This window comes from Neopsephotus bourkii, unplaced genomic scaffold (assembly GCF_033783945.1).
Source record: "Neopsephotus bourkii isolate Nb327-2 ecotype Australia unplaced genomic scaffold, CSIRO-AGI_Nbou_v1 NB_1600, whole genome shotgun sequence".
NCBI classification, from domain to species: Eukaryota; Metazoa; Chordata; class Aves; order Psittaciformes; family Psittacidae; genus Neopsephotus; species Neopsephotus bourkii.
In genome coordinates this window covers 1,882,117-1,942,042 of record NW_026902076.1, presented here as the reverse complement: position 1 = coordinate 1,942,042, position 59,926 = coordinate 1,882,117, and the positions used below count along the sequence as shown (strand labels likewise).

General features: G+C 46.2%; 5 protein-coding genes and 6 non-coding genes across 12 annotated transcripts; 5 read left to right on the top strand and 6 right to left on the bottom strand.

Annotated features, from left to right (window-relative positions):
• Window positions 1–755: 755 nt before the first annotated feature.
• Window positions 756–4,893, bottom strand: LOC133222500 (gallinacin-9-like). 2 transcript variants are annotated; one of them, XM_061372238.1, is made up of 3 exons: window positions 4,733–4,893; window positions 1,899–2,028; window positions 756–1,190 (listed from the first exon to the last, which is right to left on the bottom strand). In XM_061372238.1, the coding sequence occupies exons 1-3, from the start codon at window positions 4,788–4,790 to the stop codon at window positions 1,175–1,177; spliced, it is 204 nt and encodes a 67-aa protein (XP_061228222.1). In that variant the 5' UTR covers window positions 4,791–4,893; the 3' UTR covers window positions 756–1,174. The 2 variants fall into 2 exon arrangements, with proteins under 2 accessions (XP_061228222.1, XP_061228224.1); XM_061372240.1 differs by lacking the exon at window positions 756–1,190 and having other exon boundaries at window positions 1,895–2,028.
• Window positions 4,894–12,847: 7,954 nt separating this feature from the next.
• LOC133222488 (gallinacin-10-like) lies at window positions 12,848–13,385 on the bottom strand. Its single transcript, XM_061372220.1, has 2 exons — window positions 13,228–13,385; window positions 12,848–12,984 (listed from the first exon to the last, which is right to left on the bottom strand). Exons 1-2 carry the CDS (start codon window positions 13,283–13,285, stop codon window positions 12,848–12,850), a joined length of 195 nt encoding a protein of 64 aa, XP_061228204.1. The 5' UTR covers window positions 13,286–13,385.
• Window positions 13,386–24,249: 10,864 nt separating this feature from the next.
• TRNAW-CCA (transfer RNA tryptophan (anticodon CCA)) lies at window positions 24,250–24,321 on the bottom strand. Its single transcript has one exon. It is a non-coding gene; the product is annotated as a tRNA-Trp (tRNA).
• A 620-nt stretch (window positions 24,322–24,941) lies between these two features.
• On the top strand, window positions 24,942–25,013 carry TRNAW-CCA (transfer RNA tryptophan (anticodon CCA)). Its single transcript has one exon. It is a non-coding gene; the product is annotated as a tRNA-Trp (tRNA).
• An 829-nt stretch (window positions 25,014–25,842) lies between these two features.
• On the top strand, window positions 25,843–25,915 carry TRNAR-ACG (transfer RNA arginine (anticodon ACG)). Its single transcript has one exon. It is a non-coding gene; the product is annotated as a tRNA-Arg (tRNA).
• A 732-nt stretch (window positions 25,916–26,647) lies between these two features.
• Window positions 26,648–26,720, bottom strand: TRNAR-ACG (transfer RNA arginine (anticodon ACG)). Its single transcript has one exon. It is a non-coding gene; the product is annotated as a tRNA-Arg (tRNA).
• Window positions 26,721–27,942: 1,222 nt separating this feature from the next.
• On the bottom strand, window positions 27,943–28,015 carry TRNAR-ACG (transfer RNA arginine (anticodon ACG)). Its single transcript has one exon. It is a non-coding gene; the product is annotated as a tRNA-Arg (tRNA).
• Window positions 28,016–28,988: 973 nt separating this feature from the next.
• Window positions 28,989–29,060, bottom strand: TRNAW-CCA (transfer RNA tryptophan (anticodon CCA)). The gene has a single exon. It is a non-coding gene; the product is annotated as a tRNA-Trp (tRNA).
• Window positions 29,061–33,579: 4,519 nt separating this feature from the next.
• LOC133222451 (gallinacin-11-like) lies at window positions 33,580–36,107 on the top strand. Its single transcript, XM_061372139.1, has 3 exons — window positions 33,580–33,725; window positions 34,653–34,781; window positions 35,802–36,107. The coding sequence occupies exons 1-3, from the start codon at window positions 33,671–33,673 to the stop codon at window positions 35,927–35,929; spliced, it is 312 nt and encodes a 103-aa protein (XP_061228123.1). The 5' UTR covers window positions 33,580–33,670; the 3' UTR covers window positions 35,930–36,107.
• Window positions 36,108–40,769: 4,662 nt separating this feature from the next.
• LOC133222450 (gallinacin-12-like) lies at window positions 40,770–42,565 on the top strand. Its single transcript, XM_061372138.1, has 2 exons — window positions 40,770–41,493; window positions 42,086–42,565. The coding sequence occupies exons 1-2, from the start codon at window positions 41,367–41,369 to the stop codon at window positions 42,259–42,261; spliced, it is 303 nt and encodes a 100-aa protein (XP_061228122.1). The 5' UTR covers window positions 40,770–41,366; the 3' UTR covers window positions 42,262–42,565.
• Window positions 42,566–48,939: 6,374 nt separating this feature from the next.
• Window positions 48,940–50,843, top strand: LOC133222487 (gallinacin-13-like). The gene is made up of 2 exons (XM_061372219.1): window positions 48,940–49,264; window positions 50,585–50,843. Exons 1-2 carry the CDS (start codon window positions 49,204–49,206, stop codon window positions 50,704–50,706), a joined length of 183 nt encoding a protein of 60 aa, XP_061228203.1. The 5' UTR covers window positions 48,940–49,203; the 3' UTR covers window positions 50,707–50,843.
• Window positions 50,844–59,926: the final 9,083 nt, after the last annotated feature.

Below are 59,926 nucleotides of genomic sequence, written 5' to 3'. Positions count from 1 at the left end.
TAAAGGAGCTAGTCTTCTGCCACCCTCCGGTTTGTCTGTGTTGCCATTCCCAGCACTTCCTTATTGAGAGCATCACAAGTAGTGTGACCAGCAGGTTGAGGAGGGGATTCTTCCCTGCTCTGATGAGACCCCCCCCTGCAGTCCTGTGTCCAGCACTGGGGCCCCAGCACAAGAAGGATGTGGAGCTGTTGGAGGGAGTCCAGCAGAGGTCATGATGATGTTCCAAGGGCTGGAGCTGCTCTGCTCTGGAGACAGTCTGAGAGAGCTGGGTTTGTTCAGCCTGGAGAAGAGAAGGCTCCAGGGAGACCTTAGAGCAGCTTCCAGTGAATAAATGGGCCAACAAGAAAGCTGGAGAGGGGCTTTTGACAAGGGCCTGCAGGGACAGGACAAGGGGGAATGGCTTTAAACTGACAGAGGGGAGATTGAGATGAGCTCTTAGGCAGAAATTCTTCCCTGTGAGGGTGCTGAGGCTCTGGCACAGGGTGCCCAGAGAAGCTGTGGCTGCCCCGTCCCTGGCAGTGTTCAAGGCCAGGTTGGATGGGGCTTGGAGCACCCTGGTCTAGTGGAAGGTGTCCCTGCCCATGGCAGGGGGTTGGAAGTGGATGATCTCCGAGATCCCTTCCAGCCTTAAGCATTCTGTGACTCCATGATTCAGGTTGGGCTGGCAGATGCAGCCTTGGAGAGAAGCAGAGGGCTGAGCCTGCTTCCTAAACCCCAGCCTGGTGCCCTGGGATGGGATGACAGAGGAAATGAGCTCTAGTGCTTTTTGATTTATTAGTATATATGTTCTCGCACAAAACACTGCAACACAGACACTCTGCAGGATGATTTAACAGGGCTTAGGGACATGCACACTTGAATTAACTCAATTTAGTTAAATAAATTCCATTTACAGGTTGATTTTATAGACAACAAAGCCAGCAAAAGCTATCCTGACGTACATGAGCAAATACGAGCAATGTGGTTTCACAGTGATTTTGCTTTTATTAGAACTCAAGTTGCAAATCTCTTTATTGGGGTACAAAACCTCCTCAGACCTTCTTTAGCTCATAAGGGTCTTTGCCTTTGTGTGAAAGGCTCCCCAAGATTGCACTGAGACTGGGATCCACTGGTGTCAAAGGAAGAGAGGTGTCTTGGATGCCCAGATATTTATGTGGTCAATGAGGTGTCAGCTCTAGGAACTGGGTGTCCTGCAAAGAAACCCAATTAGATTAAACAGAAATGCAAATAACTAAAGCAAAACGAAAGCAAAACAAAAGAATGAAATGGTACCAACTGCAGAGCTGGACCATGGCGTATTACAGCATCACTCTGCATGGTGTATCTCCTATAAATGCAGATGCTTTCTTGCTTGTACCGATGAAAATATGACAGAGGGTTTCCACCTGTAGGGTGGAAATGTCTTATGGCACTTTGTACCAAGTAATGCAGATGGAGAACTGCATGGCTGCTATGAGTCCTCACTTACTTAATGGTTATCCTGTGCTGTTAAGCTTTATTTCTGTAGTGCAAAGCGCCATGCTGCTGCCTGTGTGGGTTGAAGGGGACTCCTCAGAGCTGTCTCAAGTCAGTTGTGTACACCCTGAATAGTAGGGGCAGAGCTGATAAAAGAGCCCTGGTGCAGACTCATGTTGGAAGAAGTTATTAGTGATGTTATTAGCAATATTAGATGCTATTAGTGATGAGGAGATTCAAAGGCCATAAGCGGGAGTGTGAACTCAAACCTGCTTTGTTTTCTGGCTTTTTGTTACCAGGCACAAACCCCAACAATTTATGGGGCTTATTTGAGAGCATAGGGGGCTGAAGAAAGTGGCCTATTTCATGCCAAAAGGGGGAAAAGCCCAGTAAGCCTGTCTGCTCCTGGTTCAGCAGCATTTCTCTGGAGGAGTTTGTCTTACCATTTGCAGCATTTCAGCTTCCCACTGCGGCAGGTCCCAATGTTAACCATAGGAGGAGAGCATTCAACAAACGAGCAGGAGCCCCGGTTTTGCCGGCATGCTGCAGTGTCAGCATCTACCTGGCTGTAAGCTGCCAAAAGAACCCCAAGGGAAAATTCATGTTCATTTGTCAAGGTAGAGGACTGGAGACTTGCAGCATCAGATTTACCTGGCATGGTATGTGGTTTCCTGCCACAGTGCCTGGTTTGTTGTTGAGGTAACCTAATCACACCTTCTTAAGGTCTTTACACCCATATAAAATGCAAACTAACCAGAAGAGCAAGCTGTAATGTTAGAATCTCTCCATTAAGAAAGTCCATTGAAAGTCTCCAACAAAAGAGACAGTCTCCCTGATTAATATTGACCCAAAGATTACTGTCTGCTTCATTAGCATCCCTTCTAGACACATGTGCTTGTCATCCCAGTTACACACAGAAATACTAGGTTATATGAAAAACCCACAAGAAGCACAGAAAAATGCATGTGTAACATTAATCCCACATTACTTTCAGAAACAGAAGTGATGATATTCAAATACAAATGTCCTAAACTGAGTTTCTGCAAAATTTCAGTTCAAGTTTCAGCAAATGTAAAGCATATTTATGACTCATAATCTTTATCTCCTACTTTGAATATCTTCCTCTGAGGAAGAAATGAGCATTAAGTGTGAGTGGCATGCTCAGAAGAAACCTGTGCACTGTATTACCATGTAAAACGTGGTATGGCTAACACTTCAGAGCAGATAAAACTTCAGAAAAGACAAATCTTAATCACAGCTGCAACAAAGGGACTAACATTTGCTCAATTGAAATGTTTAATACACTTAAAAACACACCATTAAATAAAGTCAGTGGCTGTTGTCACTAATACTCTATATGATTTTGTGAGATGCTATGCTGTTTTTGTCATGCTGGTATGTTTCAACTGAAGAGCCAAATGTTCAGATGGGGGTAAATGCTGTAGCTCCATCATTATCAGGGGATCTGGCCAGGTTTACTCCAGCTGAGAAGCTGGCCCCAAGTTCAGGTTTGAGTATTTCCAAACTAAATATTACTTGTTCCCACTGGGATGTCCAGCTTGAGATTCAAATTGTGTCATTTTTGTATGTTTTAAATGAATCTCTTGCATCAGTTAGAGCCCTGTACATCTGTGCACTAAAAAGGCGAAAGAGGCTTTTATCATTTGCCCCAGCTTCTTGTTAAGCACAAACCTGATCATCTCATCCAGTACTTTCTGTGCCTAGATCAATCCACACCTGTCAACAAACTGGATTTTATCCTTCATTTGAAAGGCATGTGGGCTTTATTCTGAATAAGACTTGCCACATTTCAACCAATTTGACCTAGTGGTTTTCAAACCTTTTCTCTTAATCACACACTATTCAAGGATTATGTGCTGTTGGTTTCACTGAACTGATTTTAAAGGCATCGTTAGACCTTGGTTTCCCTTGTCTCCTGAATTAAAAATCCCTGTAGTGCCATGGGTCTTTTCTGTGTGTAAATCTTCATGAAGAGATATAAAACAACCTGTTGCCCTTTTCGAGAGACTCCTGGAATTGCACCTGCCTTGCAGCCATCTCAGAGGTGACAGACTGTTTTGAAATAAAAAATACTTTTTGTGATGCATACAATAGGAAAAATCAAAGAAAGCAATCCAGAAGCACATATTACAGGCTTTGTCCAAAGCACCTACAACTGCTTTTGGCCTTAGTGGTTCTACATTTCTTTGAGTAGACAGACATGTGCAGGTCCAGGAAAGTAGGTACTAATTTGTGTCTACTGCAAACCAAAGCAAGGATGGAGACAGTTTAAACTGCTCTGAAGTCTCCCAAACAGCCTGGAATGATGCATATGCTCTAAACCCAGTTAATGGACATGAACAGTACAGAGTTCAGGGAAAGATCCACAGTCACAGCTATGTTTTTCCAAAACTATAGGATGTCTACTTATCTAGGATACACAGGAGGTGCGAGTGAGAATGTGAGAAGAGAAAGCTCTCACATTGCAGGGTTGACTCTTAAGTATCAGCCTAAGAATTGCCTCAGTGGAATCATCATAGAATAGTAGAACTGTTTACGTTGGAAAAGACCTTTAAGATCATCAAGTCCAACCATTAACCTAACACTGCCAAGCCCACTACTAAAACCATGTCCCTAAGTGCCACACCTATGCATCTGTTAAATACTGCCAGGGATGGTGACTCCACCACCTCCCTGGGCAGCCTGTTCCAATGCTTGAAAACCCTTTCAATGATGAAAGTGTTCCTAACATCCAATCCAAACCTCCCCTGGCACAACTTGAGGCTGTTTCCTCTTGTCCTATTGCTTGTTATGTGTGAAAAGAGACTAGTCCCCACCACACTACAACTTCCTTTCAGCTAGTTATAGAGAGAGATAAGGGCCCCCTCTCCGCAGCCCCCCACCCCGATCCTTCTCTTCTCCAGACTAAACAACCCCTGTTCCTTCAGTCACTCTTCACAAGACTTGTCCTGCAGACCCTTCACCAGCTGCTCCATAGCATCCACTGGCACCAAGGTCAATACACAGGAGCATCTCTTGTTCTGTCATGTCATTGTATGACTGGAACGCAAGATGCTAGAAAGAAACCATCAGGAAGACTATCAAGGCGTTTGGCTACATAGTTTAAAGATTAGGACTATGACTAGGGAAGGGGACTTCTAATATGAAAGCCATGGAAGCCAAGAACACAGGTGTTCTGAACCTCAGCACTAGGCCCTAATGAAGCTTTCTCTACATGCACACTTTTACTTTCCATCTCATCTATTTTCAGTCTTACCTGGAGCAGCTTGGAAGAGGAAGAAGAGAGCAGCAACGAGGAAGAAAAGGATTCTCATGATGCCAGATGGTAGTAGGATAGTCTTTGCAGCTTTGAAGATGCTCAACAATGGACAGAAGCTGGTGTCTGGGGCAGAACACAGTTAGTCTCTCTACTTATAAAGGCTTTGGGATGGAGTAGTCCAGAAAACTAGGGGGTGGAGGACTGGCTGTCTGAGGAACAGTGAGTTCATTGCCCTGTTGCTATAGAGACTGATGATGTATGACGATGTTGCAACCTAACACATTTGAAGACGCTTGACTTGAGCAATGGCCAAATCAAATGACCAAATGCTAGCCGATCTGAGCAGCCAGATTACTCAGTGCTTGCCTGCCCTGTGCCAGCTGGTGGGCTGCACCCAGGGAGGACACAGGATTGGAGGAGGAGGGAGGTGGGTTCCTGTGATGCACAATACTGTAAACCTTGTGAATCTGCTGATGTCCAGTGGCTTTTGGCCATGGAATTATGACAGCCTGTGCTCCCCTCAGCCACCAGGCATGGTGAGCATGGCAAAGGCAGGAAAGCAGGCCTGCAGGGCTGCATGAAACAAGGAGGCAACAGACCCTCCTCCTTGAATGCAGGAAGGGATCATAGTGTTAGTCCTTGCTTGGACTGGAATTGTAGGGCTGTAACTGAGGAAGGCAGGGTAGGGATGAAAAGGTTGTGGATGTTGGCCCCTATGGCTATGAAATTGGGCAGATATGGTAGTAGCTCCAGTTTCCCAGATGTTCTTCTAGCATGGGTTAGGGCCCAGTTACCCTCTGCATCTTATACTTGTGACTTTAGCTATGGATTTGTACCAAACCTTGAAGAAGAAGTCATTAGAAAGGACTGGGAGGGACACCACTGTGTGTTGTGCATAGCAAACTGCACCCCAATTCCCTTTCAGAAATCAGCTAAGCTCTGTCCTGAGAAAGGGGAGATCATGGTGCTTCCTACACCGTACTCTGGTGGTTTGAAATTACTTCCAAAGTCTAACCTTTGCAGAGAGTCTAAACCTACTTTTCTTTGCCCCAAATAACTGGTTTAATACCTTTTTCCCTTGCTGCTAGTCACCTTCCTGATGTGGTAATGAAGAGAGTCATGCCTCTCTTTCTAATTTCATAGATTCAACATACCAAGTCTACTTGCATGTGATGCCTCCACATCTCTCATCACCTTGTAACCTTCCTTTGTATCTGTAAATAAATACAAGCTGATTGCTTTTCATGCATGTAAAGGAGCAGCAGTGTATAACATGGACCAGAGGAAGTGTCATCAGAGCTTTGTACAGCACTCTTACTGCTTGTCCCTGTTTCCAAGAATGCCACTCCTGAGACATATGAGAAACGCAAGAGCAGGTTTCTTTCAGACACAGTATAATCCAGGAATCATTAATGAAATCCAGTCATAAGGGTGCTTAATTTTTTACTGATTCAGTGAGAGCAGCAAACTGGAGCGACGGAGAATAACAGCAAGAGGTGAGTTATGTCTGGAAGCAGAGGTCAGAGATGTCTGCATCTGGTGAACTGGCTGCTATAAACTGGGTGTAAGGCACGAAGTGGGTGCTCCAATTTGTGCAAAACCCACATGAGTTTTCTATGTCAGGACCAGGACTGAGAAACAAGTGAAAATCCTCTTTACACTGGAGGGCAGATGAAGAGGTTGAGGAGCGGCTCATGAACATCTTTTCCTCCTCACCAGGTTGTGCTACTATGTACAGCTGGCAGGACATGTAGGACTGGAAGCATTGCCATGGGCATCCTGAGATCCAAGGGAAGGAGAGGAAGCTTCACATCTGACTCTCTCATGTGATGGGCCCAACATTCAGAAGATGCTTGGGATTATCAAGCCCGTATCTCCCTCTTTTTGCACCTCCCAGACTGCCAGTCGTGGAAAATGTTCTGATTGTAAATCATGGCCAAGCATAAGGAAGCCCTCAAGGCTGAAGTCTGTTTGCAAAAAAAACAACAGGACTTAATGGAGAAGGGGAATGTGCATGTCTGTTCCTTGCATAATTCTGTCCCAGGTGGCACAAGGGGCAGGGGTGTTTGTTTTGGGGGTGAGGCTGATGGGCTTTGCTCAAACCCTGCCAGGCTTGGTCCATGCCATCACACATTGTCCAATGCTCTTTGGAACCAAACAAATTGGAAAGAAGGAAGGAAAGGGTGAGCAGCTCCATTCTCCTCACTTTCCTCCTCCAGAGCTATTTGGAGATTGGCAGCAATGCTTGTCCTGCACCCAGGCTCCCTCCATGGAAATTTAAACACACCTAGGGTGATAACAGGCCCCATGAAGACTGCTTGGCACTGGGGAAACGAAGCCTGGGCAAGGTGCCCCACTTCTTCCTTCTCCTTGAGGACAAGGAGAAGATCTTGGCAAGAGTCATCAGCATGCTGAGAAAGCAGTGTATCTGTTACTGATGGGAAGTTATCTCTTGAGGTGTCAGAGTTAATATTTGACCTGATAGAAAAAGTGTGGGTGGGGAGTTTGTATGGGACCTGTCCTTGTGAAGAAATGGCCATTCGTCACCCTGAACAAGTAAACAAATTGCTTTGCTTTACTGTTACTTCAGAAGGCTTGTTGGTTTGTTCTTTGCATTTGCAGCTTGGGAAATGGCCACTTGTGGTCTCTTTTCTGGGATGCAGGGCATGGAGTGCAAATGTCTTTGGGCCTGAAGGAGAGTCCCTGCTTTTAATGACAACAGATGGGCAACTGATATGCCAGTGCAGAAGCGGAGAATTAACTTAGTGAAAATCTCCTGTGGTGTAGGAGTAAATAAACAGGTGGCAGCAAGCAGTGGTTTGAGCTCCCCTGCCCCAAATGTAAGTGCAAGGAAAATATGATGGTGAGAGGTACAGATGTTTACAGACAGTGATGGTGACGGTGGGTGGAAGGTACATGAAGTTCCTTCCTCTTGGTGGAGCACTTGATAAAGGCTGCTCATGCATAACACTAGGTTTCAGTGGGGGTTTCCACTAGGTTTCCAGTCCTAGTGACTGAAGTACTTGTCCAAGATCAACCATGGGATCATCTCCAATCTGAATCCCTGCCATGGAAGATAGCTGTGAGGGGAAGAACACACTGATCAGGAAAGTTTTGAGAAGTCTGAAATCCTATCACCATTCTGAAAACTGATCCATTCTACAGGTGATCAAGGAGGAGGTTTTCTGAGGTCCTGCATTAGCTTTGGGAGGTGAACATCAATCAAAAGAGCCCTTCTCCTGTAGCTTGAGCTACACTATCAAAGAATTAGCTGCCTTCCTGCCAGCCCTCCAAGAGAAAAAAGCAATGGTATGCTAGGAGAAAAGTCCTCAATAGACATGGGATGAGGAACTTCTTGGGAAGAACTCTCAGTCATCACTGCATGAGAGAGACAGGCCATGGGACTAGTCATTGTAGGGCTGTTTTCACAGGAGAGCTGTGTGAGCCAGCCAGCATGAGGCCAACCCCCGGCAGGCGATATGGGGAGTGCAGAGGTGAAGTAGAGACCCAAGGGGCTTCCTAGAAATTGGAAAAATGGGAAATGAGCCTGAAGTTACCCATGTACGGCAGTGAGGATGACTGCTGGTGTGAAAAAAAAGACCTTGATAGACATGAGTTACAGCGCCTAGTGACAGAAGTGAAGACAACTCTGTTTGGAGAAACACCTCTATGACTTAGACACTAGAGATATGGTTTTTTAGGACAGGAGGGAAATCTGAGGCTCAATCTGTCCCAAATTTATCCATATCTAATACCAGAGGTTATTTTCAGGAGAAACTTCAGGGATGGAGAACAGGTCATCCATGTCTGTAGTAGGAAGTAGAACATGAGCAGGAGATGGACTGTGTTAGTGTATTAGTGTGTTGTTTAAATATTATCAGGATCTTTGGTATAGCTTAGAATTGAGTCAGCTAGGCAACTCTGAAGAAATCTTGGGCATAGTTCAGGGGTTAGTATAGATCAGGAACTGTTCTTGGTACACATCTTGGACGCAATCTTATTTTGGAGGCCAAGGTCTTCCATTTCACCAGAAAACTGTGCCTGGACTTTTTAGTTGCTGATATAAATGTAAGATTACTCCAGCCAGGGAGATTACTGGAGGCATTTCAAACATGGGTTACTGTTATATCCTCAGGCCTTTTCTTGTCTAAGAAGCCACAGAAGTAGGTGAAATATGTGGTCCTTTGGTGTCATTTAACACTTACAGCATACAGTCCCATTGTAAATGTTGATTCAGAAGAAAGTGATTTAGCCTCATTTGACAGATTCAAAGCTACAAAAGTCAAGATTTTTTTTTTTTTTTTCACAAATACAGCTTATAGAAACCTTGTGCAGGGTATTTCCAAAATAACACCAAACATTTGTACATATTATCCTCTTCAGACTAACAAGACAAGAGTATTGTCAAGCTTTTACTGGATAAGTTAATACAAGAAGGAAATAAAACATTGCAGAACCTCTGTGTTAATTTGACCTATTCAGTTTCTGCATTTTCCTTGTGGTTTTGATCTGGGTTCTTTTTAGACCCTTTCTTTAGATAATAAAAACAGACCACAGTTGTGAGGAAGGAACATCTCTCTTTTTGGTTTGATGAAGTTCCAAAATCTGAGACATAGGAATCAATTGAATTGCTTAAAATTAGGCCTCAGTGCCATGGGGAAAGTCCTGGGAATTTTTTCTGATACACCTGGATGAAGTCAGCCCTGTGTTGCCCTAACAGCTTTTCAATATGAATGTAGGAAACTGACTCAAAACCATGGACTCTTCTCTCCATGACTAATTGTGACAGGAGAACCTAAACTGATTGTGCATCTGTAACTACTGGAGGAAACAATGAAAAACAACTTGGGTTTGCATTTTTAGCACCATAGAGCTCAGGGTTATATCTGTACAACTGAATAAAACAGGAGATTTCATTCACTGTTATGACTGCTATACAGATATAGAAATAGAAATAAATAGAAACAGAAATAGAAATAGAAATAGAAATAGAAATAGGTGTAGATATAGGTACAGGTATAGGTATAAGTATAGGTATAGGTACAGGTATAGGTATAGGTATAGATATAGACATGTAGATATATAGATACAGAGAGATAGAGATAGATAGAGAGATAGAGATATGTATGTGTACACTTGACTTCATAAATACAGTGTTGGGGTCTGAACTGTCTCTACACAGAACCACATAGCCAAGGTTTGGCGTGATACACTTGTTTTGAAAACATCAATCCTGTATTCACTAGCAGTCATAACAGTATGTATATATATACACATACACACACACACGATATATATAGGATGTATATTACACATATATGCATGCTATATATATGTAAAGTTTGCAGTACTGGAACTGGAGCTGTTTATTAGTTGCCATTTTGCCATTTAATCACTTACTATCAGGAGCTGCTTGTACAGTTCTTACAACTCAACTTTCAATCTTGTCATCCTGAACATTTTAGTATCATCAAAACTGGTTGCTGTTTTACCCATCCCCTTTTCCAAATCACTCAGAAATATGTGAGACTGCACACTCTTGTGTTTAAAAAGATTGCATGACTCAACGAGCTTAGAGTCAGAACCACAGAGAAAATCACTGTTAGTAACAATAGAAGATCAGAGTTGTTGGTTTAAGAAGATATTTATTTTTGTGTGTGAATAAAATAATAACATATATGTTGCTTCACATCCTTCAAGAGCTGCATGAACCTGGGCTGATTGAACATCCAAACATCACCGTGAGGTAGGCTGGAATAGGTGGCCAAGGTACCAAAGTGGCTTGTGTGTGAAAAGCAAGAAAGGGAGTGACTGCAGCAAAGAAAACCTGGATCTTCAGAAGCAGTGTGTTAACAGAACATGCCCTCTGGAAGCTTTTTTTCATGCTCATTTGCAGTAGGCTTTAAAAAGAGGAGGAATCCATCAAAATCACCTCCTCACGGCAGTGGAAATGTTGCTGGTACAAGGGCGTTGACTCAGGAAAGCCTTCTCTTCTTATTCTGCCACAGTCCTGTAAAGATATGAAGGGTCTTGTTGTTTTGTTGAAGTGTGATTGAAACTCAGTCTCTAAAAGCCTCAATACCTGCTAATTACCTTTCAGAATAAATGCACAGAGTGGGCTCAGCCACCTACAATTAGATGCCTCCATGGAAGGGTCCCTGTGTCTGCTGAGTGTCTAGGTCTGCAAGTATTCAATCCTCACTGGAATACTAGTTATATTACCACTAGTAATGAAATTTTAATTCTGCTCACCCCCAAATAAAGACTGGGGATTTGACTGAGTTACTGAACCACCCAAGTCTGGTGTCATTTGAAGAGTTCTGGGGTATCTGTTTGGCCTTCACCCATCTTTTCTGAAGCAGTGTTTTGCTGTAGTTCATGAGCTATCTCAGCCAGACATGTATATATATGTATATATACATGTATATTTAAACACTTGAAGGTACCTCAAATACCACTAAATACCTCAATGTATCTTTACTGAATCAAACTCTTTGCATCCAATTTAAAAGATTTCTTTTCAATCAACTCAGTAGATTGAATCCTAAGCTGGAAAAAAAACCTGATTATATTGTACCTCAGAATACCCTGTTGGTTTCAAATTCTACTGCTGTATTGATCAACCCAGCTGAAAGTCTACAATCCAAATAAGGAAGAGTTTTAATCCTGGACATTAGCACCCATCAATATCGCATATGGGTACACTCTTCTAAGGAAGAGTATTTCTATAGAAAAATTACACCTGGAAGCAAACTCGAGAGGTCTTGTTCTTTTCCTAGCCCCAGTTCTCCTTTGATCATGCTTTACAGATGTTCTCACAGAAATCTGAAGTTGGAAACCTGCCATCTGCTCCTACCAGACTCTTTGCTATCAGTAGAAATTGCTTTGTAAAGAGAATGATCATACACAGAGGCTAAGGAATCACATCATTCCTTTCCAAACCGTGTAACAGTAAGTTGCTTCTGTGCCATTTACTTACTTCCTTGAGTTCCTAAGTGGGTGCTTCCTTTGCATCTTAATCTTGTGACATCAAACCTGTCCCATTATTGGTATGATTTGGGTTTCCTGAAACCACCGTCTGACTGACGTGGGTATCCACATGCTGACCAAATGCTGTGAAACCTTCTCTCTAGAGCAATCTCATCACACTTTCTTCAGTCTCTGGGAACATTTAAACCCTGGCAATTCTATAAGTAACAGAATAAAGACTTCTGGAAAATTTAGAAAATAAGGATCTGAGCTCTCCCTTTGTTTTGAACTAGGCTCTGTCCAGTCACATCAGTGGCTGAGGATCTTGTTGGGATGAGTTATGCCATCACATCTGTTCTTTTCATTCTAAAATGCAGGAACATCTCCTCATTTCACACTGAATTGAGTGTGCATGGTAGTCACTGCAGCTGGCAATGATCATCATGTGGCCATCAGCAGGACAAAACTGCTCTAGGGATTAAATGCCTGGGAATATGTTTTATCCTAAGCTAAAGTGCATTCCTCAAAAGTGTGTTCATAACCTTGAAGCAGGAAAATATCTTTCTATAAGGAAAAATCCAGACATTATTAGGAAGTCATCTCCAAAGACAAAAGTGAGTTGCACACCCAGTTGTCTCCAGTCACTAACAAATTCACTCTTCTTCACCTTTCTAAGAACAGAACAGTGCTGGGGCAAGGAGAGATGGGAAGAGAATGAGAAGCAGAATTCTGTGAACATGCTTCCTCCCTTAAAATTCCTTTTTCTAGGTCATTTTGGAAATAAAAAGAACAAAGGGGGATACATTGTGTCCCCTGATGGGTGAAAATACTGTGAAATATTTTCCTAATGGTTTTTCAAAAAACTTTTTTCTTCCCATCACAATTTAAAATAAAGTGAAACACACTGATTTATGCAAAATTTTGACCCTCCTTTTACTCTCACACATAACTACCATAAAAATTAATTGCCTCCTTAAAAACACATCTACAGTGTGTGAACCCAACAACCTGCTCATCCTTCATCTGTACTCCTCACAAATGGCTGCCCTGCAAGCCCTATGGTCTTGTGCTTATTATTCAAGGAAACATCAGATAAAACAGCAGGACAAAGTTGCCTTTTGATGCCCTTCAGTCCTGTGGCACTTACCTTGAGCAGCATCTCAGCAGCCCCCCATGGCATGACCCTGAGGCAGTGAAGGTTGGTGGGCATGAGCCAGCACGGCAGAAATTTCCCTGGTTCCTGCACTCTGTAGTGTCAGGAAAAAGGGGATCTGCGGAACCTGTGGGGAGTGGAAGATGTTAAAACATCAGTTTTCAGTCTAAAATTTATGCTGCTCTAACAAGGATATTATTTATATCCTAAGATGTTCTCTAAGGAAGAGTGCCATTGTGAGCACAGGTGCTCTCGGTCCCATCCACTGCACAGCAGCATCATTATATCTTGCCTGTGAGTTGATGGTTGCTTTTCTTCACCTCTGCTTACAAGACCTTTTGTTTTTTGTAGGATTAAGTTTGCTTCTCACCTGAAGAAGCCTGGAAGAGGAGGAGGACAACAGCAAAGAGAACATAGAGGATCCTCATGGCTGCCAGTTGATTTTTCAGATTCGTGCTCCTCAAAGTGCCTGAATGACCAATGGAGGAAGAAGGTTGGTTGTGGAATAGGCTAGGAACGGTTCCTGGTATTTATAGGGCCTGTGGGATTATGCAAGTTTGACATCTGAGTGCTTTGTCAATAAGTAACAGCAAAGAACCTTCTGGAAAGCAGGGTGGTTATCTCTCTTATCACAGGTCCCAGTGAAATGTGCAGTGAATGTGTTGCAATGCCCAAGGGTGAATATCTACTGACTGTGCCGGTTACACAATGGGACCACCAGCCAAGCCCACCGAGCTGCACCCATTGCCTTTTGCCAGCCTGTTTCAAACACAGGCATGGGTTAGGCAAAGGGCTTTGGAATCAGCCACTGCTGGAGTCTGGTCCCCATGTTGATCCTGGATCTGTCGCTCACTGACGAGTCGCATGACATTTGTCTCCATCCCCCCATCCTGTCACTAAGAGGATGACATCAAAAGCACTAGGAAAGATCTGATATGATGCAACTTTGCTTCATCACATTTTAAACAGGTTTCAGACATCCTCATCCACTGCAGAGGGCTGATACAAAGCTCTCTCCCTCCTTTAATTCTCACTTGTGTACCACTGTGAGCGCTTTGCATTTTGACCAACTTTTGACATCCTTTTGTTTCCCCTCACATTGCCCAGAAAGTTGGGAGAATGGGCTGATTCCATGAGGATCTCAGCAGACATAATGCCTTGAAGAACAGCATCTCCTAAGGCTTCACTTCAGAGCATGATCCACATGGCTGTAAATTTTCTGAGAAGCACTAGTTAGGGGATCAAAGCACTGAATGCTCTCCTTCATCAGATCCTGAGCTAGATGTCAAATGACAGCAACAGCTTTGCATCCATGGGAATCCTCCCTTCGCCCTAATACTGGCACACATATTACACAGGTTGATCTCTGTCAAATACCAGGCATTTCTGCAGCTACTAGCTCTGACATTCTGGTTCAGCAGTTTGCTTCCTTATTGCCTTGTTTATGATATTCAACCCAGAGTTAATGGTATTTTTGTTCTAAGAATTATTTGCAGGATGAAAACATTACTGATGTTTATGTTTAATCTGCATACTAACAGGCAAGCTTAAGCAGTTGAGAAACTAACAAGGTGAGTTACTTAAGTGTTTATGCAGCAAATAACAGTTAGGTAAACACTGATTTCCCTCTTCCACCCATAAAATCTAATTAACCAGGAAATGCCAAGCACTCCAGAATGTCCTTTTTTGTACCCTTGCCTTGGAAATTACCTCTTCTTTTTTGCTGGCAACTGATCCACTTTCCCCATTTTTAATGCAGAGGATGGCAGAGTTGTCACTCCCTTCTTTTCTCTTTCATTGCCAGTGGGACACCCCGACAGACACCTGACCTACAACATGAATGTGAACAAAACCCTTTTGTTTTTTTATGAAGACCCTGTCACACAGACAGGACAATGGTGTTGTGATGTTTTGCAACGGGAAGTGTGGGTTTTGAGCACTCCTTGCTCCCTAAAGATGTCCATGCTAGAGAGGAGTCATGTTTTCCCCAACCAAAATCAGAACATGGTACAGGGAAAATCAATGACTGCTCTTTGCTATCACATGTTGTATTTGAACAAGCTTTGCTTGCTTTCAGGGCTGCGCTGTTTACCACCTGTGGAACAGAATAAATCTACTACCCAAGCCAAATTCTTTAATTTCAGCAGTGCAAACTGCCATAGCACCCACAGATTTTGCTGAACAATCTCATTTCTTGCAGAAGAAAATCAGCCTTATGGGAAATCGAGCAACATTTTAAGCCCTGCTAACACAGGCAGCCTGAAAATGTTATTCAGAGCAATGGAAAAATTCCATTACATTGGCTCCTGGTAAAAACAAAGACAAGTGCAAGCTGATTGCTTAAAACAAGGGCAAACTTGCATAAAACCCCTGAGGTGCAAAGCAGTTTGTGCAGCGCACCAGTGGCCTGGGCTGGAGCACGGCAGCATGTGTGTGGAGCTGTGCCCCATGGTAGTCAGGGCCAGGAAGGAGTCATGAAGACCATGGAATGGTTTGGGTTGGAAGGGACCTTAAAGACTATCTGGTTCCAGATGTCTTTTGAACGTTAACTTCCAGACATGGGAACTCAAGGAGCTGTAGGTACCTACCTTGGAGGTTTTAGGTATTAGGGAGGTAAACAGGTATTAGGGAGATTTTACCTGAAACCCCATGCAAGAATACTGCAATGCAAATAAGACATGAAAGATTCCATGAGAATATTGGTAGTAAATGAAAGGGAATACATGCATGACATTAAAAAAACATCTAATTTTGCCTTTGAGATGGGGAAGAGATGGGCAGCCTTTAATAGTAGAAGCTCCCTTACCTGGTACATCAGCAGATCTCTGTGCAATCATGAAGGATGCAATACATCAGAATAGTGCTGCCTTTATTTCTCACCATTTACTAACAGGCAACTTTATAAATCTGTAAGGTTTGCATAGACAAAGTTTTGATGTTCGCAATCCAATTTTGCTGAATTTTGCCCTAGCAGCACAGCTTTCTAACGGTGATATTGCAAGCAAAGTCTGAAACATTAAGTGGGGCCAGCCCTTGCAAACATCAGCTCATCCTCATAGAGGAGCACACAATGCCTGAGTAGATTTCTCAGTCTTCTGCAAGGCAGGTATTTCTCTTCATTTCTTCCCTTATTAGCTGACAAATGACCTCCCATAGCAGCTCAGAATGAGCACCGTATGCAATGTTGATTGCTTTCTGCCTCAACATTTTCTTGAAGACATTCTCTTAAGAACAACTTAAACAGTTAATGGCTAATAATTTTTTTTTTAGAATCTAAGAACTATTATACTTCTGAGAGTGGAGACTGATAGGACTTTATTTTGCCATTTTAACTGTAAGTATGCCTTTAAAGCCACACAGGCATGTGGTTATTTAGCAAAGTATATGTTTAAGTGACATTAAAACCAAATTCATACTAGCACATATTTCAGTGTTTTCCTGGATTTTCCCTTACACTGCATGCAGAGTAATTTATGTTTGCAGTGTTTGATCTTCTGTTAATCAGTAGTAAGTTAATTAGTATGATAATATGTTCTTCAATTGTGCCCTTTGTCTGATGCTTCCAAAAGTTAGCAAACAAGATGAAAGAATATAGACTGAAATCTTGCATTCATTTCATTTCGTCATCATCACCATGTTCACACTGGACAATTTTAGCCAGCACTTTGGGATTTTCCTAGTTTTGTAGCTGGCTAATCTTCTGTTTTACAGTTTTCTCCATAGGAAATCAATGTAAATCAAATTTACAGCTCTTCCCTTTGCAGTGTAAGTAACGGGTTTTTCTCTCCCACAGCTGACTACAGATACCTGGTGGTAAGAGATATGCACTCTTTGAACTTCTGCCTGGAGAGCTACAGGTGAATCTGACATCCAGCCTACTTATTTCTCCATTGCACCTTACACAGATACACCGTGCTCTTGTGTGAAGTATTCCCACATGTGACTTGTCAGTTTAGTGACTTGTCATTTTAGTGGCTTATGCCATTTCACTTGGACCAAATGGGTGCACAAGGATCAAAGCAAAGACCACCAGGCACATTTTACCTCTGATCTTCCATCAGTCCTCACAGTGCTTGTGATAGGTACAACACTCTTCTATTAGAGAAATTTCAGAGGAAGAGTACAGCAGAGCAGTGAGTGATCTCTGACATGCGAGATACTTCCCAGTATCACTGAAAAGGCAAAAGAGGAGGCTAGAGAGCCCCCCTGCATGTAAGGTTTGGGGATGCTGCAATGCTGAGGTCTGGGAACCTAGTCAATTATTACCTGCCCTTGGTTACTTTGATCTCAATTGCATGCGTCCTCATGTTGCAATCCATACAGTCAGTCAACATTAAATAGACCTTTACATAAAAACACTGAAAATCAGCACAGAGAATGTAATGTCCTCTGTGGCTGTAAAGCCCATATGAAAAGAATATTCCTCTGCAGAGATGAGGGTGAGAAGGAATAATAAACAGTGTTTGAGAGGAAGTCTGGGAAGCAGGATCACCTGTATGTTACCAAGAAAAGACTAGTACTCCCCTGGTCCTGCAGGATGAGTCTCCTGAGCTGTCACACAATGCTGGTGCTGCTGGCATGATGCTTTTCCTGGAAAGAGCTGAGGCTTCTGTGTGGATGTTATCATCTGAAATAGCACAGAAGCTTTAATTTTAAGAATTATCATATAATCAGAGAATCAGCTAGGTTGGAAAAGACCTTTAAGATCATTCAGTCCAACCTTTATTGTGCAGCTGATGATAAAATAAACCACCAGAAGTGTTTTCATTAGACAGTGAGCAGTGTCTAAATGCTTCCCTTTGTGCAGCAGCAAAATGTTGGATCCTATGGTGTATAGGGCAGACTTCTGTTGACTTGGGCACCATCATCATCAAAAAACCACTGGAGCTCCCTTGGCTCTTGTGAGGCAGGAAGCTGCTAATGCTGCTGCCACAATTGGAATCATACAGAACAGAGAGGTCAGAGTGTCATTGACCTTCACCTGCATAAGCATGCTTGTTTTCATGTGTAATAGACAAGTCCGTTGTGTCTTCTGCATCCAAGATTTCATTATAACCTATCAAGTTGCAGCTAGTACAGTTGGTAGAGTGCACAGTGATTCAGCTGACTTCTCTGCATCTGTACAGATTAAACAGTGTCAGGGTGTGATCACTGAAAACTGATCATCCACAGTATTAAACTATTAGAACAGCTCTGTCAGTTTTGGCCTCTGCCAAAAATTCCTGGGCTGTTTCAATGACTAGTCCTAGCTAGGAACTATTCAAGTAGAGTCTGATGTGGTCACCTTGTTTTGGAGGCTAAGGCAGTTGTACAGTATGGGTCACACCATGCCATAGGATCTCAGGAGCTAGATAAAGGCACTGTTACTAGTACAGAAGATAGCTTCCCAGTCTGTATTTGCAACTTATATTACAGGCACTCACATTTGGCTGGTTTTGCTCCAATTGCCCTTAAAAAAGTGCTCTGGCAACCACCATCCTTCCCCCTACCCATAGAACATCTATCTTGGATGCCTCCTTGTCTTGCTGATACAAACAATTTGGGATTAAGACAACCATCTTTTACATCAGTATCCTGATTAAAGTTTGGAGTTGCATAGGGCTTCTTCATTGTGCCTGTCTCTACTTGGGTGGCACCATCACCAAAGGAAATCACAGGATTAGGTGGTTGTAAGTGACATCTAAATCCCATGCTGAAAGTCAACCATTGCAGATCTCTACTTGGACACGTAACACACAGTGGAGGATAATACTAAAAGAGAATGTATCACCAATCTATAAAAAAAAATACATCCATGGAGTTATAAAAGATGACTTGAAATATAATCCTCTAAAGAACAAAGAAAACAAGCCACCCAGAGGAACCCCTTATAATAAATACCTAGTTACTTCAATTCATTTAGTTACTTCATTTCTAGCTCTCTGGAAAGCAGCTCACATCTTCTAATACCAATATCACAGTTAAAACCTGGTTATGTAAACCATGACGTAAACAAGTACATAATCTATTTCCAGTGAACTAATCAATGCATTGTGCAATGAATGCACATGGGGGCTGGAGGTGTGTGTGGTATTTGCTTTCTACCACCCAGTAAGCTATGCCTGCTCAGGATGGGAAAAGAAGAGGCAGTGCCTGGCTGGGGACTAGGAGCTCTTTCCTTGCACCTCCATCCCCAAGATGTTTGCTTTTCAGTTTCTAGTTTAAGACCAGTTTCACTTAATTTTATTGCTGGAACTTCACCCTTTGTGGGTTAGAAACATCTCAGTGTATGACTATACCATTTCTTAGGGGACAGAGGCAGGACTACAAGCATCTCCTTGATATCTGCTGTCCCTTAAATATCTCCTTGAGATAAGCTTCTATCAGGGAAGCCTCTGGGTGCACCATGTAAATCTGCTGTTTCATCTCCCCATCCGTGGATGGTGTTTCCTCACCACTCTGATCCTCATGATGAAAGATGAGACTTGGTCCAGTCTTAGCTGGGAGCAGGACTGATTTGCAGCATCTGCAGAAGCCAGCTTCAAAGGGTCTCTCAGAAGGAAAGGGAAGCTGCTGAGTTGTTAGTTTCTGACCTCCCTTGTTCACAGACACACTGATAGGGCATGAGCCAATCTGATTTTCATCTGCTGAAGTTCACAAAAAATCTCAAGGCCATTTGCAGTCACCCAACCCTGCAGCAGCTAAAAGGGTCACTTCCAGCCTTCTGCATAAAGGTCTCCACAGAACAACCCACGGCTCATAGCTCCTGCTTCCCTGTGCATGACTTTGCTGGGAAACCATGAATTTAACAGCAGCACCTCACCCCCACCTCCAAGGGTGGGATTCCTCCTGGGTAATGAGCCGGACACTAGCAGGAAAATGACCTTTGGAGAGGCCAAGACTTGCTAACAGCGTTAAGGACTGCATTTCTCAAGAGCCCTCTGTACACTTTTCATGCCCACGCCTTTGCAGGGGGTGTAAAACAGGCTGACCCACACTTCACCCTCATCTCCAGCCCTACAGAGGGGCAACATGATTGGTTGTATGGGTGTTGATGCAAAGAGCATATGTAAAGGTTTGGCCTTGGTAAGGAATTGCAAAAGTATAGCAAAAAACCTAACTTCTTATCAGTGCACAAATATGTTACCCCTCCACAGGCAAGCCCCGGGGATCACTGTTCTTTGGGTACGATTTGCAATGCAGAATCTTATGGGCAGCCTAGTCATCATCTGAAGCTATGAATAACATATATTTAGCCTTAAAATCTGTGTTTTCTTTTCTGTTTGACTCCTTCCACTGGACTGGGGTGGAAGGATGGATAATGAATAGGAGAAGTTTGGTATGCTAGAAGTCATTCTGGCATAGCTTCCTGTGTGCTGATGGAGTCTGGTCATAGGTGGTGATGGAGTTAGTCCAACAGTGACCAGAATGATGTTGCCAGAGGAAGGATGGGCAGGTTAGTTGTGTCAACTATTCAACTAAAGATGATGGAGACCATTCCTAAGGCAGCTAGGATGCCATTCATAAACTATGGATGGCCACATCCACAAACTCTTTCACCCTGCAGAATGAGATGGCTGAATTAAAACTCTCTATTGAGAATGGTCCCATGCCAACCCCTAGCTGTGCCCAGGGATAGTTTGGGCTGGTGCTAGTTGGCCTGGGCACAAACTGCACCCAGGTTAGCCGATATTATAGAGACATGGTCCTATACCTCTGCCCCAAAACTCATTTACTTGCCAACATGGACGTGATGCTGCCCCAGGGAATTTTCCTATGGATGTTCTCAGAAGAGACAGTGGATAAAACCTTTTCCTCTCTCCTTCTTCACCACTTATTTCCCCTGCCCCAAAGCACTCATCAGTTATGCTGGAATACTATTTGGACCAAAGCAGTTGCAATCACACCACAAATAAGTGAAATCTCTGGCTTTACCCCTACAAAATAATTGTCCCTTTCGATACAACAGTTCTTATTTGATCAGCCATCTCACCAGTATAAAGGATATCAGTCTTGTGCAGCATTTTAGTTGCAAGAACAGGTTTGAGTACAGGATCAGAAGCATAAAGAAAGCAAGCAAGCAAACAGCGGGGCAAAACCCCATTTGTCAGACAGCTCCTGTTCATACATAAGTGATAAAATGCTGTGGAAAAGATACAAAGGGAAGAAAATCTAGTTGATTTTCCATGCACAAAAGATTAAGAAGCAGCTGTTCATCTTCCACTGGCATAAAGCCTGTGGAAAGAGTGTGCTGAGAGAACAACACAGCCATAAGATCAGGCATCAATGAAAAGTGTACTGATAACAGCAAAATGAGAAGGTCTGCCAGGTCTTTCAAATGGGGGAATTAATGTTACCCAGAAACACTGTATCTGCATGGCTTTCCTCCTGCCTGTCTTAAGCTGTATAAAGCAGGGAACTCACCCTGCTGGGGAAATGGATAAACAGATTTTGCCTTTTATTCCTGATGTGGACCTGTAGATAAATGTACTGTGGACTGGAACAATGAGACTTTTATAGACAGCTCTCCATGCCTTGTTAATCATGATGCCCTTTGCACTGGAATTTGGTAGTCTCTCTTCTACCCTATCTGGTACCTGGAGAAGCCCTTCCCTAGGGGCAAGTCACCAACTGGAAAAGGAAATCAAGGCACAGAGAGAAGCAAGCAGAGGCTTGATCAGAGAAAACAAGAGAAACAAAGCTTGGGATTTAGATCTTAATAAATTGCTTCATTACTTCTCCAGCAGCCGTTTTATAGGTGATTTAGATAGAGAAGGAAAAAGAGGCTAAAGACCATATTATTGGCACTGGAATTAGGAATTAGTCTCCCTTCACAAACAGGAGTATCTTTCTCCTTAAAAATGTCCAGCAGAACACAAATGACCTTGCCTTCATCACTAACAGGGAGATGTGACCTTGTCCTCAACTTAGACACTGAACCTTGAATCAGCAGGATGGAGGGAAATGAAAACAAAACTTCCAGTGCAGTTGTGGGATTGTGTTAGAAGTGAGCACAGCCCAGTGGCACAGGAGAGGGACAGATGCTTATACAGCCTGATGTAACACTCTTCTATATATAATGTAATAAGGTTCTGTAATCATTTTCATCAGGAGAAATAGACAATCCAGAGCTGGACCCATCTGGCACTGTGATCAGGGATCCCAGCTCAGGGGAGCTGGGCTTGTGCTCACAGGCCCTCCTCACATGTCCTGCTCTGCTCAAGCTGGTTGTATGTCAATATTTAGAGCAAACCATTTCATGTAACAGACCTCGGTGAGACTGGTCACAATTTTCCAAGAACTGGATTTTCATTGGAAAATAGTCATATATGAAACAGCATTTATTATAAGGATTTACAGTTTTATGGAACATTTTAAAGCCTTTCTCTCACACCTTCCCATTTGATACTTCCTCAAAGGTTTATTCAAGTTAGAGTGTTCTAACTAGAAAAATTCAGGCAGTCTAAAGATTGTGAGATAATTTGATTATGAAGTAACCTATGATAAATTCTCTTGCACGGGAGACTTCAAGTTCTACTCCCTAGTAAACCACCGCTTTGATTAAACCCCACCAGCAGCCAGCCCTTGCCTGTATTGTGACTCAAGTCATTCCTGCTTTAAAAAAACAAAAGGCTTTAAAAACTCTGTAAAGTTCAGGCCATTGAAGAGTGAGGATAATTGTAAATCTCAATGTACTTTATGAAATGTAAAACCTGTTCCTGTTGGCTGCAGTGAAAATAATACTTCTCAGTAGAAGTACTCCAGAATAATGCTTCTTACCAGATACCGGTCTTTCAAGAGTGTGATAAAAGCATCCAACAATTTACACTAGATTGGGTTTTTTCAGCTGTGGAAGATCTGCAAAAGGAAATACCTGAGTTTTTTTCTTTTCAGACAAGTCAAAAGGGCAGAAAATCACAACACAGTGACAGAGTGGTGGCATAAACCTTGCCCCTGCTTCAGAAGCTGTGTGAATGCACTCAGCACGTACAGGGTTTGGCATGCACAGATTCTACCTGCAGTGTTTTCCCCATGGTACATCTATGTGCCTTTGGTGTACAACCAGGTGATCTCTCCCCTGCCTTTGGATGCTTTTGGATCCTTACTTGCTTTTGGAAGAGCCAAGGATATTGGCAGTGAGGCAGCGACATCTGGAGGACAGCCAGCCACCGGTTAAATCCTCTGCTCGCTCAACCCATCAGCGACACGCCAGGAGTTCTGGGACATGGGATAGGGACTCCTAGGTCTATGTTCATCAGAGAAGCAAGAATGGGAGTCACCAAAGGACCTACACTTGTTTTTTTCTGCCTTCTGTCTGTGGCTGTGATTACCAGGTAATATCAGGATTAGGGCATCCCCAGGGCTCTCCAGAGCTGTGATGCCAGGTTATGGGATGGTCTGAGCCCAGGGGGTCTCTATTTTCCCCTCTGTTCCCATCCCCCAAAACACTTGTGGAGGGTGTCAAGCAAGCTATGGGAAGAAAAGGGGTCTTCCAGGGCTGTGTCCAGGTAGACTTTTCATTAAGCTTCCTGTTTATGACTCTTAAAATTCACCCTAAAAGAGAACTTAAAAGAGTTCAACTACTTTTATTGAATTATAACTCACATAAGGTCAGAGCTTCGAGTCTCCTTTTCTTCCCAGTCCTCCATCTTCTCTGTCCATCTCACCAAGAAATGCATGGGAAACTAATAAGAGAATAAGAGAGTTAAACGCCCTGATGGCTAGTCCTGACAGCCTGGTTTTGGCTCCCACAGCTGGGTATTGCAACGGAATCAACAAAAAGACACTGACATAGTGAAGCAAGTCCACCACTAAGGTGGTGGGGATGTGATAGTCGAGATGTGAGGAGAGGTGGAGAGAATTGGGTATATTCAACCTGAGCAAGAAAATGTAAAAGGCTTTTATCCCAACCTTCAATCACCTAACAGCAGCGTGTACAGCAGATGGACCTAGACTTTTCTCAGAGCGCAGAGAGATAAGATTGGAGGCAAAACACCCAAAAAGCAATATGAGAACGTCTTGTCACAGGGTGCCATGCTTGCAAGGGCCCATGCTGCAATGCATAATGTGCCCTGCTATGGATCGGGAGAATGCAGGCTGGCCTTTTTGTAGAAGGGCACATCTGGAGTAAGATGCCCTTGTCCAGGAGGGGTATTGGGACCAAGAGAAGCTGTACACAGCCATGGAGCTGGAGCTGGAATGTCCATTAATCCTGTATCCTTTGTAGATATAGAATGAGGGAAGACTGAAGCAATCCAGACACTACCTAACAAGGGTCCAGCAAGGAAAGACTACTCTGCCATGGTGCAGTTACTGCCCTTCACTAGGGCTATGGGTTACACAATGGGAAGGTAAAAATAATTGCCAAGGAGATGTCCATCTCACAGTGAGATCCCATGGGAGGTGGACATCCTGACCCCGGTGTGATTTGAACACACAGCCTTCTGATCTGGAGTCAGACGCGCTACCATTGCGCCACGAGGTCAGGGCTGGGACAGATTCTGCTCAAACATCATCCTGGATTTTATGGCCATGGGTGTTCTCTGAAGGAAGGGGAGGAGCACCTCTATACTTGCCTTGTTAAGCCTGCAAGAAGGGCTCTAAACGAGATGATTCAGAGGAGGAATGCCAAAATGTGACCATTGCCCAGAGCAGCCCTATACGACCTGTCCTATGAGAAAGAGGCTCCTGTGCTTGGTGTCTCTAGAGGGGCAGGAGGGATTGTGACCAGCCACCTCCCTGCAGCGAGACACCCCATTTATCTGGTGAATGCACAGCACCCACCCTGTGGCAGGAAGGACCCTCATGCAATCTGACATCCTGGCTGGGGTCACCTTCCCCACAGAAGGAGATGGAGTGTGCCCTGGGTTCAGCTGCCTCCACATGCCCTGGACCCATGCTGTTTATTCTGCCCCTCTGCCCCATCCTTCCGTGGGCTTTCACCCCCAAGCAGGGTCACCATGCTGTGGACATCACTTTTTTGCCCTCTCCTCAAGGGGTGGCCCTGTATTCTCTACCTCCCATAACCCTTCTCCTAAGTGTCCCCATGGAGAGGACCCCACCACCCAGGCCAGGGTCTGTGATGGGGACCCACACCTCCACCCTGACCTCGTGGCGCAAGGGCAGCGCGTCTGACTCCAGATCAGAAGGTTGTGTGTTCGAATCACACCGGGGTCAGCCCTGGGGCACCACTGGACACCTTCTCATTCACCCTGCGTGAGGGTCAGGGCTCTGTGATGCACTGGCCAACTCCTGAGGAGAAAATGTGATGCCCAGCGTTTTCCTTTCAGTCAGGTGTGTCTCTGTGCTGGTTGGAGATTATGGATCATGACCATAGCAGAGGCCAATGCTGGGAGGTGTTGTGGTGGCTGTCTGCCACAGTTTTCCCTCATCAAGTAGGAAATGATGAATTCTTCCTAAAGGAAATGCAAGCTCAGTCACTTTGGGGGACCTGAACTTACCCTCAGGCAATATCTGCCTGGGAGTGTAAGATGTGATGGTAAGAAGGAGGATCTGGGGAGCTCTCATCTGCTCAGCCTCACCTCAGAGCCCACACAAAGGCTATGGAAGAAATACTCCTGAAAGGCATGCCCAAATGAAGGAAGGACAGGAAATGACCAGAAGCAGTGACCATGGATAAACCAAGGGAAGGTGACTCTTGGCAGTGTGATAGGGTTCTTTGGACACATTACTTCCTGGACAGTCAACAGGACACCAAGGAACATCGTTTGTCTTGACATTGGTTTGGCGTCTGACAGGGTCCCTCAGACATGTCAGTGTAGCAGGACACAGGGACACAGAGCCTAAGCTCAATCCCAAGGTAAAGCAAACTGGCTGCAGCAGGGAGCGGAGGGGTTGTGTCAGCAGCTGGCCATCCAGCTGATGTTCTTCAGTGCCTCATGTTGCACTGGATGTTGTTTGGTGTCTTAGTGATGGGCGCAGGGCATGTTCTGCAGGACGAAGGATGCAGAGCACCTGGCAGGGCCATGGGGATATTGAGGGGCAGGGGCCAGTGGCGCAATGGACAACGCGCCTGACTACGGATCAGGAGACTGCAGGTTCGACTCCTGCCTGGCTCAATGCTTTTAGCCTGGCCACAGCTCCTCCTGTTCCCTCTGCGAGGGCCTTCACCCCTCCCTGGGGCTTTCTGCAGGGCAAAAGTGCTGGGGTGTCCTCTTGCCCTTCAGGAAGGAAAGAGGTTCTCCAGATCTTATGGTAGAGCTGGGGCACAACAGCAAATCTCACAGCAGAATGAAGATGCCTCCTGAACTGCTCCCTGTAGGTTGGACAGACCCAGTCCTCAGGCTGTCCTGGCACGTCACGTGCTCTGGTCACCAACCATCTTTGAGGGTCACATTGGCCTTGCTGCTGTTTGTCAGTGCCTTGCCAAGTTCTGCACTCAACTTCAATAAGCCGCATGGAAAGCACAGACAGTAGAGCTGCACTGGTTACCCCGTCACAGATGCAGTATGTTGTGTTGGCCTTTGCTGAACTGACAGGTGAGATCTATGATTTTATCTTTAGTCCAAATTTTTACTCAACTTAAGACATTCCGATCAGCGCCCTGCCTGCTTGAACTCTGAGTACTCCAAGGATGTAGAGTCCACAGCCTCTCTCAGTGATTTGCCACCCCCATGATGAAAGTTTCTTTGGCCAGTATATTGAGCCTGATGCAAGGGAAGATATTGTTGTGCAGGAAGCCCAACAAGAAGGGAGAAACGCCAGGCAAAGGCAGTCCACTATGGATAAAGAGGTGGCCTTTGCTACAGGCCACTATTAATACACTGGCCAGGCTGTGGGCAGAAAAATGGCGAGCCAGGCAGGAGTCGAACCTGCAATCTCCTGATCCGTAGTCAGGCGCGTTATCCATTGCGCCACTGGCCCTCCTTGGACTGGGGGGGGGAGGGCTTCCCATTGCCAAATGGGCTTTCTGAGAGGTGCAGGGGAGGCTGCAATAGGATTTAGTTAAGCACAGATTAAGCAGGTTATAGTGATCCCTGGAAGGCAGGTGATCTAATCCCCTGCTCAGAGCACTAAAGTCATTGACATTGGGTCATTCTGTTAGTCAACATCTGAACATCTCCAAGGATGAACGTCTCCGTCCTCCCTGGGACCCTGTTCTAATGTGTGAGCTCTGATGTGTGACATTTTTTCCCTACTATCTAATAGAGATTTTTCATGATATAATGTGATTTTTGTTGAGCTTCATCCTCCATGTCCACAAGAAAAGGTTGGGTCTACTTTCTCTGTAGGCACACATAGCATAAAACAAGGTTATAATCCTTCCTCGACCTCTTGTTCTCTGTATTATAGAAACCTACCTCTCTAGGCCACTCCTCATCTGGGACTCCAGCACCTTCTCATCTGCATGAACATCTCTGGGACTTAATGAAGTCTGCAAATGTCTTTCTTGTCCTGGAGATCACAAAACTGGACATGATAGGGCAATCCCCCATATCAGTACAGGCTGGGGGACAAAGAGATTGAGAGTAGTCCTGCAGATAAGGACCTGGGGGTACCAATGGTGGAAAAACTGAACATGACCCTGCAGTGTGCGCTCACAGCCCAGAAAGCCAGACGGACTTTTTAAAGGTCATGTAAGGATAGGACAATGGGGATAGGCCAGAATCTCCCATTTTAATGTATATCTATTGTGTCTCAACCTCTCATCATGAAACACTATGAAGCATTTGGCTTGATGACCTCCTCATAGATAGCGGAAGGTTTCTATCAGGTACTCATTGAAGCCTCCTCTTCCATTGTCCAAATAAACCCAGTTTCCACGGCTTCTCCTCATACAGCAAATGCTACATTTTGATGGCACTCCACTATACTTGTTCCAGATGACCAACGTTCTCAAACTGGGGGCCCCAAAGCTCTATGTAGTATTCCCAGTATGAAAGATGAGTAAACTGTGGGAGTAATGTCAGCAGTGAGTAGAGAGTGATGAGACAAGGGGCCCAGCTCTACCATAAGATCTGGAGAACCTCTTTCCTTCCTGACGGGCAAGAGGACACCCCAGCACTTTTGCCCTGCAGAAAGCCCCAGGGAGGGGTGAAAGCCCTCGCAGAGGGAACAGGAGGAGCTGTGGCCAGGCTAAAAGCATTGAGCCAGGCAGGAGTCGAACCTGCAATCTCCTGATCCGTAGTCAGGCGCGTTGTCCATTGCGCCACTGGCCCCTGCCCCTCAATATCCCCATGGCCCTGCCAGGTGCTCTGCATCCCTCGTCCTGCAAAACATGCCCTGTGCCCATCACTAAGACACCAAACAACATCCAGTGCAACATGAGGCACTGAAGAACATCAGCTGGATGGCCAGCTGCTGACACAACCCCTCTGCTCCCTGCTGCAGCCAGTTTGCTTTACCTTGGGATTGAGCTTAGGCTCTGTCTGGGGGACCCTGTCAGACGCCAAACCAGTGTCAAGACAAACGATGTTCCTTGGTGTCCTGTTGACTGCCCAGGAAGTAATGTGTCCAAAGAACCCTATCACACTGCCAAGAGTCACCTTCCCTTGGTTTATCCATGGTCACTGCTTCTGGTCATTTCCTGTCCTTCCTTCATTTGGGCATGCCTTTCAGGAGTATTTCTTCCCTAGCCTTTGTGTGGGCTCTGAGATGAGGCTGAGCAGATGAGAGCTCCCCAGATCCTCCTTCTTACTGTTCTTGAAAAACTCCTGCTGTTCATCAGAATCCTGTCTCTGTTTCTCTAACCCTACACTGAACAATTATCCTTCACCCCCTCCAGAAATGCCCTGGGCTGAGTGTACCCCCACATCTTACCCTCCCAGGCAAATATTGCCTGAGGGTAAGTTCAGGTCCCCCAGAGTGACTGAGCTTGCATTTATGAGGCTTCTTGCACTTCCCTAAGGAAGAATTCACTTCCTTCTTGATGAGGGAAAACTGTAGCAGCCGCCCACCACAACTCCTCCCAGCATTGGCCTCTACTACAGTCCTGATCCATAATCTCCAACCAGCACATCACTACACTTGGCTTAAAGAAAAGCTCTGGGCATCACCTTTTCTCCCTCAGCCCCTCTCAAGGTACCCCCATACGGGTAGCTGTTCTATGCCTTGCAGAGCCCTACCCCTCACACAGGCCTACCCCCAGAAAAGCAGGGTGAATGCAGAGGGTTTCCAGTGGTGCCCCAAGGCTGACCCCGGTGTGATTCGAACACACAACCTTCTGATCTGGAGTCAGACGCGCTGCCCTTGCGCCACGAGGTCAGGGTGGAGGTGTGGATCCCCAGCACGGACCCTGGCCTGGGCAGTGGGGGTGTCCTCTCTATGGGGACTACCCCATGGGTGTCCAGGCACCCCCAGAAACACTGTAGCTGTGGAGTGGAAGAGGTAAACTGAGGACAGAGCAGCCAAAGGCTTTTTGCAGTGAGGAGTCCAGGCTGCAGGATGAACGTGCAGGGCGGGATGGGGTGATCTGCAGGCTCAGGTACAGCATCTTAGGGATGCTGTGATGTAAGAATGGCGGTCCAGGGCACAACACAGAGAAGGGATGTGGTCCCCTCCTGCAGCACAGCCCGAGGTAGGCTTTGTGTATATACCCAGAAAAGGTCATGGAGAATGTTAAGAGCAGACAGCCCTTGGGCTTGGTCCAGCCAGAGCTGGACACTATAGCTCCTGATGTCCTGCCACAGCCACAGCCTCGTGTAGACTCATAATGGCAGCTGGACCTTCTACAAGGAAGGGAAGATGTCCCACCAGTGCAAGCAGGGTCCACCAACAGTGTAGGCAAAGCCCACTGCTAGCTCTGGCTGCCCAGCCCTTTCCTCATGGGTGGTTAGTGCAAGGTTGTCATGGACAGAGATGTCAGAGAGGAAGTGAAACCTTCCTTCTACCTCTCCAACTCCATGCCTACCCCAGAATCATGAAGGAAGCTTCTCACTACAAGTCCATCTGGGGCAAGGACAAGCTGTGGGCACAATACTGGCAGGGGTCAGCAGTGCAATGGACAAAGTGCCAGGAGAACCTCACCTGGCTCCTTCCCACAGCCTGGCCACGGTGGAGGTGGTGGGGATCAGGCTGCCATGGTATCCTTTGGAAGTGGTGGGTAAGTGGCCTTGGGTTCTGTCCTGCCTCTGGCTTACCCCTCTCTCTGCCATGTATTGTGCCAGCAATAAGACATTTTTCTATCAGAAATCCATCTGGCATTTTTCTTGAGCACAGTTATTGTTACACCTCATTGTTCCCCACTGCCACACCTTAGGCTTTATATCACAAATTCTGACACCTTTGCCGTTCCTGTTTGCCCCACAGCCCATATTAAAAACCTTGGAGTTAGAGCTCTGACACTGTTATTAACATGTCTGTTTCCTTTTAGAGAATTGAACTATTTTAGTATACACGTTTGTGATGCAGTGCTGAATCTATTGTTATTAAGAATGATCCGTTTCAGAAAAATCCTTTAAAAAGGACAAAAAAATTGACAAAAATTGAGAAAATGGTTTGTAAGTGCAAATAAAAATTACAGCACTTGAAGGAGGAATCACACAACTGATAGTTCAATAGATGTGTTCATTTTATGCAGCTGATATAGTTACCTAGTTATGCTAAAGACAGTTTGCTTGTACTGCATGCCCAGTGAGCTGCTTCCCCACCAGCAGTGTGTACTGTGTATAAATACATGAGATGTACAATATTTTCCTGGATGGAAAGACCACTTCTCAACTGGATTCGATTCCTATTTGTGGACAGTTGTTTAGGAGCAGAGCCACAGCACTCTCACCCAGGCTAGTTTTAGGGTACATTTCTACATGGAAATGTTATTCTCTTGTGAAAATAAGAAATCTCAGCAGAAGACTCTGAAATCCTGCATTTCCAAGCTTTTGACAATGAGCTTTATTTAAACAAATATAATAAGTGGCATGATGTGATTATTGCTCTCTGACTGTATGAGGCAGGACTGAATGGCAAGGCAGGAAGTGCTAGGTTAAGGTCTCCTGGGGTGGGATGCTGCTTTGAGAACTTGAGTATGTCTACAAAGCAGATGGGTACCTCCACCTTTGCTCCACCTTCAAAGGAGAAAGCAAAGCTCTCATTAGTACTATAACTACAAAGGGGTTTGAAGTTACATAAATGATAGAAAAATATATGAAGTTAGAAAAAAGTTAACTTTATAGTTATGTACTTATCCTGAAAGTGAGCAACTCCAGTCCCTAAAATTCGATGTATGAAACCAAAAACCCTTCCTGCTCTTCAAACATATTAATAATCCCCACGCACTTAACACTGTGAATGATCGGTGCCGAAGTTGGAGCAAAGGGACAGGCATCTATATCTCCACCTGAGCAAACCCTGCCCACAATAAGGGCTTTGGCGTCTGCTCCCCGCCAGGATGTCTTCCCGCAAGAGGGAGCCATGAGCCAGTTCATGGGCTTCACAAGCTGCAAAGCCAGGCTGGAGGTGCATTTTACTATCTTCATGCAGGAGGTGCTCCAGTCCCCTGATCATTCTCGTGGCCCTCCTCTGGACTTGTTCCAACAGTTCCATGTCCTTCTTATGTTGAGGACACAAGAACTGCACACAGTACTCCAAGTAAGGTCTCATGAGAGCAGAGTAAAGGGGCAGGATCACCTCCTTCAACCTGCTGGTCACACTCCTTTTGATGCAGCCCAGGATACGGTTGGCTTTCTGGGCTGCAAGCGCACACTGAAGCCGGCTCATGTTCATTTTCTCATTGACCAACACCCCCAAGTCCTTCTCCTCAGGGCTGCTCTGAATCTCTCCTTTGCCCAACCTGTAGCTGTGCCTGGGATTGCTCCCACCCAGGTGTAGGACCTTGCACTTGGCATGGTTAAACTTCATGAGGTTGGCATCAGCCCACCTCACAAGCATGTCAAGGTCCCTCTGGATGGCATTCCTTCCCTCCAGCGTATCAACCGAACCACACAGCTTGGTGTCATCGGCAAACTTGCTGAGGGCGCACTCAATCCCACTGTCCATGTCAGCGACAAAGATGTTGAACAAGACCAGTCCCAACACCAATCCCTGAGGGACACCACTCGTTACTGGTCTCCAGCTGGACATTGAGCCATTGACCACAACTCTTTGTGTGCGGCCATCCAGCCAGTTCTTTATCCACCGAGTGGTCCATCCATCAAACTGATGTCTCTCCAATTTAGGGACAAGGATGTCATGTGGGACAGTGTCGAACACTTTACATGAGTCCAGGTAGATGACATCAACTGCTCTACCCCTGTCCATCAGTTCTGTAGCCCCATCATAGAAGGCCACCAAATTGGTCAGGCAGGATTTCCCCTTAGTGAAGCCATGCTGGCTGTCACCAAGGACCTTGTTGTTTTTCATGTGCCTTAGCATGCCTTCCAGGAGAATCTGCTCCAAGAGTTTGCCAGGCACAGAGGTGAGACTGACTGGTCTGTAATTCCCTGGGTCATCCATTTTCCCCTTCTTGAAAATGGGGGTTATATTTCCCTTTTTCTGGTCATCGGGAACTTCACCTGACTGCCATGATTTTTCAAATATGATGGCCAGTGGCTTAGCAACTTCATTTGCCAGCTCCTTCAGGACCCGCGGATGGATTTCATCAGGTCCCATGGACTTGTGTACATTCAGGTTCTTAAGATGGTCTCGAATCAGTTCCTGTCCTACAGTGGGCCCAAGGTCTTCATTCTCACAGTCCCTGCGTCTGCCTTCCAAGACTTGGGTGGTGCGGTTGGAGCATTTGCCAATGAAGACTGAGGCAAAGAAGTTATTAAGAACCTCAGCCTTCTCCAAATCCAGGGTAGCCAGTTCTCCCGATAGCTTCTGGGGGGGGCCCACATTTTAAAACTTTTGATCATTGCATCACAAAGCAGGACCTTACAAACGATTGTATAACCTTCTCCTTTTTTATGACTTTGTTTTTGTTGGTTTTTTTTTCTTTTTCTATGAAATGCCACAACCAGAAGCTCACAATTGGGAAGAACATTTTAGGAATTGACCCAGTTGCCCACATATAGAGATTAGATCCATTTGAGAAGCCTTGTGACAGTAAAAATATTGATATCTGACTGGGGCTGGCAAATATCATGCAGGAGTTATGGGGGATCTGCACCCTCATGGAGCAGAAGCTGGAGGCCAGATGGGATCCCTGCGGTATCTTTAATTACAGTAAATGCCCTTAGCTCTGGGCTTGGCCTGCTAAGTAGAAGTATCTACAGTGCATGTTTCTTCATGCGTGTTTGCTCCTGAGGCCCCACTATATATCCTAAAACCACTAGTTAAACATGTCATTCCCACATGCCCTCATCCATTGCAGATTCCTGCATCTTGGTATCTGAGTACAGCACTGACCAACAACACCAAGCAGTCAGTTATCCGCACAGTATTGTCCAGTGCCATTTTAAGTAAGTTAGACCATACACAAGGCCACTCCTTTTTCTCTCTGTTCACATGAATATTATCTCAGGGGTCCTGTGTCTTACCAAGCAGTCCCATGAGATTCTTTGGATACCCTAAGGCAGCCCACAAGAATTAAGCCTATATATTTGAGCAACTGAATTGAGTCCATAATAACAACCAAGTAATATTTTCATAAAGAAAACTGGTTGTTCAGTTGGTTCAGATTTTATTTTTCCATTGAGGAAATCATGCAGGAGGTAGGGAGGTGCAGTTACTCCACTTGCTTTTGTGACCCTCTGCCATTGTTCAGGTTTAGCCATGTGCAGCGGTCAAGCTGTACTCCTTGCCTTCCACTGCCAAGGTTCCCTGGACAATCAGGTCTGTTCCTACAGCCCTATAAACACAAGAGTGTTCCCTCATCCCCTCCTGAAAGGTTCTGGTGTTGTGGACCTGTCTCTACACTGCAGCTGAGACTTTCTACCATGAAACTCTTCTGCTTCATGGCTCTCCTCCTTTTCCTCCTCCAGGCTGTTCCAGGTAATGGGGAAGATCCATGCTGGGGTCTGCCTGCATAGGAGGTATAACTCGTGCAGTAGTGCAGAATGTGTTCTGTGCTCCTCAGCTCCTTTCATTAGGGCCGTTCCTATTTCTCAGTCTAGAAGCAAAGTTAACTTTTAACTTTCCCACACAAGCCACAATCAGGTGTTGGCTCTTTCTGACTCTGAAATCCCTTTATGCCACTCTGTGGCACTATTAGAAGATGGTGCCATGGAAGTCGTCTGCCTCTTTTTACCCCCATGGTCATAAATTGTCCCCTTTGTGTAAGGTAGAGGAGTGACAGAGGTGTTCTCTCATATTACTTAAGTTGAACTATGCCAGTGTAGTTTATTTACTTTAGCTCTCTGAATATGCTGGTTTCCCTTCCTCAGCCATTCTGCTGCACTGACTCATTTAGTGATTGTGCTTTTAGCCTTGTTTTTCTTCATGCTTAATGGAACTCCCCATCTTGGAGTAAGGCTTTCGGAGGAGGAAGGAACTGGGCAAAGTGATTGTTTCTGTTACAAGGGGCTCTGTTATCAGCTGGGGAAGAGTCCAGCTTATGGTTTTTTTTAAGGCATATGAGGACCATGCTGCCCCTTGCATGACCAACATGCAGCTTTGCAGTCCCAGAACTTAGAAGCATCCAAAGGCTGGCCTGTCCCTACCCACTACAGTGTGCATGCCCAGGATATGTTCAGAAACTTGCCATCAACAAGTACATTTTTCCTTAGTTGTACAAAGCCTTCCTTGGAGTCATGTGAGGTCACATGAGTCTTCTCAAAACTTCCGGAAAAGCTGGCTTGGATTTTGGGGGTATTGGTATCACACCCTTTGTTGGGGTCCATGGGGTTTCAGCAGAAGGAATGAGACCATGAGAAATGGACCGATCCTGCAGCACAGCTGGGAATCCCATTCTTCCTGCAGGTCTTGGCTTGCCCAAAGACACCTTACGTTGTGTTGGATACCACGGTTTTTGCTTCCGATCAAAATCATGCCCAGCACCATTTGCTGCATTTGGAACGTGCTCTCAGCGTCAGAAAACCTGCTGCATAGGTATGGACACCCTGTTTGCATACATGTAGAGATGTGTGTAAACCCTGCCCAGGCAGGCTATGTTGGGAGAGGAGATTGATAAAGTCAGCAAAACACACTCTTACTGTCTTTGTCTCCTAATGGCTTTAAGCTGTCTTCTCCCATATAAGAAGATGGACATGTCTGTTCCTCCACTAAGGTTAGGATGGAGCACAGGAACAGGATTGCCATTTTGGGCTGGACTAATAGCACGCAGCCAAACATCCCGACTCCAACAGAACAGATGTCCGAGGAAATAAAATAGAAACTGTGGCACACCCAGAGTCCTCCTTCTTTGATACATCTTCCTTTAACCAGCTATTGGGGACTGCTGACTGCATCCACACTGCTACATTAAATAGGTGCCAGCTGACCTATTCCCCTGTAAATTTATCTAACTCCTTCTGGCCTTGCTTATTTTTGGAGCTCCTCAATAGGCAACATACACCATTAATCAATACATGCTTTATAGTCAATTGTGCTACTCAGACCTAAGGTTCATCTGATCTAGCATCCTGTATCTCTCCATGGCCAGAAGTGGATGATTCTGTACAGTGATTGTGTGTGTAAAGTGGCTATTAATGATAACCATGTAATTACACTTCCTTATATATTCTCCTGGCTTTTCTGAATTTGCAGATGTTTGTATTTAGGCATCTTTGTCTTTAAAAGACTTTACTGGATTTCCCCCTTTAGATTAGGAATTCCTTCTGTTTTAAAACTTCTTCCTCTACAGTTTTATTCAGTGCCACCCATTTCTGTAGTGCAAATGAAATGCAGTCATTCTGCATCCACCTTCTTCATACCTTTACAATATCCCTCCTTCAGTTACTTCTTTATGAAGCTGGTGGATCACAGATCCCAATTTTAGCAGAAGTACGCTGATAATCCCCGTAGTCTGTGTCTTTGCTTTTGGAGACACAGTGACCAGATGCTTTCCGTGTATGAGTTGGTTCAGTGGTGTAATGCTTTATGTTCTCATTTAAATCCTTTTCATTGCAGACACGACATCAGATTTCCATACTTGTCAAGATGAGGGGGGTCATTGCGTACCTCCAGAAATCAACTGCCTGGAAGAGCAAGTGGGACTTTGTCCTCACAGAGAATGGAAGTGCTGCACAGAAGTGTAATGGAGACCTCATGGAATTGTAGAAAACCACAGAAATGCATGGCCAAGAAAACAAATAAGTGCTCTTCCTAGTGACGTAGAGAAGATGCCTGGTGTTCTCAACATGCAAAGTGTATAATTAACTAGAGGTGACATGTTTCTTTATGTAACAAAGACAATAAATACTAGATAAACAGGTATAGCAGTTGTGTATGCATGGGAAGAGGCAGAATGTCTATTAGACTCACACACAGAAACTTTGCTGTAGCATCCTTGGAAAACAAATCCGTTGTAATTCAAACTTCATCTCCCTCCCTTTTCTGTCTTTCTTACTTCTTTCCTTCCTTTTCTTTCTAACAGAAGGCAATGTCTCCTCTTTCTGTTAAAGTGATAGAAACAAGGACAGTCCAACTGGCATGGTTGGGCTATGTCTACACTATTCAACTACCATTCTCCAAAGCAGGATGCCACTCAGCTGCTCTTCCCACCTCCCTATTGCTACCAATAAACTGTATACCCATTTCAGCACAGCTACCACCTATAAAAAGTATTCATGTGTGACTGGGCATATCTATCAAAAACTATCTATCTAAACCCATTTTATGCAGTTTGTGCTTCTCTCTGTGGTAAGCCTGAATCTATTAACTGGAGGGATGGGGATCAATGAACATGTTTTGATCAGACAGAAGATGGGACGGAAGGTATCAATGAAATCATTTGCAAATCAAACCAAGATCCACGAACAACCAGAGGGTAGATGTACCTTTGAGCAAACAATTGTTCTTTGCTTCCACAAAGCATTTGGACACATGTGTAGCCCTAAGCTCCTGAGTTTTCCTGATGACTTCAATGGCTAACATCATACTGCCAGTCTGCCAGTCAGTGCAAGCTGGGGATAGAACCCAGGTCTTCTGCAGCCCTTATCTCTTCCATATGCATATATATATATATGTATATATATATATATCTCAACTCAATCTCACAAAACTTGGTACATTTTCATGAGAATTCAGTATCCAAATTGTTACAACTGTTCTAGCAAACTGAGCAGTCTCAGGGCCTCTTCTCTATACCTGAAGCCAAATATCATAATCTGGCCATGCTCATCCTCTCTTCACCACCAGAAACAGACGGCTACATCCAGACTGTCTGGTGGAACTAATCCCTCATCCCAGACACACTTGGCAATTGTTTGGGAGAGAAATAGTTAGACTGGACCAAAACCTTTCCAGGGATATGCTAAGCATTTAATAGTTTGGATGATCAAATCCCAGTGCTTGTGTCCTGCCCTGTTTTCTTTACTAATGAAGATATACTGAAGGAGTTTAAGCTTTGATAAAGGGAAAATGCATGAGAGGAGATTAATACATTATTTTTCTAACTAGAATTATAGAAAAAAAACCCAAAAACAACAAAAAAACAACCAATCAAATTTTAAAAATCCTTCTTTGTTGTGGGTTGTTCCTTTTTTTAATCAAATAACCTGATTTACAGCCTACTCCATGACTCACTGAAATCAAGTTAAGTCAATAAATGGGTTTTAGACTCTGCTCCCATTGAGTTTTCCCACATGTAAATACACCCCCACTACCACAGCAGAGTCAGCCTCTCTTGTCTGGTGTCTCTATAGGCTTGCTTCCCACCTCCCTGTGCCTCAGCAGTGGTGTGCCCATGCAGGACTCTGCCTACATTTGGGTGTCTGGTGAGAGGCGGGGTATGTTAACATCATGCCTGTGGTCCTGCGCAATGATAGATAAGGTCTGGTCAAGGTTACACCATGCTCTGCTGCTGGCATGAATATCAGAAGGAACTGTAGAAGATGTGGTGTCCTGAAAACATCCCATTCCAACAGGCACAGCAGCCATGGGAACCTCAGATCTTCTTCAGTGAGTGCTCCCTTGTCCATAATCAACATAACGACAGTGATAATGAAATTACTTTCTTGCTCTGCCGTGTCTTGCTTGCCTCTCATTCATTTCTAAAGAACACTTTTTCATCTGAGACTTCGAGGTGAATTTATGTCAATCAAAGTGGAATTTGCTGCCACGTTGAGCATGAAGTTTCTTCCAGAGGTAATGTGAGGACACCATCCTCACATCAGTCAAGGACAGTGGTGAACCAAGACACTGGTTCCAGAGAACAGTACAGAGGCATCCAAAAAGTTTAGATCAGAAGAGGACCTAAGACTTCCTATGTCTTACATATGGGCTCTCACCATTAAACCTTACTTTCATTTTATTTCTTTTCCTGACTTTATTTCCATTATTTTTAGCTGATTTTGGTTGGATGGTAGAAGTTTGTAGATGTTTGCTGATTTATACAAGATCTTCATTACCTTGAGTCATGAAGGAGGGCGATGCTTTAGTACAGGGGCAAGAGGCACTGCAACTAGCAAGTTAATGGCTTGCTGGAAGATTTCACTGAGGTGCCATCAGATATAAGTCAGTAAAGAATGAAGTCCCACATCAGGGTTTGTGTGCAGATAAAGCATGCAGGAAAGAGTGCACTGTCTGCACATTTCCCAAAGAAACTCATCAAGGGACTCACCAAGGTCACCATAATCATGCATGAAAACCCTCCAATGGAAGCAGTTCACCCACCCACAAAGGCACACTGCCAACCCAAAACATGGAGTGACCTGTGGGACTGGAAGAGACCCATGGCCCAGCAGCACAGGAACTGTTGGAGGACAGGGTCCAGTGGCTACAGCTGTCCAGCCAAGCATTTATCAGTTCTCAGAAGATCCTGGGCCAATGCCAAATGAAAAGACCTATGGTCAGATTGGCAGATGGTGTGCATCCACTGGCTCCTATGTCATGACGAGGTTTTAAAGCCAACACCATGTTCTTCCAGCCTTCCTAGGACACACACCACTATTGCTGGCTGCTGTCCATGGGCTGGGGTTATCCAGGGGCTGGAGGATGGGTTCACTGAGGTGTATAATCCAGCTCTGCCAAAGAGGCGGAAAGGATCTTACCTATCTATGTAAGCAAAGCCTTAAATCCCTGGCACTGAGTTTCTTGCCTTTACTGCCCTGTTTTTATAAAGAAATGCTTCTGTCCAGTCCAGTTACAAAATCCAGCATTAGTACAGTACATCTGTACCAACACATTACCCCTTGCTTTGCACTTCTGAACATCTTTTGAGACTGAATGATGCGGCAAGAGCTTGCACGTAAGAGGTGGGAGATATTGCCAAATGAACACCTCACCTGCTTGCTTTTTGCCTGTGTAAATAATTATTTGGGGTTTGAGACAGCAGTTCGCAGGTGTTGGGCATTGGATTTCCTGTACTGTATTTGTAATCATTTTATTTACACCCCATTTCCACCCTGGAGTGAATAAAGCCGCAAGCCTTTGCTCCATCATTCAGACACAAAGCATGTCCAGATGTCACCCTCTTTAGATCACAAAAGACCCCCTCAAACTCTCCTTGCAAGGCTGACCTGATCCACACTGTCATGGGCCACAGAAAGAGCAAGAAAGCTCTTTCAGCTCCAGGGTTGTTTCACTACCCCACATCATTAGTGAGTGGACCAGCCTGTGAGACCAGACAAGCTCTGTCATCAGTTACAAGGCATGAAGAGGATGAGGAGAGGGGCAATGCTGCTTGGGAGGGGGCAACAGGGAAAAGCCAATCCCATACCCCTCTGTCAAAGCAGAAAAGCAATACATCAAACAAATGGCCTGGGGAGAGGAGGCAGAAACATCCTGTCCTTTGCAAAACATGAGCAGGCTTAGCTGGAAATTATTACCAGCCTGCAGCAGACAGTGTGCTGACTCTGATGTTACCCCAAGATCAGTATCTCTCCAGCATGAAATGGTCCACAGAGACTGGAGCTCTTTTGCCAGACCTGCCTTGCAGGTTTGCCCCTGCCTAGCCCAGAGGAGAAATCTAAACACTGCAGTGTTCAAAGAGTGGTGTAAAGGTCCCAGGCCAGCTCCTTGCCCAGGAGAACAGTCCCACTCCTAAGGGACTAGTTCTCACTCCAAGAGGGTGGATGGACCTATTTTTGGTCCAGCAGGTGACCATGGAGTAATGGAGTAATCAGAATCATAAAATCACAAATCATAGTATGATTTGGGTTAGAAGAAACCTTAAAGATCTAGTTCCAACCATCCTGACATGGGCAGGGACACCTTTCACTAGACCAAGTAGAATATTAAGTGGACAAGGAAAATTAAGGGTTTGCAAGTACTTGACCTCCCTAGATCAGGACTGGTCAGCCTTCAAACAAGACGCTTTAACCCATCTGAGCTTAGAGTCAGATGAAATTTGTCTTTTGCCCTTTTTGACTTTAGGACCAGACTCAGTTGCCCCAGACCTGAACACTGGTGTCACCTGAGGTGGCCCAAGGTATCATTCTGGCCTTCTGTCACTCATGCAGAGATCCATAATGCCCATGCATCTCAAATGACATCCATCAAGCTTTCCATACCTGCTGATCCAGGACAGCAAACTTTGACTCTGTCAAGTGGGTAGATTTAGTTTATATATTAGGAAGAAGGGTGTGAAGTCACTGGCACAGGGTGCCCAGAGAACTTGTTGCTACACCATCCCTGGCAGTGTTCAAGGCCAGGATGGATGGGGCTTGAAGCAACCTGGTCCAATGGAAGGTGTCCCTGCCCGTGGCAAGGGGTTGGAACTGGATGAGCTTTAAGGTCCCTTCCAACCCAAACCATTCCATGATGCTGTGATTTTATGATTCTATCAAATGCATCTAAATGACATTGTTTTAGGGAGAATGAAATTTGTAACCTTGATCTTTCAACTATCCAGCTTAGGATGTATTCACATGAACAGTTACATTAACACAGCTGAAGAGACAGCAAAGAGCAGGACGAGGCAGGGGCAGCAGCCAGGCAAGGGTAGCTGGAATAGCACGGGGCGATTTTAGAGCAAGAACTGCATAGCTATCACATAACTACCACCAAGTGGTGCATTGCTGAGCTAGCCAGCTACCTCTTCCACCAGAGCTGTGCTCTCATCACACGCAGGAGTGCAGCCTCCTAAATTCCTGGGAAGCCAAAGCTGGAATAGCATTTTTGGCAGGAAAAAATCACACCCAGGTTTCAGCTGGAGAAAACATTCACACAAGCTCAGATAAAAAAGGGACCGCTCCTGGCCTGCACCATTCTCCTTGTTGCAGTTCCTCAGGAGTCTTCCTTTCAGGTTGCCTACCACCCATCAGCTTCCCAGGGACTTTGCTGGCTGAAGCTGAAGAGCATCCTCCTGAGCTTCTTTTCCCACTGAACTGCCTGCAGTTGGCAACCTACCAGTCCAAAATGGCAACTGACAGAAAGAGGAACTGGGGATGCTGATAACCAGTGAACGTGAAGCAAGTCATCATTGTTTGGAGCCGCAGCACTGGGTCGGAATGACATGAATGGTTTTCTCAGCAGCAGACATTGTTCCTGAGACTGGAATATAATTAACTCCTGCCTACTCCCTCTTCCCAGATGCTACCCAGTGTGCCAGCAACACACAGAGGCTTCTGCATGATCTCAGGTCTGCACTTTTCCAGCAGAACCAAAGCAATGGAGATCCTTTGGTTCATGTTGATCTTCATCTCCCTTATGGGTCATGGTAAGACCAGGAAGGCTGAGGGTGGTAAACAGAGGCATCTGGGAACAGGAATAATCTTTTCTCACTGTTTAATCAAATCAAAATATTATGGGTGTTGAGGAAAGATGTCCTCTGGTTTCTGGATGAAGCAATGGATGAGGTACTTTGGCAAAATGCATGTTTTAATCCCTTGGGGTAGTGCAAAACTGTGCAGGGAAGAAGCTGTGAAAATGGGGAACCTCACTGCTTTTGTAGGAGCAGACTGGTTGGAGAAGACCTAAGGAGGTGACCTTGCTCTGGGGAAGTATTTCTGCCTTTTCTCAGGCTGCACTTGCACCATTGGTAGGGCAAGGACAACCGCTCTGACCTCTCATGCATGGTCAATGCCAACGTCCTGAATAAACAGCTCCATGATAAGATGTTCCTTGAGTGAGGCTGGCTTTGCAGCTTGGTATTTTTAACACAGATGTCTGAAGCTGTCCTTTGGGACAGGTATCCCATCTGTGCTCTATTCAGCCGTCCATGCAATGCAGGCTCCATGCATGCTCACAGTGCTGGATTGGCACAAGAAGCCCCATGTGTTGACCCACCAGCTTGCCACTTCTTTTTACAGGAGATGCTCATGGACCATTAAGCTGTAAGCATGAAGGGGGCGCGTGCCACTGTAGGCAAGACAGGGGCTTTTGCCGACTTGGAACCTGCGAACCTGGTGAATATCTGGCTAAGTACTGCTTTGAACCCATCATTCTCTGTTGCAAAAATCTGACATACTCCACTGCAAAGAGCTGAAGGTTTCCAAAGGAGCAAACTGCAGCACATGGAGAGCTGCAGGAATGAGGAATGATCTGCTGTTGGGAAAGAAATCCTTTGCCTTTCCTGTCACTGTCACTCTTCTGGGAGAGCATAGCTATGGGATCACTCTGAACGCATCACTTCTTGCTTTTGGTGGGACTTCCTAGGAAACACTGTGAAAAGAATAAATTTGGGCCATCTAGGCCACTTATCACCCCTTTTGGCAGCTGGTTGTTACCTGTCATGCATAGGAGACAAATTGCCTTCTCTTTACCTGAAAGCAATAAACATGAAGTTTATGGCAAATGCCCATCTGTGACTCCTGCTGACATTCAGCAAAGCTGCGGGTGGTGGGACACACTCTTTTCCACTGGCCAGGGCTGAACACAGAGCACTGTGACTTTGTCTTTTTATTTCCCTTCCTCAAGAAAAGAGTTGCAATGGGGGCAGCCGTTATCCCATTGCTTTTGGTGCAAAAGCTACGTGGTTCGACATAAAACCTAAGTGGGGGTCTCTGTTTCTCAGGCAAGTCCCCTGCATATCTACTGTTCCTTTCTAGGATGTGCCATGTTCTTACAGGCAATGGGAAGGGAGAAATAAGACACTAAAAAGGAGCAGGGATTTCCCACATGCATACAGACCCTTTTGCCCATAAGGTTCAGAGCAGGAATGTGCTGGCCATCAGCCATCATGTAGACCAGGAAATGCATCCCAGTAGGGCTGTCCCTGGTTCATCCCTCAACACTGCAAGACCAAGGAAGAGCCCAGTCTTGCTTGTTTTAAACATGATGGGGAAAGGATCTGAAAGCTGTGAACCATTGCTCTTGACAGGCTGATCTTCTCATCCATGGGCTGCATTTCTGGTGTTCCTCCTTTCCTCTGTAATCACTCAACAATCATTCCAAAGCAATTAGCCTGTTTGCACCTAACATCTTTCTGCCTATGACCTGCATTAGCCTAGATCTGTTAGCTCTCCAGATCCACTCTCAGCCCTTCTGTATTTTTCCAGCATGGGATTTGGACACTCCCCTGCCTTTGTCAGTCAGCTCTGTCCCTTTCCAGGTAAAATATTTCTCTCTGGGTGAATCATTTATGTGAAAGAGAGAAAATGATGTAATGAGAGAGCTACGCCAGTTAGCAAAGCATTGGCCAGAGCCAGGGAAAAGTCCTTCCTGGGAGATGAAGTTCTTGCTCTGATGAATCAAACAGGAAAATTCCCATTGACCTCACCAGGGTCAGGAGTCATTGCCAGAGATCCAACAATAAATTCACGCAAGCAACTCCACTCTCCTGTGAGCATCCCAGCTATTCTCCTTGGGTGATCATAGCACAGTCCAGGGCACCAATGCATGCAGGGAGATACCAGCACTGCCCTGGAGATCCCCTGCAGTTGAATGAACCATCAGGAGACCCAGGTTAACCAGAGCCAGCTGTTGGCTTGGGAACCAATGCTGGAAACAAACACAGGGCTGAGCCCGGAGCCAAATTCCTCCCCAGGTCCAGCACTCCTCTCCGACGTATGCTGGTGTATGAGTACAGCACAGGCAGGCTTTGAAATAAAGGCACCGTTCCAAAGCAAACAGTTTATTTCTCACGTTCACCCAACAGAGTTCATGATTCGCCCCTCTTATCTGGGGGGACCAATAGCCACCATATTTATAACCTGGTTTCCTAAGAAAGTGAAATGTATGGGCTCATGCAGCTCACCCTGTAAATCTCCCTGCCAGTTGCTGGGACTTCTGCCACCTATGCATTTTGAATCACTTAGCCAGCCAAATTTCAGTCAGGGAAGGTGGAAATGCTCAGACAGTTTACAGTGCACATATATATATGCTTACAGTGTATATATACACTATATATACTGTAGATACTTGCTGATCTGGCAGAAAATAACCCTAAAAAAATCCAAACCACAACACAACAAAAAGAAAAGGCAATAAAAGTCCATGATCGTTTCTGCCTCACACATAAAATGAACTGACTTCCCTCCCAGCTATGTGGTCTGACACAGAGGGAGAAGAGGGAAAGCACTGAGGACGTGGTGGAGGGTACAGAACAGCACTCTCCAAGTCCACCAACACTACACAACTGTTTCTTGACACAGTTTCTTCACCCATTAACTTGCTTGGGGCAGAGCACTCAGACACCAGCACAGGTCCTGAGAAGCTGCTTAAACAGCAGTATGAGATGGTTTAGTGTAAGTGTATGATAGGGAATGCTGGCATAATTACCCCAGGCTGGTGTGTCCGGTAACCCCAAGGAGGAGGCAGCACTGAACTCTTCTGGTTAAGTCACCGTGTTCATCCACTCAGCACAGATCTGTTCACCTACGTGTTTTCATTCACCATGAGACCGCACTCTTATAGGCCCCCAAGCACCATATTCCAACCTTTTATATCTAAAACCCAAAACATATTCATAGTTTGAGGCACTTAGTAAAAGTCACCCCCGGTGTGCCCCTTTGCCAGAGGACTTCTCCCATGACCAGCAGTTCTGCCCAGCTGGGCTCATTTCCCAGAGTGCAGACCCACATGTAGTACGCTGGGTTCGTCTGAATCCAAAATGCTACCTTCAGAATTGCATGTAGGACTAGAGGGCACAGTAAGGCAAGTGATGGGGAAGCCAGAGGGGCAGAAGCAATGAGAAAGTGAAGTCTACCATCCCTTCTGAGATGCAGGCTGGTGAGAATTTCAATCAGGCCAGTGGCCCACTTTGAAAAGACATGAAGTCGTGGGCCTCATGGGAGAAAGCCAAATGAGGAAGATGATTTTTGGGGAAAGGCTTGGTTAAGCCTTTAAGTCCAGCTAACTGTACCTGACAGAGCTCAGAAGGCTACAAAATAGGGGTTCTTCAGTACTATCCTAGCAGACCTATTATTAGCCCCTAAGGGAGACCAGAAACCATCCAGACATCTCAGGATGTATATGTGGGGTCTTTCAGCCATACAGACAGCCAGGATAGAGCCCTATGCTCATGCCCAGTCTGTCGACCAGCACAAACCTCCTGCATAACTGGAGACGTCAGTTCACCAAAGCACAGCATGAACGTCCCACCACTAGAATTTATTTGCTGTTCCCAGGCAAGAGGCCAGTGTTTGCTTGGCAGTGTAGACAGACAGATTAAATCCTCTGCTTCTGCCTGAAAAACACCATTGGAAATGGAGCTGTATAATCAGGAGCAGAATGGTGGTCAGATGGGCTCCTGCTTGGAGAAGCTGAGATCTCACAGTGCTGGGCAAGCACCTTAGATTCAGATTGTCTCTTATGTCCCCAGAAAACCCATGCAAACCAATGCAAGCACCTGCATGCCTGGCTCTTCCTTCACCCCCATGCAGGAGAATCACAGAATGGTTTGGGTTGGAAGGGACCTTAAAGCTCATCCAGTTCCAAACCCCTGCCATGGGGAGGAACACCTTCCATTAGACCAGGTTGCTCAAAGAAAGGGGGTCATATCCAGCCCACTCATGTGGCTTCTTCAACCTCCTGTGGAGTGGATGATACTATCACCCTACCACACCAGGTCCAAGGGCATAATGGGAAGATAAAATGTGTCTGAATTCAGAGTAAGTCAAACTGTATGAGGCTCAAGGTCAGACATGAATAGATACCCATACATGCTATCATCATAGAATCATAGAATAGTTAGGGTTGGAAAGGACCTTAAGATCATCAAGTTCCGACCCCCTTGCTATGGGAAGGGACACATCACACCAAACCAATATCAAACTAATCACACTAACATCAAACTAATACTTTGCCAAACTGTTGCTTGGCACACTTTGGAGATGGGCAAATGCCAGGGACCATATGTAACAGATGTCCAGATGTGGCCACGCAGCTGGCAGGGAGATGCCTGTTTAGGTGGCTGACATGAGTGCTATATCTCCATGAACTTCAGTGAGACACCTTATGGGTCTGAAGACCTGTGCTCTCGGGGATAGGCATGACGCACCAGATGTGTGTAGGCCTGAACACAGGGGTTTGGGCTTATCTCCAGTCATCTCCCCTGGATGCAGGGGGACCTGGGGAGCAGGCAGGAGGCATGACAAAGCCTGCTGGGCAGAGGTTGAGACCAGAAGCATCTCTTGCAAGGCAGGACTGGCACTGGGTTGTTTAGGGGGACATAGCAGAAGTCTAGGGGATTGGGAAAATCTGATAAAATGTCCTAAGGGTTAATGGGGTCTGACTGCTCATGGCCTCGTCATGCACAAGAACTAGGTGGACACATATTTAAAACAAGCAAACAAATTGTTCCTTTATGCAACCAGCTGCAGACCTATGAAACTCCCCGCTGAAGGATATTGCCATGTAAGACTTCACTCTTCAGGCTAAAAAATAGCCTGAAAGCAGGAGGAAAATTGAGAAAATACCACAGTTGTGCTGTTCTTACTTTCATTCAGACCTCCCCATAAAATCATAGAATCAACTAGGCTGGAAAACACCTTTAAGATCATCAAGCCCATATGGCCACTGTTATAGGCAGGAGGTGGATGGTCCCTTTGAGTGGGTGAGGACGGCTGCATGGTGGGTTGTAACGAAAGCCCACCCAAGGCCATCGGGGGTTTCTGTGCCAGGGCTGAGCCCAGAGCTGAGCCCACGATCCCTTCTTCATGAGTTGGACTGCAGGGCTGTATCAGTGCTTACTTGGCTCAGGCATTGGTAAGAAGCCACTGGTGGGATGGGGAAGCAGAATTGGCATTGCAAGCTGGCAAGGGTTCAGTCATCAAAGGACTTGCTCGTGTTGGCATACGCTTATCCCAGGCTGCATTTAAATATCGGGCTGCTCAGTTCATGACACAAAAAGAGATGAAATCAGTGGAGACATCCCTCCTGTCTGGGGCCATGGGGTGGGTGCAGATTGACTTGACTCCTCCCCTGCCTCAAAGCCTCTAAGGCACACAGGCACTGATTTCTGTGTGTCACCGAGTACAGATCATCCTTTGTGCATGGTGGACTCCAAAAAGAAACCACCTGGTGGCAGGCTGGGAAGCAGGGAAGGGTGGGATGCTGCTGGACCAGCCCCAGTATGCTGACCAGAGGCTGAGGCCAACACAGCATAGGGACCACGCTGGAAGAAGCAAGCCCAGCTGCTGTTCAAGCAGTTGCCCAGGGGACAAAGACTTCCTGCCCCTGATTTCTGGGGGAAATCTGGTTTATGTTGGTATTTTCTGGTTTTGGCTTCCTTTCCCAAGACACGTTCTGCAACTCGACCCACACACTACAGCTGCAGAGCAGGGGCTTGTGATGACGTAGAGGATGCATCCTGGCCACTTTTGTGCCTGTCCCTGTGGAGCACTCAAACAGCTCCAGACACAGCTCATCCTCAGAGATGGTGTTGCTCCCACTAAGGGAAAGCAGCTGAGCTAGGGATAAATCATGGCATTTTGCCATCCACCATCAGGAACACCATGGCCATGTGGTACTCTGGCTCTGTGCTAAGCCTCCTCTCTCTAGAGTGCATCAAACCACCTGCACACACATGTTGAGACACATACTCAGAGCAAGATACTCATATGAGCATCCACACGCTCCTCCCTTCTTGAGCTGTAGCTCAAGGACTGCAATCTTGTTTCTTCTAGAGAAACTCTACCCCAGCCCCACTGCACCATCTGTCACATTGGAGATGCCAGTCCTTAGAGGAACATGGTGGGTTATGGTCTTCCACCCACTGCACCAAGTGGTACCACCAGATATGCAAAGCATCAACACTTGTAGAGAGGCTTTACACACATCCTTACAAACCATCTTCTTGTCCCAGGTTTCATGTGGCCAGTCTGTATAACAAACTGCTTAAATGCTCAGTGTCCCATGCTGCAAAGTCCAGCTGGTGAAGGGCCCCTTATCTGCACTGTTTGATGAAGGTGATCCTTGTTCTGTTCAAGCATTCTGAAGGCCATCGCTTTTCCATTTTCCATCACTACCTGGCACCCAGCCTTTAAATAAACAGCCATTAAGATGACTTACTAAAGGAAAACAGGAGACTTGGTGATGTCCCTTGCTTTTCCTCTGTTTGTTATTAGTTGGGGAGATTTCTGCTGGGTATTTACATTGTGCTGTTTTCCAAAGCTGAAACTCTAGTCCTACCTCTATTGCTTTCCAGGAACTAACCTGGAGAGCTAGTACAGGCCAGAGACCCTGCCATCCTTCCTGGAAGAGTCGTAATACACAAGCTTTCCTAATGCTCCTGATAATTATGAGGAGGTATCCCAGATTTCCCATGCAATAAATACATAGTAAGATGCTAAATTGCCATTTTTCTTGACAGTTGTAAACAAAGCTTTGGCAAGTTTTGCCTTTGCGGCCCAGAAGTTGTGAAACACAAACAGACCTTTGATTTGTAAGGATCCCATGATTTTCAAGCCAATGTTGTGCGCTGGGGAGTGCTGATGAGGAGACTCTGCGTTTTTTCACTCTTGGCTGTCAGTGCTATACACAGAGACTGGAAGCTGGAAATGAACAACTTTGATAGTGCAAACACTTGGATGGGATTTTAACATCACATGCTCGAGCCTACGAACACAAGACGAGCCAGACTGGGTCAGCCCCAACATCCTGTCTCCAGGAGCAAGCAGTAGCAGACTCCCCAGTGCTCAGTGCAGTTTGTTGACAAAAACTTATTGTGGTTTTTTTTTCCTTTTTTTTTCCTTTTTCCTTTTTTTCCCCCCCTTTATTTTTCTTTCTCTTTTCTTTTTTCTTTTTCTTTTTCTTTTTTCTTTTTTTTCCTTCTGTAACAAGGTGTGTCCAAGAGTGGGAACATCCCAATGCAAATGTTTGCTGTCATGTTGAAATGCATCTGAGATTGACAAAGTTCCCTGGGCTCCAGGAGCATTACACAACCCATCCAGCACTATAAATCCAGGGTCTCACACTTCTCCCTCTTCTCCGCCTCTTTACAGCCCTTCACTCCTCCTCGTGGTGGGACCTCCCCTGACATCCAGCTATGCGGATCCTCCAGCTGCTCTTTGCAGTCGTTATCATTCTCCTCCTCCAGGATGCTCCGGGTAAGGACAAGATACAGGGGTTTTAGCAGGACTGTGGGGAGAGAAAAGAGAGGTTCCTACCCCAAGGTAGAGAAGGACAAAACAAGGCCCTCAAGGCAAACCAAGTCAAGGCTAAACTAACTTTTGCTTCCAGGGAACAAATACCTTCTGAAACAGTGTCCATGAAGCTCCTGGATGCAGGCATCCCAGGTTCATACACTGTACATCCCCTCTTCTCCATCCCCTCAAAACCTACCCAGGAATGCTGACTCTAAGCTCTGCTCCTGAACAGGATACAAGCCTCAACCCTCCACAAGACAAGGAGAACCCCATTCAATCAAATTAATCTTTCAGGGGAAAACAGTAGGGGGAAAGGCTGGTAGCTTCTTTCTGTGTCTGTTTTCTTCTGGGATTCTGTTCTCTTCCTTGGCTTGGCTTTGTCACTGCTTGCTTGTGTGTATACGTTAGAAATTCAGTTTTCATTCACCTGTAAGGTCACTATGATGTTACTAGGACTATAGTGGTATAAATTTCATAGAAAACAAGCCTCATAACAAAGAATAGGAGATTTACTTGCTCAGCTTGTTTATACTCTCATTTAGTTACTTAAATCCTAGAGAAAAAGAGGAGAGAGAGAAAGGTTTGTCTGCTCCACTGGTGGTGGATACGCACCTGTGTATCACAGAGTCATAGCATGGTTTGAGTTGGAAGGGACCTTAAAGATCCCTGCCATGGGCAGGGACACCTTCCACTAGACCAGGTTGCTCCAAGCCCCATCCAGCCTGGCCTTGAACACTGCCAGGGATGGGGCAGCCACAGCTTCTCTGGGCAAGCTCTTCAATGTCTCACCACCCTCCAGAAACCCCAGACTTGGTTCCTGCTGTGTGTAAAGACAAGCAGCACATACCCTTTAGATCAAAATAAGATTTAAAAAAAAAAAAAAAAAAAAAACCCAAAACACTGAGAAATAAACAATCATACAAAAACTCCCAAACCAATAGATAAAACACTTGTTCCAAAAAGACATTTCTCTGACTTGTGATATTGCCCAAGGGATCCACTCCACCTAAGTCATCTAACTCAACTTAGCCAACCTGAAACTTCACCTAACTCATGTAGCCTAACTTTGCCAACCCAAAGCAGCCATCCCACCTAGGCTAGGCTACTTGTTAAAAGAGTCCCAGTGCTCGCTGGAAGCAGATGCTCCGCAGAGCACATCTAAACTTCGTCATGAAGCCAGCTGAATTTCCCCATCTCATCACTCAGTCACCAGCACTAGTGGAGCTCCGAGTGGGTTTGCAGGTGCCCTAAATGGGTCTCCCATCACCTTTCCCCCTGCAGCAAGTGGCCTGTCGGACAGCCAGCAGTGCAGAAGCAACCATGGCCGTTGCCGGAGGCTTTGCTTCCACACGGAGCGATGGGAAGGGACCTGTGGAAATGGCCACGTGCGCTGCTGCCGATGAGAACAATCGTGCTGTGATGGACCCTGGCACACCAAGGTGATCCTGCAACCACAGCTGTACATAGGACCTGCTCCATGCCTATACCTGCAGCTCAGTTTGTTCATCACCAATAAAGCTGTTGGGTTTTGATGTCCTGCTTGCAGAGTGCAGCTGTGCTTCCCTCTGAGATGGGTCATCCCACCTGATCCTTGTGGTTTGATGATGCTCAAGATCATCAAAACACACTGGGGTGTCCAAAAGATCTGTACAAGGCTGGCAGATGTGGCACAAAACCAAGGAGATACCTGTGCCCTTCCAGAGAACAGAAACAGAAGGGTCTGTTGAGCTTGTCCAGTGAAGACCCTCTTCTAGCCCATATTTCTGTCTGCATCACAGCCTTTATCAACTTCTATCTCTTGCTCTGTCTACAGAAGAGACCACAGCAGGATCCATCCTCTTCAAGGAGATGGATCCAAGAGAGAGGTATGATTTTCCCTCCCAGAATGCCTCTTTCTCCCCAGTAGCAACAACAAGGTGAACCTGGGTGGATGGCTCAGGTTATCTTCTTGTGAGACAAGGTAAATGTGGTGGGTGAGTTGGAGAAATCCCACTTCCATGGGCAAAGCAATTCACCTAGTGGTCACACAGTGAGCGTGGTGGGTTCTGTCTGTCCTGCTGCTGCATGGAGTGATTCTTGTGTGAAATCTTACTTGCATAGTGTGAGGTTTAAATAAAAAGAGACACTGCTCATCAGGCTGGTGATAAAAGCAAAAGGAGCTTTTCTGGCTTCACTGCTATTTTCTTGTGAAGGATACCCCAGGGTGAGTGTTGTGAGTCTGGGGGAAGAAAAGGACTGAAGAAGCAGTCAGTCTGACTTTGGATGGCCCCTGATTGCTGTCATGTACAAAAGCATTGTATCCTGAATGCTTCTGGGGTGGGGGTAAAACAGCTGAAAAAATGATGTTTGCTTAGGGCAAGAAAAGGGAGAAAACTCTTGCTAGAGAGGAAATGATGAATGCATCTGAAGGAGAAGGAGATACCAGAGCCAGCAACACACTGCCCTGACTGGGGACCATCCCTCCAAACCCTGCTACCCTGGGCACCTGCACCAAAGGGGAGGCTTGGGACACATGTAAGGGAATTGGAAATGGAAATGGGAAGGGGAAGGGGAGGAGAAGGAGAAGGGAAAGGGAAAATGGAAAAGGGAAAAGGCAAGGCAAGGAAAGGAAGCTGCACGCCTGGCTTTAACCAAAACCCACTTTTCTATCTATCCCAAAAGAACCAGTCTTGTCCTGGAGGGAACAGAGGGAAACCAGTAAAAGCAGTATCTCAGCTGTGCCAGTTGACACCCAGTGGAGATCTGTCCCATCTCTGTCTGTGATCTGAGCACGTTCATCCTGTGATCTGATCTGGTTCATCCTACCACCATAAACCAAGCCAGTGTTAGGGACTGGGTTCCCATGTGCTGGGGTACTCTATTCTATGCTCCTCTTGCTCTGCAGGCTGCAAACACAGCAACATCTTCACACAATCCCTTCTCCTGGAGGCTTCTCCTCCCTGCTGAGTGACAGTCCAGCTCCTCCAGGACCTCAGAAAGCTCAGCCAGAGGTTAGCAGCCACTCCGGCTCTCATGAGCCATCAGTCCCATCGAGCAGATACGGCTCCCCTTGATAACAAGACCTGCCAGAAGCGAGCCTCCAGTTTTTCCACCTTTTTGAAGTCCGGCCAGTGAAGTTTTGCAGAACTTTGTCTTTCTGCCAAAGTAACCAACTTCCAGCTCCAGCCTTCATCTTCCCTCCTTTTCCCTGACCTCCTTCCCCCCCCTCCACCTTCCCTCTTCCTCCTTGCTCCTCCATGGAGCTCCATGATAGAGAAGCTTGGCGGGGGGACACACAGGGATGAGGGGGTGATGTCATGTGTTTTTGGCCCTGCAGAGGAGGAGGCAAGGGTTGGACACGTCTGCCCCTGCCCAGCCTGGCGCCGGGAGCAACTGGGAGCCTTCCTTTCGCAGCCGCCTCTGCGCCTTATCAGGAGCAGGATGACATCTCCGGGACGGGCTGCCGGGTTGCAAGGGGAAGGAGGTGGGGAGCCCCTGAATGGTGCCTTGTGAGGAGCATGCACTGCTGGGGGAGCGCATGGCTATGTGTGCTCGCTGGCAGGAGCTGCAGGGGGAAATAGCTCCCAGCAGGATGGAGCCGGCTATCAGCCGCCACGCAGAAGAAAGTGGCTCTGTGTGGAAGCCCAGTCAAGCAAGGGCAATGCCCTTGCCCAGCTCCACTCCATTAGGAGAGTTTAACCTCTCACATCCCAGGCAGGCAACATGGAAAACCCTCCAAAGGGTTAAAAGATCCCCTTTGCCGTCTAAGGAAATGGCCAGGGCAGAGGGAGGAAGGTGAATCCATCTGCCCCATACCAACAGCTTGGGGTCAGGAGTGATCTCCAGCAGGGCTGGGTACAAGTGTGCCATCAAAATCATTTTGAGATGGAGCATCAGGGCCTCCTCTAAATGTTTTTCGCTTTTTTTTCCCAACTTGGAATGGAAAAACGTCATTCTCCATAAACCAGCAATAGCCTCTAACGCCCTAATGCCACCCCTTCTTTTCCTCTCTCCCCCATGAACATGGTTTGATCAGAAAAGCATGAAATAGTTTTAGTTAATCCCCAAACAAACTGTTCTCCCTATCTTCTACATCACAGCCTTCAGGAGGGAAAAGCTTTGTGGGCCATGGGAACTGCAGCCCAAGAAGAGAGATGGCTCCCTGTAGCAGTGGTCCTTTAATATATTTTATGTTATTTATTCATATTACAAAGAAATCCCCCCCCGATGGATCATCTTCCTCACACCCCACTTCGGAGAGCAGTGCTCTAGAGGAAAATGGAGATTTTGGGGAGAGGAACTACAGCCTCCAAGGCATGGGGCAGAAATCTACACAATGACTGGTTCTCTTTCCACCCGGAGAGTTTGGAAAGCTACTAATGTTTTGCTTGGAATAAACAAGACTTTCTGCAAAAATCATTCTCACTTGTGATTACAGTGAGAAAAGAGATACTGAAACACTAGGAGTGCTATAAAATCAGGGTCACCTTCAGTGTCTCTCTCTCACCTGAGCCCTGTTTCAGAAGACCCAAGCCCTTGCATTGGGTAAGCGATTTGAACATCTACAGAGCAAAAGCCCCCATCTCCTTGGCCTCCACAGTGCCCTTGAGAGCCAGAACAGGTCCTGTGCAGCAAGAAATCACGTCTTACAAGGGTTTTCTTATCTCTATGGATGGCGAAGGGAGCCCAGGGTGACCCGCCACCATGGAGACACTTCTGTCAGTCCAATGAACCTCTGCCAGTGAAACCTTGGCACCTTTTCTACATTAATAAATCGATGTCCTGTTTGTACACCCCTATAAGGGGACTAGGAAGAGATGCAGCCCCTGGGACTGCCCTGTGCTGACCTCGTCTCTCCACATCAGAGGGGATGGCAGTCAGTCACACCTAACATCTCAGAGGCTGTGTAATAAAGTACATCTTTTCTTAGGCATTAATAAATGACTTCACCCTTCTGGTAAGGTGTTCTGGGCTCTTTCATCAGCCCCATATGGAAGAACAGCAGCGCTGAGCAATGCAGCCCCTATCTCCCCAAGGAGGGAGCATTGGCTGGTGGGGATGCTCCAAAACAAGCACCATGATAGGCACTGCTGGGCTATTCCCCAGCACTCCAGTAAAGCAACCTGCAGCCAAGAGCTTGTGGCTTTTGGTTTAGAGACACCCCAGGGATGGAGGCAACGGTGAAAAGCAGGGGAAAGGCTTTTCACCCAGATGAGGGAGGGTGAATGAGCCCTGTCCCCTCTCCATCCTTCTCCCCAGGGCCACCTCCTGTAGGACCTTTCCTCCAAGAGCAGGTCTCTGTGGCTGGGATGGAGACGAAAGCTGTCAGGAGGCTTTATTGTCCAGATCTTCATGCTGCTATCAGTGACTCCCACACACTGGAAGTGAGATATGTGTGACAACATGTTTTCCATCAGCAAGCTTATCGTGGCTGAGAAGAGGGGAAGGGGTTGGGGAGGATGATGTAGAGGATGGGGGAAGGAGGGGACGTGTATGGGCAAAAACACCCATTCACTCCATCCTACACCCGTCCCATGTTCCCCAAATCTATGAAAGAAGAGGGGAAAATGGGGTTTTGGAGGAATGTGTTGGCAAAGTAATGGTATCAGACCTACAGCCTCCTGGCCCAGTAAAGACAGGCCTAAATTCCTTGGGTAAGATCCGAAAACACTCAGCCTGAAAACACATCTCTCAATTCATATGGGTGTACGTACAAATGGAGAGACCTTCCGCATGGATGTTGGCTGGGCTCGCAATACCCCAAGGGGTATGACTCCTCCTTGGTGTGAGACTGATCCTTCCCAGCACTGGGGGAAGCTCCAGCCAGCAGGAAAGACACTAATACAGCAAAACCCCCAGCTGTATCAGACACAGACAGAGCAACTGGGACCCCATCACTGTGGCTGCAGTTGGGAACCATGCATCCCATCTCGCTCGGGTTTTGCAGTGGTCGCTTTAATCAGTTTGCAGCACATGCAATGGCAACACATCTCAGGGAGGTCTGCAGGACAAGGAGCAGAGGATACAGGTGTGATTTCAAGGGAATTTCCTCTGGAAACCTCTAGATTTATTCCAGGGTGGGCAAGTTCAAGTGTACCCCAAGTTTGACATTAGTCCTTTTCCTTCCAAGTGCTGGGTTTCTGCTTGACCCATAACAGCCCATGAAGCAGCCACTTCAAATAAACCATGGTCCCTGGGATGGAAAAAGGTTAAAGAGCTTCCTTCACCAAGCTGCTGCTTGCAAGGAAAGCCCAAGACAACACTGCCCTGCTTTTGCTTCAGGGTGAGAAGCTTGGTAGTGCTATCTTGGGACCATGAGGAGGTAACTGACCAAAGGAACCACCTCTGAAAGCAGAGCTGAAGATGATGTCCCCCTTGCTGGCATGTAAATGGGTTTATCTCCCCAAAGAGGAGAATTATGGATTTACCCATTAAGTGCATTATGGACTCTTTAGGCTGGTGTTTCTAAGGATGGGGCTGGAAAACAACACAATCTTATAACGTATGGCCAGAGTCAAGTGGAGGCCTATCAAGCTTCTTGATTGATTGTCCACCAAGACAAGGTCACTTGATTGTCCACCAGACAATCTGACACTGAGCACATGGGAGAGAAAACACATGGGAGCACATGAGAGGGGAAAAATGTGCATGCTGTGTCTGCTCAGTGATGTGATTGCTTCTGGTAGCTGGTGTGTGGAGGTGGTGGCTGTGATTAATGGGAGGCTTCACCATCAGCATGGTCACTCCCAGGCTGCCTGCTCCCTGGGGAGCTGCTATCTGTGGCGAGATGATGGTCTTCAAGCACAGTTCGTTAGCAGAGTCCCCTGGGGCTGTCTGACTGCGGTGGGTTAAGCACAGGCTGAGAAGGGTCTCACATTCTGTGAGCTGACGTGGTGGGGATGAACCAAGGTCCTGCTCAGTGTAGGCAGAAGCAATTTCGGCTGGAGCTAATCCAGTTATCAGCACCCACAGCAGGCCCGTCACTCACCAGAGTGGCAAAACCAAAGTGGTTTCACATGATGACAGCCTTCAGAGCTCTTTCAGAGGCAGGCAGAGTCATCCCACAGCCACTGCCAGCCCCCAAGCCACCAACTGGTCCGTCCTGAGATAGACCTGAGTGCTGAAGGATGTGTGGAGACCTCCTGTGACCTGAGCATGAGACAGGGACAAGCAGGTTTCTCATAGATGAGTCTAACGAGCAGTAACGCTCTGATGAGGGCAGTGGCCATCCTTAGACCAATCAATGAGGTCCGTGAATAGGCCAACAAATATCCTCCTGTAGAGTGGGCAAGGAGAAGGGGCCTTGTGTTCTTTTGTAGGAATTCTCTCTTACCTGCACGTATGCAGAATGAACCCATGTCAACGTTCTGCTGCTCTTGAGAACAGAAGACCAGATTGCCATTTCACCATCCAGGCAATTGAGAGAGTGAAGAGTTTCCCCTAGATTCCTGGGAGGTCTTCCAAACCTGACCCATCCAGCAGATAGACAGACTAGCAAAGCTCAGAGATACCTCCAGTTTTTCCTTGCCTATCTCTTTGCTGTTCTCTGTCTTCACAGTGTGTAGGTCATCCAAGTGGGGAGAACCTGCTCTGGAGGGGTGGTATCTGCACCAGGGAAGGCAGATGCTGGAGGCAAGGGCCCCACTGCTGGGGTCACTAGCTAGATAACACAGGTGAAGCATGGACCAACTTGCAAGGACCAAGACACAAAAGCACAAGGAACTAGGAAGCAGATGGGAATATACTGGGCAAGTGTCAGAGGAGAAACCACCACACGCCATCAGGAACAGAAAGAAGCCAGCTCTCGTGTATAGCAAAAAAGCAATCCCATTTCCTGGAAAAGATCCTGTTTTTCACCCTGCCATGTTCATGTGTCTGTGTGAGCTGTCCCCAAGGGTCATATTACCTGAGCTGGCAGCTCTGATCCTTCTGCATGGGACTGTCCCTTGAGCTCAAGGGGCATCTGTGGACACCCAGAAGGCACCTAAAGTGATGGAGGGAGGACTTGGCAGACCTTTCCTTACTCTTTTCCTCTCCTTTCCTTTTCCCCACAGGATAGATATGCTTATTTTGAGGGATACGGGGAAGGTCCTCCATGGGGGGAAAATCTCATATAATAGATGGCAAAGCCAAGACATCCATGCACCATGAAGCCTTTTGGGAACCCATCCTAGTGGGCCCATCTTAGTTTGGATCAGGCAAACACCCAGCAAGAGGTTATAAGGGTGCAGACCTAATTCCATGACAGGGGGTTGGAACTAGACAAGCTTTACAGTCCCTTCCAACCCAAACCAGTCTGTGATTCTGGTAGTTCGTGATTTAGCCCCACTATAAATAGACAGGCACAGCAAAGCAGAATGTCAGCTTTCAAGGAGGTCTAGATGAGTGCATGCCCTGGACCAGAAACATGTCTTGTGCTGGATGCTGCTCACAGACAGCGACAGAACTGCTGAATGAAAACCATCAGTGTTTCTTTTCTGGGCTGAGCCTGCCCGAGCCAGCAGCCCAGCACACAGGAGGTCAGTGAAGGCTTGCTGTGGGAAACAACCCTTACTGGCACTTGTTCAGCTTAAGGATAGAGTTCTTCCTACAGCATGTGACCAGAAACATGGAGAGCTGGTCCTGAACAAGAGCCTCTGAGCAGCTTTGCAAGCACTCCTGCCTCAGTTTACCCATCTGTAACATAGGGGCAAAGGTAACTCTTCTCTCCCAAAGGTGAATACTGGAGAGCAGCTCATGAAAATAAGAAGCAACTGAGGCTGGATGGGACCTGTTCCAGCCAGGAACCCTAAATCAGCTGCTTTTGGGAAGGCTGAAGGAGGAGTCTCGGGGTGTCAAAACCCATTTATTAGACGTTTAAGAAATATCTTAGAATCATATCTTTATAATATCTTACAGCAGTAAAGGCATCTTGGGACAAGGGGCATTAGAGACATACATCCTGAAGGAAATGAAATATCCCACACAAATCTCCTGTGACTTTTTGTGGGCTTTTTTTTTTAACTTGTGCAAGTTGAAAAGCAAAAGCACCTAGAAAAAAAAATAAAAAAACAAAATAAAAACAACCCCCCCTCCATATACTGTAAAATAAAAGTCTAAAAAAGTGATTTTCAGCTCTTAACATGAAGCTTTCCTTCTTGGGGATGTTGCGGGGGGTGAACCTGTTTCCCTCCCCACCCTCCATCCCTGCAGAAGATGGATTGATGGGAGGTCAAGGAGCACCCAGGACCAGGGCAGCTCAGATCCATCCACAGGGATCTGCCTGGGCTCAGTGTCCCTCTGCCCATCCCCAGCATATCCTGAAGAGACCGTGGGAGTTTGGCTGCTGCTTCCCAGCCATTATCAGCACTCATATGCACCCTGTCACCAAGCCCATTCAGCTCAGCCTTCATGCACCCACCCTGGGGCCATTCTATCTCCGGGACCCCCACTATCTCCAGCCCCAGCTGAGATGCTGGCAGGGGATCACAGCTGTATGACAGCAAAGGAGCTGCCCTGGTCCCCACCCTCTCCCATCACCCTGCATTCCTATGGCTCACGCTTGGCTGTTTCTTGCAGCAGAGAGAACTGACACAGGTGGGGACCCCGTGACAAGTTTCCATTCAGAATAAAGTCCTCCCCATCCCTTCAGGGAGGACAACCCTGCTACCATCACCTCGTGTGGACCCTGTTCTTCCTCTTCTAGGCAGGGGAGAGGGATGTGGTGACAGCACCGAGCTCTCAGAGCCTGCTGGTGGCAGAGCTGATGGGTCATCAAGTGCTCTCCCAAACCCAGCGCTGCTCATCACAGTGCTGCTGGAGTTCAGCTGTGTTTTACATACGTATGGAAGAATCAAAGCTACTGCAAGGAGAAGACCATGTCTTGCAGCTGGCTTCTGCGCTCACTTGTTTCCTTCTCTCTTACAGTGATGCTGGACTGTCTCTAAGAGGTTTGTTGCAAAGCTCTTCCTTTGTCCCCTGTTCTCAAGGCTGCCCAAGCCATGCCTGGAAACGCCTTGGAAGTTTGGCTACTATTACATAGCTCTTACTACCACAGAGATGGGGAGCCCAGGGGAAACATGAAGAGAGGAATGGAAGATGACCTTGTGACACAGATGGAGGGATTCAGCCCACAGATACTTTCCGTTTGGCCCATGTCCCACTTCCCATGTGCTGGAGGTTCTTGCTGTGATGGACACTGGCCAAGTCAGCCAGTCCCCTGTGTGTTCATGGTTGTTGCCATCAGACCAGGATTTTGGTTTCCATCCCCAGCACCATCAGTGATGGATCCTGGATCCAGATTACTGAGATGATCGTGTTTGGGCCCACATTTGCTGCCTGGCAGCACAGGCAGGTGTGCTGCATCCCATCTTGTAATGGGGAACAAGGTGACCATGTAGGTCTCTTTAACCTCTGATGTATCTGAAAGATGGACCTCTTTCTTTCTGGGGTTATCATCTACTAAACCCTCACCATTGGCAGGTTAACTTGGCAGGACATGAATGATCCCTCCTATTAAGGAGGGAATTAAATAAGTGTCTTTGCCTACATATTTAAATTACTAGGACATTGTTTTTAACACTTTTAGTGAGCATTGAGCTAAACAAGCCCTGGGCACAGCTTGGCCATCAGTACATTCCCAACAAGCTCTCCTGCAGTGAAGAG

Excerpts from the sequence above, each read along its gene's own strand:
- LOC133222500 (XM_061372238.1), bottom strand. The coding sequence starts at position 4,790 with ATGAGAATCCTTTTCTTCCTCGTTGCTGCTCTCTTCTTCCTCTTCCAA. Across the intron at positions 2,029-4,732 it reads CCTCTTCCAAGCTGCTCCAG|CTTACAGCCAGGTAGATGCT; the intron begins GTAAGACTGAAA and ends TTCTTTTGGCAG.
- LOC133222488 (XM_061372220.1), bottom strand. The coding sequence starts at position 13,285 with ATGAGGATCCTCTATGTTCTCTTTGCTGTTGTCCTCCTCCTCTTCCAG. Across the intron at positions 12,985-13,227 it reads CCTCTTCCAGGCTTCTTCAG|GTTCCGCAGATCCCCTTTTT; the intron begins GTGAGAAGCAAA and ends CACTCCCCACAG.
- LOC133222451 (XM_061372139.1), top strand. The coding sequence starts at position 33,671 with ATGAAACTCTTCTGCTTCATGGCTCTCCTCCTTTTCCTCCTCCAGGCT. Across the intron at positions 33,726-34,652 it reads CCTCCTCCAGGCTGTTCCAG|GTCTTGGCTTGCCCAAAGAC; the intron begins GTAATGGGGAAG and ends TTCTTCCTGCAG. Across the intron at positions 34,782-35,801 it reads TCAGAAAACCTGCTGCATAG|ACACGACATCAGATTTCCAT; the intron begins GTATGGACACCC and ends TTTTCATTGCAG.
- LOC133222450 (XM_061372138.1), top strand. The coding sequence starts at position 41,367 with ATGCTACCCAGTGTGCCAGCAACACACAGAGGCTTCTGCATGATCTCA. Across the intron at positions 41,494-42,085 it reads CATCTCCCTTATGGGTCATG|GAGATGCTCATGGACCATTA; the intron begins GTAAGACCAGGA and ends TTCTTTTTACAG.
- LOC133222487 (XM_061372219.1), top strand. The coding sequence starts at position 49,204 with ATGCGGATCCTCCAGCTGCTCTTTGCAGTCGTTATCATTCTCCTCCTC. Across the intron at positions 49,265-50,584 it reads CCTCCTCCAGGATGCTCCGG|CAAGTGGCCTGTCGGACAGC; the intron begins GTAAGGACAAGA and ends TTCCCCCTGCAG.